Source organism: Bradysia coprophila, assembly GCF_014529535.1.
Source record: "Bradysia coprophila strain Holo2 chromosome X unlocalized genomic scaffold, BU_Bcop_v1 contig_26, whole genome shotgun sequence".
Lineage (NCBI taxonomy): Eukaryota > Metazoa > Arthropoda > Insecta > Diptera > Sciaridae > Bradysia > Bradysia coprophila.
In genome coordinates, this window is record NW_023503313.1 from 1,445,359 (window position 1) to 1,515,704 (window position 70,346).

General features: G+C 35.4%; 8 protein-coding genes and 2 long non-coding RNA genes across 11 annotated transcripts in view; 7 read left to right on the forward strand and 3 right to left on the reverse strand.

The window, feature by feature from the left end:
* The window catches only part of LOC119069142 (type-1 angiotensin II receptor-associated protein-like), a 6,953-nt gene extending 3,531 nt beyond the window's left edge, over positions 1-3,422 (forward strand). The window contains exon 4 of the mRNA XM_037173048.1: positions 2,826-3,422. Within this exon, the coding sequence (XP_037028943.1) occupies positions 2,826-3,052 (227 nt within the window). The 3' untranslated portion in view covers positions 3,053-3,422. The remainder of the gene's footprint in view (positions 1-2,825) is intronic.
* Positions 3,423-6,596: 3,174 nt separating this feature from the next.
* LOC119069141 (translocator protein-like) lies at positions 6,597-7,654 on the reverse strand. Its single transcript, XM_037173047.1, has 3 exons — positions 7,536-7,654; positions 7,034-7,449; positions 6,597-6,958 (listed from the first exon to the last, which is right to left on the reverse strand). Exons 2-3 carry the CDS (start codon positions 7,358-7,360, stop codon positions 6,764-6,766), a joined length of 522 nt encoding a protein of 173 aa, XP_037028942.1. The 5' UTR covers positions 7,361-7,449; positions 7,536-7,654; the 3' UTR covers positions 6,597-6,763.
* Positions 7,655-11,166: 3,512 nt separating this feature from the next.
* Positions 11,167-14,215, forward strand: LOC119069140 (4-coumarate--CoA ligase 1-like). Its single transcript, XM_037173046.1, has 7 exons — positions 11,167-11,398; positions 11,456-11,663; positions 12,104-12,296; positions 12,355-12,426; positions 12,486-12,539; positions 12,610-13,082; positions 13,143-14,215. The coding sequence occupies exons 1-7, from the start codon at positions 11,264-11,266 to the stop codon at positions 13,637-13,639; spliced, it is 1,632 nt and encodes a 543-aa protein (XP_037028941.1). The 5' UTR covers positions 11,167-11,263; the 3' UTR covers positions 13,640-14,215.
* Positions 14,216-16,574: 2,359 nt separating this feature from the next.
* LOC119069139 (tyrosine-protein phosphatase 99A) lies at positions 16,575-29,821 on the reverse strand. Its single transcript, XM_037173045.1, has 12 exons — positions 29,302-29,821; positions 28,514-28,784; positions 23,046-23,249; positions 22,694-22,974; positions 22,509-22,625; positions 22,237-22,376; positions 21,873-22,162; positions 21,563-21,804; positions 20,809-21,499; positions 20,616-20,743; positions 20,282-20,550; positions 16,575-19,559 (listed from the first exon to the last, which is right to left on the reverse strand). Exons 2-12 carry the CDS (start codon positions 28,665-28,667, stop codon positions 19,169-19,171), a joined length of 2,907 nt encoding a protein of 968 aa, XP_037028940.1. The 5' UTR covers positions 28,668-28,784; positions 29,302-29,821; the 3' UTR covers positions 16,575-19,168.
* LOC119069145 lies at positions 27,227-35,477 on the forward strand. Its single transcript, XR_005086279.1, has 3 exons — positions 27,227-27,478; positions 29,260-29,264; positions 35,466-35,477. It is a non-coding gene; the product is annotated as an uncharacterized LOC119069145 (long non-coding RNA).
* LOC119069144 (Golgi to ER traffic protein 1) lies at positions 31,437-32,115 on the forward strand. Its single transcript, XM_037173049.1, has 2 exons — positions 31,437-31,597; positions 31,666-32,115. Exons 1-2 carry the CDS (start codon positions 31,535-31,537, stop codon positions 32,086-32,088), a joined length of 486 nt encoding a protein of 161 aa, XP_037028944.1. The 5' UTR covers positions 31,437-31,534; the 3' UTR covers positions 32,089-32,115.
* LOC119069138 lies at positions 32,973-36,841 on the reverse strand. Its single transcript, XM_037173044.1, has 12 exons — positions 36,447-36,841; positions 36,158-36,375; positions 35,742-36,093; positions 35,505-35,685; positions 35,281-35,438; positions 34,938-35,201; positions 34,764-34,875; positions 34,513-34,692; positions 34,221-34,446; positions 34,032-34,137; positions 33,829-33,974; positions 32,973-33,763 (listed from the first exon to the last, which is right to left on the reverse strand). Exons 1-12 carry the CDS (start codon positions 36,696-36,698, stop codon positions 32,992-32,994), a joined length of 2,967 nt encoding a protein of 988 aa, XP_037028939.1. The 5' UTR covers positions 36,699-36,841; the 3' UTR covers positions 32,973-32,991.
* Positions 36,842-38,806: 1,965 nt separating this feature from the next.
* LOC119069168 (ras-related protein rab7) lies at positions 38,807-47,440 on the forward strand. Of its 2 annotated transcripts, none has more exons than XM_037173077.1 (5): positions 38,807-39,049; positions 43,054-43,261; positions 43,330-43,548; positions 43,615-43,752; positions 46,544-47,440. In XM_037173077.1, exons 2-5 carry the CDS (start codon positions 43,082-43,084, stop codon positions 46,625-46,627), a joined length of 621 nt encoding a protein of 206 aa, XP_037028972.1. In that variant the 5' UTR covers positions 38,807-39,049; positions 43,054-43,081; the 3' UTR covers positions 46,628-47,440. The 2 variants fall into 2 exon arrangements, with proteins under 2 accessions (XP_037028972.1, XP_037028973.1); XM_037173078.1 differs by lacking the exon at positions 38,807-39,049 and adding an exon at positions 39,141-39,199.
* Positions 43,759-46,534, forward strand: LOC119069167. Its single transcript, XM_037173076.1, has 2 exons — positions 43,759-44,246; positions 44,385-46,534. The coding sequence occupies exons 1-2, from the start codon at positions 43,875-43,877 to the stop codon at positions 45,213-45,215; spliced, it is 1,203 nt and encodes a 400-aa protein (XP_037028971.1). The 5' UTR covers positions 43,759-43,874; the 3' UTR covers positions 45,216-46,534.
* Positions 47,441-47,973: 533 nt separating the features above from the next.
* Positions 47,974-49,494, forward strand: LOC119069137. Its single transcript, XR_005086278.1, has 2 exons — positions 47,974-48,275; positions 49,283-49,494. It is a non-coding gene; the product is annotated as an uncharacterized LOC119069137 (long non-coding RNA).
* Positions 49,495-70,346: the final 20,852 nt, after the last annotated feature.

Genomic DNA, 70,346 nt, shown 5'->3' on the forward strand with positions numbered 1-70,346 from the left:
CTGGTTTTGTCTGAGCGAGTACATTACTTGGATTTCTATTTTAGCATAAGTAACGATGATATTGCGTTTACTGTTCAATGAATTGTAATCCTTTGCACCGTATTTATTATTACCATTGCAACAGACATCAATGTGATGTGATGAAAATTTATGAGAATTTCAACTGTTTACAATGCAAATCCATTGAATGTTTGTTTTCTTGCTGATATTTATGATTTCAAAACTCTTAAAAAGCTCCGAAAAATTGATAATAATTTTTTTCGGAAATTTCAGATACAAAATTCACAAAAGAGGCCCTGCTCCGAGAGCTGTCTGCACAATTTTTTTATCGAATGAATAAAATCAGGGCCTTTTTTCGTGAAATTGATTCTTCATGAAAATTCTCGAGATTCTTGAAATTTTTCGTATCAAAAATTCCAAGAGTTTTCAAGAATTCAAATTTTTCAAAAGTCTCGGAAAAAAATCTTGAAAATAGGCACTGGAATACAGCACGTTACCTAAACTATATTGAATTCGGTTGGAATTTGCTGTAATTGTAATTTAACTTTTTTTCTAACTAGTGTTTAAATATCGCGACTTCGTCGATTATTTCCCACGTCGTTTAGGAAAAACGTTTTTCCTAACTTATGCTAAAAGGTTTTTTTTAGCGAATGAGAGGTTTCCAGCTCGAGCTGGAGGCGAGTATCTTGGGACGCGTTGGGAAAATAACAATTGTAGCCAAAGTTTAGACAAGGCTGCGATATGTCATTACATTACTGCTACTGCCTTACTCTGATATGGGTTTGTGCATTTATTTTTGCACGTGCGGTAAAATTTCGAGAACATTTTTTGTTTTGAATGGTGTTTTAACCCTTGCCTTCAGGTCAGATTGAAAAAAAATGCAGAAGTAGCGTCATTTGATACGTAATTACGGAATTTTGAAGAAATAATTTGATCTCGACGGTAACCTAACCATAACGAATTTACAAAATTCGTTATAAGAGACTTCCGAACAAATTCGAGGAACCTTTCGACGACGAATTCGAATCGATTCGGTTGAATTCCTTCAAGAATAATTTATTTCATCGGCAATAATTCATGAACGATTGAAAATATCTGAAATTTATTTGCAAGACGAACAAATGCATTTAAAATAAGAAACTAAATAACTCTGTCAACAACCAGAAGCAATTCCTATGAACATTAGAAAACACGGAAGCATTATCAGTCAAAAACACTCAAAAGAGTAAAAGTGACGCAAGTCCCTGTGCATACTTCCAAAACAACTGATATCGCTGGAGGCGACGCATTCTGCGCTTATACGCAAAAACGGTAACAGCAAAAATTTGACCAAAGAAATTCTAGAAACAAAATTTTACCAAAAAAATTTTGCGTCACAAAGTGGCAGATGGTTCGGACGTATTAGGACATATCCTTGCCTATTTTAAAAAATTTCTTAAAAGTACTTTCCTCAACATCTGCCACTTGTGACGCAAAAATTTTGAAAAATTTCAAAAATTAAAAAAAAATTAAAAGTTTGGAAAAATTTAAAAAAATTTGAAAAATTTAAAAAAAAATGAAAAAATTTGAAAAATTTAAAAAATTTAAAAAAATTTAAAAAAAATTTAAAATTTTGAAAAATTTAAAAATTTTAAAATAACTAAATTTAGGAAAAAAAATTGAGGCGAGAAGAGCTTACCAAATACCAAAAGCGAACCATACCCATCCACACATACACACTTAAAGGTGTTCTTATATGGGGCCTATATGGGAACTTCGAGGAGCCCTAGCTCCGAAACGAGGCCGGTTCCCCCCATTTTTTTCTGGAATTTCTTAGAATGACGACTAGAATCTACTCCCAAAATTTCAACAAAATCTAAAGAAGACTTTAGAAGATAGGAAACAAGGACGGACGGACTAACAAAGTAACGTAGGATTTTTTCATTTCGTTTAAAGTACTGAAATTGACCAAAATGTATGGAAATGGGGCTTCTTGGAAGATTTTTTGCGTGGCCAAATTTTAAGCTGCAAGAACGTGTGATAGCTCGTTGAACTCGTACGGACGCCTAGTTTTTTTTAATGGTAATTTGGAGTCTGTGAATTGTAGAACTTCAATATTTGCTGTATATATGGTTCTGCAGTCTACGACAAAAACTATTTTTTGAGAAATTTTTTCTAGTAATAGGACTTGCGTCACGGGCTCTATGCTAACGCGCACCCATGATTAGGTCGAGAATTATATGATTAAAGCGTGAATGCATCATCAGATCAATATTCAATTGTTCTGCATCAGGCAATAGATTTTCAACAATAAATCTAACATGTATGGATATTTCCTGAAGGGAGTGCTTGAAGGAGTTGTTGATAACCATCTTTATGGAGTGAGGTTCGACTGTCTTACGATAGTTCTGCAAAGAGCAATTATTCGAAAGCATTAAATATTCAAAACCACAAAAAATGTCGTAGCGTAATTGCTAACAGTTTGTTTTCCGTACAAAGTAAGGTAGAGAAATAATGTGGAAGATATAAAAAGAACGATAACAAAATGCTAAAGAACACACAATTTGACTTACAAAAAAAACTCTAATTGTTTTTCACTTTTCCTTCTAACGAGCGACACTGAAAATAATATGTGCACGAACGATAAAAAGGAACGAAATAAATTATGATTTTGTGAACCGTCACTGTGTGTTGGGAAAATGAATTTAACATGTAGCTGAACCACACACCACCACGATACATAATGCAAACACCGTAAATTTGAACGCTAAAAATAACCGACTGTTCACAAACGGTCTCCGTATAATTAAATCAAAAATTAATTATTTTTTTAAACGTTTTTCCAGATGCTTGGTCAATTATATTTTCCATTGTCAATGTAATTGCACGACCGTTTTCATTGATTTTACTGCATCGTGAAATGGTGGATCGTGGCGGTTCGATAAACGTTAGCACAGTGTATCCGACAACAACACAACGAAGCTATGAAGACATCGATCATCCGAAGCAAAGCGTTCCAACAAATTCGGCAGCTGGTGCCGGTCAACCTCCAAATATTTCCAACATTTTCTAAATGGTGTTAGATGTGACCGTTGGTTTTGGTGATATTTGAAAAGCTTTCTTTTGTTTAATTATTTCTTCTTAGTTTCGTCTTATTTACAAAACTAATTTTATTTGATTTGTTTTGAATTTGACCGGCAGCTAGTCTCTGGTTGAATTTCATTTAATGCCTCACGCCATTTTCGTCTTTTTTTAGATATATTTAAACTTTGTTGTTAACCGATTTTCTGTTTGTTTTTTTGTTAATTAAAAAGATTTTTATTTTTGTTTTTGTCTTAGACTAATGAATTTCGTAGAAAAAAAAGCACCTCAAACAAAATGATGAAACAAAAACATTTCATATTTCAATCACCAGGGTTTCTTTTGGACTAACCGATTGACGAAAATTTGCATAAACATTTCCTGAGCCAATTTTTTTGTCCAATCGATTTTCCACAAATAGACCCTGTCAAACACGCAATTAAAGACTTAAAAATTGTGGCATTAGAAAAAAGGATAAATTTTTTATACTTCTTAAGGACATAAATTATTGTATTATACATCCCCGCATCCATATAAGTGTCCATCTGTTCAGTGTGTAGATAATTTTGAATTTTAAAACGAAAAACATTTTTACCATCAATTTGAATCGTAATATCTGAAATGAACCAATGGTATCGCAAAATCGATCGGACAATAAAGATTTGAAATGAATTTTAACAGACAGTCATTATCTTCTGTCCTCCAACCCCTAACAGATTTTTTTTTATTTTTCAAAAAATCTTTTTTATCAAGGTTGCGAAAACATAAAGTGGATGTGGACGTCATAAGGTTCAATGAATTTCACGCAATTAAGTGGCAACACCACAGGGAAACCAGCTACTACACCATTGAATATATACGCATTGTATATCGTGTTTTCATGAACGAATGGAAGACCAAATGTTCACTTTAAACAAGCCTGTAGCTGCATTCGTCGTTCCCAATGGTTTCTGACCGAATTCTTTTAAATTTTGAAATTTTCGCAACAATATCTTTGGAGTGCCTGATGTTTTACAACCTAGGTCAAAAGCGTTTATTTGTTCTGTCTGTTGGTAGAATACATTTCCATTGTTACTGATCTGTCGATGTGCGTCCATTGCTTCAGTAAATAAGATCTTAAGATTCAAATTGTTCGTTAAGCCATTTCAAATTATATTTGATAAAGAGATTAAGAAAACAGAACAGAAATATTTGTAGATGTCTTTATGCAAAATACATGTAAAATGGAACTGAGATAAATGATCCGCTGTACCATGTTAAATCGATAAATAAATAAATTTTACTTTCTACTATTCAATGTGATGTAACAAAATATTATTTAGTGTATTCGTAGACATTTTCATAAAATATATTTGAGTTACCCTAAAAAATTGGATTTTTGATTTCAAATATTTGCTGAACATATGGTAATAAACCTCATCCAGGCCATGTGTTGATGGCAATGTACCAATAACTGACGCTGCATTACCTCGTTGTACATATTGTACACTCATATTCAATGCTCACAGAACAACATTCAAAGGCAACGTCCTCTTTTTTGTTGCAAAAGTAGCTCTTATAATGTCCAATCACTTCTTAACTAATCCAATTAATAACTTGTCCTAGATGAAGCGTCAAACACATCGTAATCGTCACATGTTGCTGCTTCGAATATGGTTTTTCAACAGTTTTTACCTCGTTAAGATCTAACATTTATTTTGCTATGAAGGACAAGTATAGGAACCTCTGTTGCTAGAAAAAAGATGATGATCTTTGCTTTTTCTAGTTTATCTTAGCTGTGTCTTTTTGTTTCTTAAGACGGAAAAGAGTTCGTTTGATTTTGCAGCTGTTTTTAAATACTTTACATGCTACATGCGTCGAAAACCGTACTTTTCATGTTTCAAGCACTACTTTCAACGCCCTCAGCATGTAATATATATTATGCACCTGTTGTCAAGATTGGTATTTTGACGTGTAGGACATTATTGCCCTAGCCGAAGGCGTGGGCCATAATGCCTACACGTCAAAGTAACAGTCTGGCAATAGGTGCAAATCATATTTTATCTGTCGAGAACAGATATATCGAGATAAACAAAAACTCCCTAGAGGGATAAGTTCGAGATTATCGTTCTAGACAGATAAAATCCATTCCATAACTCGGGATAAAAACTCTACTTTTCACGAGGGGTGACTCACTTCTAGATTAAATGGATTAAATGGATTAAATGGAATAAAAATTGGAATAAATAGGAAAAAAGTTCATTTTACCAAATACTGTAAAAGTCTTAAAAATGGTTGATTTTGATCGAACCACGTACTGCAACTCATACTACAATGTTAAAAAGCGAAAAAATCCACTTTTAGGAGTTTTTGGTGTAAAGTGGATTAAATGGATTAAATAAATTTAATACCATTTTTAACAAAAAAATGTTTTCCTATAACTCACGAGTACTTAAACGACCTGGGGATCGTGCAAATCTAATTTTCGTAATTAGTTTACAAATTTTTCAGCTTGGTAGCCTAATTATTTCGGTAAAACTAATTTTTTTTTTTGGATTAAATGGATTAAATGGAAGTGCTTCACCCCTCGACTTTTCATCTTTTTATACATAGTCATTAATCACCATGCAAAGGCAGTATAATGTTTCTACGTAAAATATTGACTTGGGAAGTTACCAATGATCACAAGTAAGCGACTGTCTACTGAGAGAACATAAATGATAAGATTTTTGATTTTAAGTGATCTTTACTCTCACTTTTTAATTTATCACATTCAAACTCCAAAATGATAACAACATCAAAGCTTCTCATAAAAACTTCATAAAATTTAAAACTCACTAAATGTTAGCTGATGCATGTGATACACACTGTAGTTTGATTTTCAACCAAGGCATTCTAACTAGACCTACATTGTACTTGGTGCATTGTATGTTAGTTGGCCTGTGTGTGGCTATCTCAGTAGCTGCACACATATAAAGGCCACGCTTTTAGATGTGACTGGTCATCTGTTATCAACATGGACCGACCGTCACACAAAAATAAAATTTCATAATTGGATGTTACCTTGGGTGCCTCAAAAAATACTTATAGACTTATGTGAGAGAATGAGTAAGCTGTAAGGAAGCACTGATGAAATTTCGGTTGGTATATATGAGGAATATACGGTAACACATCTAACGAAATTATATCTCTCTCGCTCGCAACAAACACTCTTCATATGTCTCAGGTGTGCTTTACGTTACATGCCACAATTTGGATAGAAACTTCCGTTTCATATAAGCCAATATTATACCACCTTGATTGAAACATACTATGAAAGGAACGTTTCTCATACCCTTAGTTGATCATCTATTTTTTTCCAAAAATTGGTCCGTCCTCAAATTCCAACGTGTTTGATAAACGACTTTGCTCGACACCAAAAGGTTGCTAACATCGGTTTTCGAGTGATCTGTTAGTTTTTGAGAGTTTTTGTGGACTACACAAACGTTTCTGTTGATGATTCTAATTCATTATAAAGTAAGGGTGAAGGTTAATGACAAAGGAATTCACTACGTCAATTTGTTCCCAACTCAATCTTTGATTTTATTTTCGATACTATTCCATTACTACAATACCGCCCCTCTAAATAAGTTTTCATTCTTTCTATAACCAATAAGCTTCTGAAAATCAAATGACTTTCTGTTCCCTATAATAAGGCAATAAATTCTGGATTACAAGTACGGTTCTAATCGTTTTTCGCCGCATCAATAGCCTTGGATGAATCAGGATTCAATTTAAAATAGGAAAAGTTCAATGCAGCAGCATAACTTAGCCAAGCCAAATACGGAATGAAAAGTTGGCCTGCTAATGGATTGATCTTGTAAAATGATATTGCTGTAGCAGCCGCGGCCCCAGTCAATATGACAATTTCAATAGAACTCTATAAGGAAATGGAAAATGGATTTTTTTAATAAATTAACTGGAACATGATGTCTTCAAGTGGGCAAGTGTTTACCCATTTCATGCTGTGATATTTAAAAAATATTGGCGTCCATGCATGGTTCAGAATCAAATGAGCCCCGTACAGAGTCAAGGCAGTTTGTGCTCTGCCTGAAAATCCTCCACCGTCACGATACACAAGATATGATGCGTATCCCATACCTGCATACAGAGACGTCCAGACGGGTGCGAATACCCAATTAGGTGGATTAAACGATGGTTTGTTTAATGTGGCGTACCATGGTAAATTTTGTGACGTTATTCTACCGTTCACAATTCCTCCCAGATTAGGGATAATAATGGCAGCTGCTATTTGAATTTTCCGATCGTCTAATATCGTCATTTTGCCTTGTGAACTGGACGTAAAAAATGAGAAATTTTACCCACTGATAAATTAACCGTTATTGCAACAGCTGATAAGTTTTCTGCAATCTAATTAGAATCGAACAATTTTCTGATTAGATTAGATCAAGAAATCAATTCCATGGATGTCTATTTAACTCTTATGTCAGACGTACCTCAATTTATTAATTTATATTTACGTGTCGCACTTTGGTTATTATTTTTATTTACATTTTCAATTAGTAGATAAAATAAAGATAAAGCGCACACTAATACAAAAACAAACTCTGTTCTGTCAAACGATTGTAAAAATGTCATTTCCAAATAAATTATTGTTGTTACGCGAGTCACTTGTAATAACCGCGAATAATTCAAATTAAAATTTAAAAAATGGGTTAAATAAAATTGCGACTTTGAACAGGAAGTACATATCCGGAAATTTGCGATTTTAGTAAACATAATAATCAACTACGAATCAAGGAGAATATTAAGTGCAACAATGCATTCCACTCAACGCAGGGATGTAAATAGTACATTACTTCCTTTGGGCAAATTTTTATTTGTTGTTTTCAGTAATAAGACATTACTGCTTAGGATAAATAGGACATTATTTCATGCTGTAAAAATTGGTTCACTTTGTTAAGTAAAATTACGTTCCTGCAAAATACATCATTTACTCAGCTTAATACACGGAAAGAAAATTTGTTGAGGGTGTTAGCTGTGCAGAACTATTTTACAAAACAGCTGAATATTATGTTCCGCATATATGCACATTTGACATACTGACCACACTATGTCCAATTAAGATAAAATCTTGTACTTGTACTTGTCCCGAATTTGTACATTGTAGCAGTACATTTTTCGTGGTAGTTGAACAGTACTATTGTACTGTTGAACCGTTATTTTGTCTATTGAGCTATAATATGTACAAGATAGATGAGAATGATGCCCTGCTCAGCTGAATATAAATGCATTTTAGTTGTAAGACTATACTGCTACGTTACACATCTGTACTTGTCCCGCTTCAAAAGAAATGTTCAGCTGTGCTGAAAATAATTTTTTGGGTGTATGTCCCTCGTCCAACGGCTCGGTAACACAAAATACTTCGTAAGTCGAGTACAACCAAAAATTCACACTCACATAGTAGAGTCAAAGGCGAGGTATATAACTAAACTTGTAAAAAACAGTTAGTTTGCGAGTATCTCTAAGCTGTTTCCTAACTAATTAATTAGATGGCAACATCAGCATCCAATGTATTCTGGTTTATTACCTGTCCCATGCAAAAGTTGAATGACACAAAGAAATTCACATCAAATAAACCAAAAATATTCTTCATCTAGGCTCATTTTCGCAGGGGCAAACTGCTTTGTAATAGTCAACTTTCCCTTGAGTCAATAAAATTTCCCTTAATATGCTTATGCACGGTAAAGTGCACTTTATATCACTGCTTGTGACAGGCAAAATGTACTTACCGTCCACAAACATGTAAAATGTGTTAAGTCACTGTTTGTAAACGTGTGATTACTTCACTCGCCATCGGCTCGCTCCGCAAACCTCACACTTGCCTAAACAAAAATTTACAAACAGTGACGTAACATACTATTGGTTTGGAATGTATAAAATTCTCTCACGTAATTAGCCAAATTTTGCAACAGATGCGTAATGTTCCATTTAAAACGTTAGCTTACTCCGATAAAGCTTTGTAAATTTTTTCCAATGCGTTTCTATTTACATCTACAGATAAACATCATCAATAACTCGCTGAAGGTTAATTATTCCAGGGCGTAAAATGTATTCAGGATGCTTTGAATAGCTCATGACTATTCAAACCAGTCATATCAGTGGAATCTTTAAAATGCCTCATGCCTAGGCTCACACCATGCCGCCGACCGTATAACATAACGCCTTTGAATGTTCTTTGATTACAATATTTTGATTGTCAATCCTTAATGAATTCGCCAAGTTCGTGATCATAACATATGACTAAAAATGTATCTCAATTATACCTGATTACATGTTCACACCATTCAAATATTTTAGTTGATTATTATAGTGGATATATCGTTCGTTGTTATCTGTTTTTACCTGAATATTAAAGTAATGAAACTATTCCCTAACATGCAATGAATCATGTAACAAATAGGACTATTGACACCTCAAATGTGGTATTTTTTGATTAACTAAATTATGGTTGTGATGAGTATTTATATGGAGAGCTAAAATAAACAGAATTTTAATTTGTGGTACTAAATTTGGAGCATTCGTGTTCATAATAATTATTTTATTGTTTTTCACGAAGTTTTTTTTTATTATTTTAATGACTATGATACATTTGTAGGATAGTGTAACAGTCAGGTTATTTTTCGGAACGTTTAATTCGTAGCATTATTTAATTTGAAAATAAATCACTGCTTAAAAATCCTTTCACGCTCCCTTCTAATGAAATGGTTTCAACAGTACTTTTCAACTGATTTTAAGAGTTTATCAGGCGCAGAGACAGTGCGTATGAGAAGGTATACCAAAATATAACCAACATCCAACCCTTTTCATACAAAGTAATTGCTAATTAAAAAAAAATAGATTCGAAATTTTACAAATCTTACCGTAAGCATATCACAGTTATAGCCTTTCTTTCGATCGGTGTTTTCTCAATGGCCTGGTATTCGTTTGTTTCAGTCATCAGTAGAAACATTTTGCTACGACATGTATCATCATCATAAAATTTATAATTCGTTAAACGTTACCGGGTGAAGGTAATGTAAAAGGCCGTTATAATTTCGAATCACCAATACTTTCTAAAGCGCCGTACATTGTACATAGTGCATTGTACGGCGGTTGGCCTGTGTGCGGCTACTTCGGTAGCTGCACACATGCAAAGGCCACTCTTTTAGATGTGACTGGTCATCTGTTGTCGTAAGCTTCGATCCGTCACACGAAATCGATTTTAGATGTGACTGGTCATTTGTTATTGACAGCAACATGACCTCTCACACAAAAATAAAGCTCTCAAACTTGAAATGTATCTAGTTTTGCGGTTGATCTTTCATGTGTCCTTAAAGTTAGTATTTTGATACACCGATCAGCCACAAATGGTTTTTGAAAATTGAAGGTAATGTTTCATCTCTAAAGGAAAGATCCGTGCAAAGATTTAGTGCATCTAATAAACATGGAACTGTTTTGCTGGACTAACTTAATGTGACGTCAAAATATGAATGAAAAAGAGAGGTAGAATCATGAAAAACGATAGATAACGTTATAATGCACTTTTGAGCGCATCAGAAATGTTCAAGTCATTCTGCGATTGTTGCAGTTGCATTTTTTATTGTTTTGTATTAAATGGCGTTATCTAATTAAGTAGAACATGATATGAACAATTGTTTTGCTAAAAAAAACATTTAATTGTATGACTCGGCCAACTCCGACATACCGTCACAATCGTACTGTTTTGTTATGGACAGAAATTGGAGAAACAGGGAGCTATGGAAATAGATGATGTTCGTCTGAGCTAACCGTTTTCTTAATTGTTTTGACAAATCGCCTTCCTTTTGTTTAAAAAATTGTAAATGTTGTGGATCGTGTTTGGTATGACCACAGAAAACAAGAAATGGGTAGACTTAAGGTTTATATCGTAAGATACATACAATATACAATCATCAACCACATCTGAATAAATTAAAGAAAGTTTATCCAACACAAACTCTAAGACGAGTCTACAAAATCTCATGATATTTTGTTCGAAAAGCTTCATTAAATAGGAAAATGAGTCTGCACTTTACAAGAATACACCGACTCTGTTAAGTGGAGCGGTAGATTTTTTTTGCATTTGGAGGAAAATCAGTTGCATTGAGCATAGCATTTAGTGCAGACGCGAAAAATCACATTCTGCAGTAGTTACTGAAGGAAGATGTTTTCAACAATTTTTGATGAAAAGGAAAAACTGTGGACTGGTCTAAGTAGGGCTCCACATTACAATATTAATCTTTCCGTTGGCCAGGCTATTTTACAATCACTCGAGTCAAATCCGAATAAAATTGGCCAGGTGATTCGTTGTAGTTCTGACTTCTCGCTATTGGCATAACAAAAATGTTGAATTTAGATCAGCGACAACAATGGCATGATGCTGACGAATAATGAAATAAGAATGAAAACTATTTTCGTTTCGCAAAATTTACTCAAAATCGGAGTGAAGGAGGGAGATGTGGTTGCAGTCATCGCTCGAAATCAACATTACGTCGCTCCTGTGGTCTTCGCTTGCCTTACTATTCTGGCACCTGTTAACACTCTTGACGCAAGCTTCACCCCAAGTAATTAAACTCAACTTTCTTTTATGATTATATACAGTTAGTTGACAGACTGTTGAACCCCGAAAATCTTTGTGGAGGGGAGCGATAATTTTCTCAAAAAATATGTCGTTCTTGTACCTCCTCCCGCCCTCATTTTTTTTTTACTTCTTCGTTGAATTTCCATTTGTCCATGTAAGTACAATAAGTATTGACGTGACGAAGGCGGGTAACAAAACGATTATAAAAGTACTTTTTAATAAGATGCAACTCAATCAAAGTTATCGTACGCAAAGCTTTCGCTCTTTTCGTTAAAATATAATTTTAATATAGAACGACTTTGCACTCGTAGTTTTTGAAGCCTCCTTACCACTGTTGAATATTTATTGCAAAATATTATCAAAACCTTTAAGATTAGAAGCATCATTACCTACCAACCACTTTAATATTTTGTAATTTTGCAGCCGAAATAGCTCACATCATGAAAATGACGCAGCCGAAGATAATTTTTTGTGATTCAAATAACGTACTTAGCATTCGGGATTCGTTAAAACTACTGAAGACAACAGTTCCAATATTCGCTTTCGGTGGTAAGGTTGATGGGGCCCGTATGGTGGAGGAATTGTTTGTTCCGTGCGAAAACGATGAACTCTTCTGGTGAGTAAGAATTCAAAATAGCTAAACTAAATTTCAACTGTTCCTATTTTCGTTGCAGTCCGCCAAATTTAACTGATGGAAAAAATACAGTCGCTGCTATTGTTTGTTCTTCTGGAACAACCGGTTTAAGGTAAAAAGATGAAGCATATTGTTTGGGGGTATTCCTTAAAATTTTAATGTTATTTGTAGCAAAGGAGTTGGCTTAACGCATGCAGCAATATTGGAAAATATGCTGAAACTGACGTAAGGCACTTCGAACCTGTCCCAAATATTCAACGAGCTACAGTAAAATCAACTTTGTCCTATATTGTAGGCCGTTAATACAAGACGACGTAATGCTGTGCTTCAGTTCTCTGTACTGGCTATCTGGGTTCCTTACGTTAATGCTTGCAACAATTATTGGTGCAAGAAGAATCATAACAACCGAAACATTCAATCCTGAACTGTTTCTACACATTGTGGAAAAGTACAAAGTTACGGTGACTATGACATCGCCCTCGTATATTGCGCTATTACTGCAGAGCGACAGACTATGCCAATCCAGTTTGTCAAGCATGAAGCTATTTTGGTGCGGTGGAAGTTATGTCGCCGAAGAGCTTACAAGGGAAATGAACAAATATTTGATCAACGGAAGGGTTCAAGTTGCATATGGTTTGACGGAGATAGCTGGACTGTTTTCGGCGAACAATACAAACAGAAATCTAAATTCGGTTGGGAAGTTAGTTTTCAATATCAAAGTGAAACTTATCGACGACAATGGACAATGGTGTGGTGTAAACGAAACCGGTAAAATATGCTGAAAGTTCGGTCGGTTCGGTTCTTAATTCAATTATTTCAATATCTTAGGAGAAATATGCTGCATGACACTCTATCCATTTCTTGGTTATTTCGGCGATGAAGAAAACACTAAACAAATATTGGATGACAATGGCTGGATACACACCGGAGACGCTGGCTATTTCGACGCTGATGGATATTTGTATATTGTGGACCGCAAAAAAGACATCTTGAAGTACATGAACTATCAGATATCTCCGTCAGAGTTAGAGAGTATCATTTTGACCTGCGATGGGGTCGCCAATGTGTGCGTTGTCGGTATTCCCGATCTTGTTAAAACAGACTTACCAGCTGCGGTGGTCGTAAGGACACATTTTGGACATAGGATCACGTCCGACGAAATCAAAAATGCCGTTCAGGAGAAATGTTCCGATTTCAAACAGTTGCGGGGAGGCGTCTATTTCGTTGAAACCTTACCTATGACACCGTCGGGGAAGATTTTAAGGCGCATTGTCAGAGGCATGGCCATAGAATTGTACAACAATACGAATGGAATTGAACAATGAATTATTTACGGAGATGAGTTATTCCATATCACTGCACTTGAAGCAGTGGTATGGTTATCCTGAATCATATTTAGATTGAAAGTTCGTTAAACGATTGAAGATTGAATAAAGTATATGTATCTTCTAGAACTAGTATAGCAACGAAGCCACTTGTTAGGACGATCTACCTGCTACGTTGTTGTCTCCACTGCCTGCACAATGAAGTCTTACAGACTTTGCATATACTTATGGAGTTTCTGTTGGGTTCTGTAGTAAATTGAGCTTGCCCCGATTCTAGATTCACTTTATCGATCACTTACTAGTCGAAATATTATTCAACATAAAGCTTCACTGTTTATGCGAGTCTGAAAATTCAAAACACCAAAGTTCATCCGAAAAGTTTCATAAAACTTAAAATTCGCCAAACGTTACCGGATGAAATTAATGTAAAATGATGTTCTCATGTTCAATAAAGACATTCTAACCTGACTTGCCTTGTACGACAGTCGGCCTGTGTGTGGCTATCACGGTAGCTGCACACATAAAAAGGCCATCCTTTTAGACGTGACTGGTCATCTGTTATTGACATAGATCGACCGTCACGCAAAAATAAACTTTCAAAATAAACAAAATCGAAATTGTGTCGTGTAACGTGATGTTCTCGCTAGACAGAAATATCTGATGCTGGTAGTGTGTGAGCGAGAGAGATAAAATTGCATGCCAAAATATCATTGAATTGGGAAAAAAACTAATAAAGTGCTGACTTGACGTTACCTGGAATGAATTTTGTAAAGGTACCGGTACATAGGAATCTAAGCGTAAGAAATGAGTTTATCATCAGATTAAAGTGTTCCGGATGGGAGCGTCAGCGGCTCAAATAAATTTTCACATTATACTATTCGTAGATCTATTCTAACGGTCAATTCAGTTGGAAAGAATTTTTTTATGTATAGTTACGTTCGTGTTGAGCCTGATACCATCATCTACATGATTATCTACAAACCAAAAGCATTAACGCCGTTTTGCTCGTTCTAACAATTTTTTTTCTCGATAAATATTTTCGAACGATATTTTGCTAAGCACAATATTTAGGGAATCATTTTAATGATTTAATTGTACGAGTTCGAGAAAATTTCATGTATTGATTAAATCTTGCCCCTCTTGACTTTCAGCGTCCTATACACCTTTTGGTAGTAAGACCGGTCTTGAGTCTGCTGTCAACTATTCCTTATCGATTTCCGTACTTATGATACGTCTCAATTATAGTTCTTATAGATTATCGAAGAATGACAGCTGCAGGTGTATGGCCGGTGCCATGAATGAAAATTTTTATTTTGGAATGAATTATCTCTATGTAGATATATTTATGCAAATTTTTTGTATATTTTTTTTGTTTTGTTTTCACTCATTACAATAAATTAAAATTTATTTTAGTCTTTGAAAAATGTAAATCTTTCTCGTAAAATAGCTCAAATGACCAGAAAATATATATTGCAATTACATAATGAAACTTATAAATTAGTATTTATTGATTGTGTAAATAATTATTAATAAATCGTTTTGTCGGTTTGTGTTGTGGACACTTAACAGATTGTGAAATCAAGATGAATTTTTCGTTCAAAAACTAGTACATTTAACGTGGACTGTAGCAATAATACTCCGAACAAAAAACGATTGGAGAGTTTCAGTGGATTCCGTAGGACACTGTATGTTTTTATATTTTCGGTATTCTGTATTGAAGTTAGATTCGCTTCAAAATAGTTGATAAAGCCCAAAAATAAGTAAATCTAACTTAACGTTTCTCGTTTCGTGGCAGCTTAGCTATGTGATTGAAGTTCCCTTTCTTATATTTCCCTAAAATTCGTACAGATTGGTAATTTTGGTAACTGAAATTTACCGAAAATCTTTTTCGTTAATAGGGAACGTCAGATTGTTCGAACAGAAACGAAATGTCCAACACAAACGGAAAAACAAACAATTTTTCTTTCGGATAATGTAGCTGTGCCAACGAAAAATCGTTTGTGTTTCCGATTCTGTTGGACATTCCGTTTCTGTTCGAAGAATCTAACGTTCACTAATATTTTCCATAAGTTTCGAAAAATTGTAGTAATTTCATTACATAAAATTTCTTCATCGGACTTACTCTGCGTCAATCATTTTAAGAATGTTTGATTTACTTATTTCTGAGCTTTCTAACCGAATCCGTTTTCGAATTTACTTTCATATCGTTTTTCACGGATGGGTAAAACATCTGTCGTGAAATAAAATGTCTGGAGACGTCGATAAAGCTAAATGTATCGGAAGACTTTGTAGAGTGTTCGAGAAAAATTAATATTTAAAACAACCCACAACACTGCATCTTTCAGTTCGACTGATAAAAACAATTTGCTCGGACAGAACCCAGACAAAGAAATGGTTAGACTTTGTTATATCTTACAGGCGTATCACAACAGACCGATACCAGACCCCGATAAATAATTGGGAAATTATAGTCGAGGGATTTTTCTTTCCCGGTCTACTTTTCCTTTCACCAATATTCCCGTCAAAATAATTGGTCGTTAATTACTATCCATACTATTCAGAAAGAATGGGTGTGATTGAAATGGTTACAAATTTTTCAATGGCTGATGGATCGAAACACGAAACGTTGCTATTTACCAGAAAACAATGGCATTCCAGTATCAATTGAAAAATTTAGTGTTTCCCTTCCCACACACTCGAAGCACTCAGTTTTTTGTTTGTTTGTTTGTTTTGATTAATTGTAGTCTAATTTCGGTCGGACAGTGGCATTGAATTGCAAGCTTCTGATTTTTTTGAAAAAGATTATAAAACATCCACATCGAATCGAGCTATATCACAGGAGAAAAAAACAAACATAATTCACGTACTTATAGTTTATAAAGTTTTACATTCTATTTTCTATTATATATGACAATTTTCTTCTTTTTTGTTTTGTTTTTTTAAATTAGTCAAATAAATTTGATTTTTATTTTATTTTTTCCTATTTTTTAGACAATCTGAAAAGTCTGATACTACGGAGCTTTCTATGTAATAAATTGGATTTTCACCGGATAAATAAAATGTTTTCCATTTCCTTTCAACGAAGGTTTTATGAGTGTGGTTTTATAAATATTGCAATTGGATTTTTTTTTATCTTTTTGTTTCTTGTTTAAATTTACTTAACACTAGCAATGTAATTCTTAACACTAGGAAAAGCACATCAACTGTTTTTCTTTTTTGTTTCAATCATTTTCAACGGTATATTTACTTCACTCATTTCGTTTTTTTTTTGCATTTTTAAATTTTATTGACAATTTAAATCTGGAAAGTTTTTATAGTTTAAAAGAGACCCGTACGAAATATTCACTGCATGCGAGTGTTTCTACGTTAAAATAAATAGAATTTGTTTTGCGCACATTTGTTGATAACCAAATTTGGCAAATATAAATCTGTTGTACTGTCGATGGGTAAGATGAATTTATGGTAAAAATTTCACGAAAACATGCGCTTCGCAAATTAAATTATTAAAAAAAAATATATTCGAAAGACAAACCGAAAAATTGGCTACCCGGTTGGACTTTGGACAGGGCTAAAATCATTTGAAAGTTTTTCGGAAAGTTGATTTTTTTCGAAATTGAAATTTGCTTTCGAAATTCGGTAAACACATCGTCGAGCATGTAATTTTCGAATAATAAGCGCAGCTCAGAAATGGTGTTTTTTTTCAAATTCTTTAAATTAGTTAAAGTTTTACATCAAGTCTCGGAACAGTTCATGCAAAATTAACTCAATCACGTAGGCAATAGTCGTGATCTGTAGTCAACCGTATTAGCTTACCGTTGGACCGTTTCGGCAATAGTGAACCTACTCGAACCTAAAACTCTGAACAGTTGAACTTCAGGTTCAAATTACCGTTTTAAAGATTACTTTTATACATTGACGCAGCATAGATATGTCCAACGGAAAACTAATGCGGTTTATTTCAAATCGCAACAAATTTTAACTATTCCCGTCTATGTACGTCGATTGAGTTAATTTTGCATAGCTTGAATTTGACCCGCTCCGCGCCTTACGTTTAATGGAAAGTCAGTGTATGGAATTTCAGCTCTGATGGGATTTAATTGGCTGCAAAGGCTATCATTTCTGAAGAAGAAACTAACATTTCATTTGAATCTTGAAGCGATGTTAAATTATTGACGGCCGTTATCGCTTTACACGCTATATTCAGAATCAACAAAGCCACTGGAGTACCAACAAAGTTGTCGATATACAAACAGTTCATTGTGCTAATGATGATCATTTTACTTTCGCTAATGTAAGGACGATCGTACGGGTCTGCCTAATTGCAATTTCAAGCAATTGTCTGCAGGTTTTGTGTTCTGTTGCATTTTGTTTTTATTGAACTTTGGGCCGTATATTTTCAACTCAACAACCTCTTCTATACACAGCAGCAATGACAGGCACGAGATATTCACAAAATGAATCCACATTGAAGCGTCTAAAATTGGTGAAACTTGGTGGTAAACGTGGTCTTTGTGAAAACAAAAGTTCTGTTGAAAAGAGTTGATCAGATTTGAACAAAAGCATTATTATCTCAGTTATCTCGTTGCATACCAATAACCAGTAGTCTCAAGAACAAGGTGGAACTATTTTTTAGTGATTACTCTCTACCATATATGGATATCTAGATGAGGAAAGGGGACATGTCCAATTAGCGAATTATAGGAAAAATGAAATTACAATTTTTCTAAACTTGATTGCTAATATAGAAGTTGAATCTATGAAATATTAATTTTTCTTATAATTCGCTGAATGGACCTGTCCTGTTTCAGCATTTGTATAGTTATATGGTTTCAGTGTTTTGAAGTTGTTCTTTTTTTTTCGCACACAATCAATTAATCTGTAAAATGACGACATTACGTTTATGAGTGATGTCATTTTGCGAAGAAATTGGTTTGTCGTGTGTTGGAAATGGTGGCCCGTGGTGTAAACAATAAACCTGTTGTGTTCTTTACATTTGAAAACAAAAAATCTCGGTTCACTCTTCAGCATTAGATGAAATGCTGATGGCAAATGATTTTTCTTTTGTTTATCTTTGTTGCTTGCGTCTTGTTTTCGTTTTATATTTTAAAATATTCCATTAATGTTTTGAGTTCACGATAATTTTTACTATTTTTAGTGTTAATTTTTAATTCGGTTTGTAAAAAATTGTAAAAAACCAGTCTTTAAAAAAAAGTTTTTTTTTCTTTCTTCTTCTTTTTTGTTAAATATTTTTTTTCGTTTTTATTTATAATTTTTTTTTTTTGTTAGTTTATTTCTCACTTTGGTTGTTCTTTTTCGGCTAGGAAAAGAAAAAAATAATCAGAAAAATCTTCCGTAAAATTTAAAGAACACAAACATTTTTCGATAATTTCTTTTTAACGTTTTAGTTATTTGTTTTGCATTCAACACTTTATCGGACTTAATTAGCTCTGCGCGCATTCTCTCTTTTTGTCTTGCGTTGTGCTTTTTCTACAATTTATTTTTTCTCTTTTGCCGTTCCATTCAAACAATTTATACCTCAATATTATCGGACTCGGTGCAAACAACAGAAAATTCATCATTCTCACTGTTTCCATTAGTTATGGCTGTGCCATTTGTTGTATTAATTAAACTAGAGCTAATATTACCATTACTGGTTACTTTACTATATAGATCTGGTGCGGCTGTTGTCACATCATCGAATTCGGTTCGAATTTCGGTAAACTTTAACAGACTTAAATCGGATGGTAAATACGATAGTAAATTGTAGATTTGCTTCAGATCATCGACGGAATTCCAAACGCCCGGACGCTTATTGTGATACAATTTAGCGTATGTGTACACATTGGTGGTATTGTCGTATTCCATTTGCATGGCTTGTGAAGCGATGACACAGAATGTACAGGCCTGAGTACCGCCCAGTCTTTACGGGAATAAAATGTAAAATAAACAATTAAATCAAGAGGAATCTGCCAAAAAATTATTTAAAATGTGGGAAATTGTGTGACGATGGGAGTCTTGAGTGGATGGTGAGCCCCAAATTCTAAGGCTCTGAACAGGTCATTATCATAAAAATAAGGTTTAATTTGTAGTCGCACGGTAGAGGACGTGTTTCATGCTAAATCACTAAACAGGTTAGTTTCAACTTGCAGGCCAGCCCTACATATAATCTTTACCATTATTGACGCATGAACAGAAAGCCACTCCGACTACAAAGTATGTCACCAGGGTCGAACTGGCTACAAAAAGGTGAAAAGGTGCATATGACGCCAAAAAGAAAAACTCAGTCCAAAGAGGCGCCAAAGTGAGAGGCGCAATAGGGTTTCCTGATTACAACATATGGTCAGTGTGCATATCACTTTAGATGTATGGCCCAGTCTTCTACAGGGTTAATTTTCCAATACTTGAATTTGACCTGTTCCAAGAACTACAACTTCATAGGAATCGCTAGTCTCATCGTTCAGCATTTTGTTTTGTTGACTGAATATGCAGACAACCAACTGAAATATCATAGTCACAAGGGGGATTCACATGCAGTGAAATAATTAACTTGTAAGAGTGAATGACATCAACAGATTTTCCAGATTTTCCAGTTTCTCGTGGGACAATTCCAAACAAAAATGGTAAGAAACAATCAGCACTTACGGATCAATAACCACGATCGGTCCATTTTTATACTCGGTTCCGCGCTGATGAACGTCAACGATAAAATCGAATATACTCGCTGGATGACCGAGTTCCGGCCATCTGGGACAGTGAAACATTCGTACGCTTAGTTCATAATCGTCCTGGATCGATTGCATCGTAAAGTCTCGGCTAATGTAATCGCATTTGTTAATTTTTGAAACAAAATTGATGCGATAGTGATCGCTGTCGATTTTCTTCGAATCATCGGGCCAAAATTGAGGTAGATTCTGTAGCAAGAGAATGGGACAAACGTTTAGATGTTCGAAACCAACAACCTCGCCAACAAACTTACTGGATCATCAATTGGCGATAACAGTACGATGGTCTGTGCATTGTGATCCCATATCATTTGCCAGAAATCTTTGATTGTTGATTCCATTGGATGCTGCGTCACGATGAAATCTCTTAGGCGCCGGAAACCTGAAACAAGAACCCACATGTCGAATGAACGTCCGTATGCGCGTTAATGACAATTCGGGCCATACCTTGAAACCAACTCGCGTTTATGTAATCGCTACCCTCTTCTCCTGGCTTGGGAGTTAGATGAACTCGACTACCCTCTAGCGGTACCAAAAGGCTCCTGTTTTTGACTAAATTTACTGTTTTTATAGCGGACGCCATTTGAACATCCTTTGCCTTAAATTGGGTTATTAACTTAAATTGCTGGGCTAATGTTTCCTTGTCATCCTTCATATCCATAATGACATCGGCCTTCACACTCGTTTCCCCACTCACAATGGCTTCCAGCAACGCATCGTGAATGAAAATGTACTGTTCTTCGGTCTGCACAAGGAAATTTCGTTGGGCTCGAATGTGACGTAGAAATCCGAACACATTCACCACGTTCTTGTGTTCGATTTGCTTGAGCATAGCATCTAGTACGATGTAAGTGCCCGTTCGGCCCACACCAGCCGAACAGTGGACAATGATTGGGCCAGCGTCGCGTGGATTTGCGTCGGCTGATTTTTTAACGAAATTCAACACCGGCAACGGATGATCGGGCGTACCATGGTCCGGCCAATTTGTGTAGTGGTATTGATACACTAGCTTCTCGGCAACGTGCTTCTTTTTCTTAATTTTTAAATGTTTTATTTGAAACGTTCGCACTGTATACGTGGCCATAACTTCTTCCTGAATAAATCGCACTTGGATTACACCGTACGTTTCCGTTCCAACCTGAAACAAAGTTGCGAATTAATGGAATTCAAATGCAGGAACGAATGGCGAACATTTCATTACCTTTGGCCAATACATATCACATTTACGTCTACCACGTTCGACTAAATTTGTTATCATGACAATGATAGCAACACGTTGCTCCCAAATCATCGACCAAAAACTGTCAAATGTTCCCGGCAACGGTCCCTGTGTTGCGATAAAAGCTCGTGACTTTTTGTAACCATCGATAAAATTGGCGTTGATGTAATCAACTGTTTTCTTCTGACCCGGTATCGTTCGCAGCAAAACACGAGTATGGTCATCTGAAATGTGACGCACCCGATTCGATCAAATGTCATTGCCACGGACAGCATTTCGGTTACACACTCACATGCAATAATATTTAAATAACGATTTTTGGTCTTATTGTCGGGATGCTGTGACTGTTCGGATGGATGTTCTTCGACAATCGATTCGTTCTGCAGAGCTTCATATTCTTTGCTGTAGCCAATGTCACCATCCGCATGCAATTGGGCAACGTGCTTGGCAAATTCCGATACGGGAACGGCAGCCCGTACTTCTCCGCCCAGATCAACGGGCGCTTCCCAATCGATTAACAATGATGTTTGGGCTTGACCGGGTGCATCGTCCAGATAGTAATAGGCCGCTTGGAAGCATTTTCTGTGAATAGGGGGAAAACGGGATGGATTTAATGGGTCGCTCAACCAGTGCACGCAGTGAAGCAAATACTTTACCTCCATAGTACGATAGCTAATATGCACAGAATGACGCCCAAACAACTTAAAATGATAACCACTAACATTGTTGGACTGTAATCGTCTTTCGATTGCCGCAAAAGTGGTTGAATATTCTCGCAATTTTGTTCTAGGTAAATCTGCAAAATAAGAATTGTGTCCCGTTGAAGCAAGTTGTCACAGATAATTCCGAAAGCGAAAGAGTATGAACTCATCATTGAGTGAGATATTCAATTCAAAGTAAACGACGGGCACCATCAAAAATTACTCACCCTCTTCGGTTCAGAAAATGATCCATTTATAATATGATTCGGATGAATTGCACTGATCGACGAGGCGCACACTTTTACCTCATAGATAAAATTGGTTGTTAAATTCGGAATATGCAACTGAAAATCGGAAACAAAACGAAAAATTACTTCACGCCACCCGAATCGTTGATTCAACACTTTCTTACCGCTAATTCCAAATGATCGGCAGATGCATTGATTATAATGTCTCTGAATGCATGTTGTTCGTCCCGTTTGTAAGCAATCGTATAGAAATCGATACTACGATAGTAGTCCGAAGGTCGTTTCCAGCGCAAGGACAACGTGTCGTGAGAGTGACACTTTAAAGCTACGACTATCGGCGGACTCGGACCACTAATATCAGTTATCTGAACAATTGAATCGGATGCTTCTCCTTCATAGAATTGTGTAAACGCTTTCACATAAATTTTATACTCCGTATATGGTTCTAGGATGGGAAGGACAATGTTAGTGTTAAAAAAATGCGAACAAAAAATCGACATACGGCAGACGACTTACTTAAATTCGGCAAAAGAAATTGAACTGTGGGTCCAGTCTTTACATCACTGGTGCGACTCGTCTGGTTAAGTGTTTGATTTTGGTTCTGGTAGTGAACCACGTATCCAGCTAGACCATCATTAGCATTATCCGGCTCGTGCCATTGTATTTTGATTGTGGTTGATGTTACTTCAAGCACAGTTAGATTTGTAGGTTTACTCGGAACTGAAATGCAAATCAGTTACGTTGAAGTTACATTATGTACAATAGAAAGATGGCATCGAAACACACAGAAAATGAATCAACGGACACAAAAACATTGTCTTTTTGACGGAAGTGACGAAATGAATTTGCTGGTGAACTCAGGGGCTAACATTGACAATAACAAAATCGATAAGTTCACTGTCTAAAATTAACGATTTGTTTTGTTAATTTTAGGAAATCTATTGTCAAATGATAGGCCCTGTTGGTGTTAGCAAAAAGAACTGAAAAATCAAAGCCAGTAAATTTTTGTGACATAAAGGAACTGTTGAAGAGTTCATAGTATTAATCAAGACTAAAGACTCACACCCTTTTACTCATGAAACCAAGTACGATCGTTTCCGCTTGTAAAGGTTCTGAAGGGATTGTGAGGTAAATTAGAAAACAAACCACTCGTCTTTAGAATGCATACGTATACGGAAGTAAAACATGATGTAAGAGAAAAAGAAATACTGAAAGACTCAAGAAGTGCGTCGAGGCATGAAGAAAGTATGAAAACTCATTTTATTTGAAGGAATTTCTTTTCTGTTTTAGTGGTAGCCTGGATTCAGCGAATAGGAAAATAATTGTGTCACTTCTGCAATGAACTCCACACTCCACACATTTACGATTTTATAATTTTGCAAAATATTAAATTTGAGAAAACTGCCACAGAACGAATCAATGGACGAATGCCTCAAAACTTGCTCCATTCTAAAGCTATTAAATTTAAACAAAAGTTAAATAAGCAGTAAACAGTGGTCCAATCGTGTTAAAATAAGGATCGATGTTTAAATGAAATGTTTAAAAACAATGAATCAGGGAGGCAACACTATATACTAATGAAACACAATTTTGGACTAACAGTTTCACGAACAAAAAAAAAACGGGATAAAGGTCAGTGCGAATTCTAAACTAAATGTATTAGTTAAGCGAAGGGTCGCATTGATTACAATTTCAACAAAGAAAAGTTTGACTTAGCTCAGTATCCAAAGTCTATCGAACATACTTGAAATTGTTTTATTTTCTTCTTGAATTTTTCCAGTAACGAAAAACTCTACGCTTGTTACAATAACGTCTTTTAATAAATCTTTCTTTGGAAAATATCCAGTCAGTATGAACAGAAAAACTACCAAGCTTTTGTGAATATGAGTAAAGTAAGATGTTCCTTAAGTGATTTTTTTAGTGCGTTTTTTATTGACTGTAGGTACTAAGATATATAAAAGTGCGATTTATAATGTCATTTGCAGTGTCTCTTAAGTGCTCTATAGTCTTGTTGTATATTCTACACGAAGCATAAAACGTAAAAGTGCCCCACATGAAGAAATGTTTGACTTTAAGCGGTAGATGTTGGAATAGTTGTAGTGAGTCTAGGAATATATTATATTCAAAGGCATAAAACGTTTACCGTAATTACCTTTTGAAATTCATTTCAAAGGAAAAAGTCATCGGAGGAATTGTCTTCGATGTCAATTTAATAAATTTAAAATATTAGGAGGCTTCAAAGCTACAAATAAAGTTAAAACCCAGACTTTTTATTCCATGCCGAGACGATCGATCAAAGTTTTCGAAACTTAAAGTGACACCAAAAGAACGGTGGGATTGAATGTTTTGAGGTGGCTGATGATTAGTTACTGGAATACAGTAAAGTGTATAATAAGGACCTTACATGCCAGATGCAGGTTTCAATTTTGTGTTACAAAATCTGAAGTATTGTAATGCAACCAACGTAACGGTGGAGTTGCCCAGTTATTGAAAAAAAATCGGTTTGAGTAATGGGGAATAGTCATTTTCTCACCTCCACTGAAACTTCGTAATCCCTTGCTGTGAAAAACGTTGTGTTGACCTCGGGAAGAAAAGTAGGGAATTTCAATTTCTCCGGTGACTGGAGGCCACAAACAACAATCTCGAAAAGAAATTTCCAACGTTTCTTCCCTAGGTTAACAAAATACTATTGTTAAACCAATTTACTATTATTCACATAGATCAAACAAGGAAATCTTTCTGTTCTACCTCCCACTGAGATTGGATAATTGCGAAGTCTTTTCTGGAGAATGAATCATACCCACAGAGATCCCTCTAATCAACAATTCTCGTTTAATTCTTGAATTGTTCTTGGAATTCTTCACATTTCGTTTATGAATTTTGGTTAAATTGCAGCAAAACCTATAAAAGCTGAGACCACTACAAGAAAATAAAGAAAGTCATGGTAGAATAGACATAACTTATACATCATGTAATACGATTAATGACATTCGCATTAACACCGGTATGACTGTGTAATTCCTTTAACTTCTGCTACCGGTTCCCTATCGGATAAGCCAATCACTAACGACACAAGGTTAACTACACATCGAATATCCTCAGCTAAATTTTTGTTTCATTGCTGAAGTTTGTGCCCAACAACCAGACATCAAATTAAGAATGAGGGTTATTGCTTCCTAAGAAGTAGCGAGACGTGTATTTTACCCCATACATTTCGCATTAATAACCTTACAAGTTGAAGCTATTGCATTCGCCCCATTTATTCTGCTAGTCAAGTTGTTATTTGATATGTGAAAATGATCCTAACGTTAAAATAACAGAACGAAATGGACAAAAAAAAACAAATTTTTAGATTGTCCGATGCTCGGTGTCTCTTCCCGGTAGCAAATAAATAACGTTGCTGAGTCAATTTTCATTTTGCTTGTTTGTTTTAATTTCATTATCGCTTCGCTGAAATTTTTACTATACCATTTCCAAATGGAGAAAGACAAAATTATTAACATATCCGGTATTGGAATAGTTGTTATCAGGAGGAATGAAATGGAAAAATTATCTCTTTCGTCTGTTCTGTATAAATAGTTTTTGTGCAGGGAATTTATGAATCCAATGTATCATACTAGAACATCATTATAACACATTATACATAGTGGAGGAGATATGAACACAGTCTATATACTAAATGGTATACATTAGCCAAAATTGGACAGCGATCTTAATTATTCCACGTAACATGAAATATTTAAATAATCAGACTTTGACTTAAAATAATGTGAATCGACATTGCATGCATTGTTATGCTACTGCGAACAGAGTTTTTATTTTTATTTTATTATCGAAACCAAATCTGATATCGGACCAAAAAAAATATTGCGCTGCAAATAACCGCAAATTTAAATGTAATTTTTAGGTGCATTCAACAATTTGCAAATTGCAACTTGTGCAACTGAAAAACAACAGAAAATTGTTCAGGTTGCAGACACGAGGATTTTTTGTAAATTGTACATACCAAAAGCACAGAAGAAACCGGTGATTTTGTTTGGCAGTGTTGGCGAGTGTTGGTGAGCTATTTGTTTACCGAGGGAGGACAATAGGAAATTCTAACAAGACCGAAGTTTTGCTAAGCGGAGTGAGGGCAGTGAATGGTATAATTTGGATTTTTTTCTGTATGGGTCCAGAGGTGAACACACCATTTTTTAAAACAAAACAGAGGTGACAATTCGTGAGAGAAAATGGAGATTTTCTTCTGCGAACTGTCATCAGACAAAGCGTCTTACGACCTTTTGAGTGGAGAAAATAAAGTTAATCAGATCATGGCACACATAGAAATAGTAATTTCCTTAACGAGTCATTTTCTCCCCTCAACTGAAACGTTGGAAGCCTTTGTTGGTAAAAACATTGTATTTACCTTGGGAAAAAACACTAGGCAACACAGGTCATGTACACGGATGGTGGCATAGTGCGTTGGATTGGTCTTGGTGCCCTGAATATGGAACACACCTCCGTTCGTCCCAGTGACGTCTGTGTGTAGACGTAACCCACTCGAATATTTGACAACGAAAGTGCACCGATCCGGTCGGTGTTTGGTGTGGTAAGGTATTGGGACCTCCTGAGTTCAAATAACAACTCCATTGGTCTCGATCACCTATATGTGGTTCAGACTGGAAAATGTTTTACCCACACAGCCAAAAAAATTTCCGGTCTGAACCACATATAGGTGATCGAGACCAATGGAGTTGTTATTTGAACTCAGGAGGTCCGAATACCTCACCACACTAACGGCCGACCGGATCGGTGCACTTTCGTTGTCAAATATTCGAGTGGGTTACGTCTACACACAGACGTCACTGGGACGAACGGAGGTGTGTTCCATATTCAGGGCACCAAGACCAATCCAACGCACTATGCCACCATCCGTGTACATGACCTGTGTTGCCTAGTGTAATTAATCTGTTTTGAGTTACAACCCCTGTGTGACTAATTTACATGTCGAATCACTAGTCACAATTTCGTTAGCTACATTTTCTTTCGACCGCTCTTTTAATTTGCTGTCGTCTAATTCGAATTAAAACTTAAAATTGTGCATTACATATTGTCGTGAATGCTATGTGGATTTCATACCAATTCGTATCGCAAATTCAACGGCAACTCTCTTGAGTTTTGGAAATTAATTCAACGCAACTGTCACAGCGCTTATTTTGCTGAAACATAACCAATGCGAAAAGTTACAAAAAAATGAGACACTCGATTGACTACAACGTAAAAAGTATACTGGTGCGGTCGGCTTCATCATTACATTCGCAATCTTTTGCCATGGGATGATCAAAGTTCTCTTGGGAGAATGTAACAGAATTCCGGAAATTAATTCTGAGTTACACAATGGCAACAATCACTTGCTGTGACAAATTAACGGACAAAAAAGTACAGAGTTTTCCGTAACAGCATGTGAGAGAAAATATGAATATATAGGGTACGGCAACGGCACACAGAAGGATAATTTATACCTTGGTAAATATAAATGAAGACCCATTCACTGTGAGTATTAAACACGGAAACGCAGATTTTGTTATTTAAATATTTGTCGAGGAAACGTTTCTTTCTTTGTATGTGTTATGAGCAACGAGGAACGGTGAAACGTTCAGATGAATTCAGAAAGCAACTTCTAACAACAAACGTTTCGTTTTCTCTGTGTTGACTCACACGAAAAATTGGGCCGGTTGCCAAGCATTGTGTATTTACCGTACATAATGTTTTCCTTTCCCTTATCAGCTTGGGATCGACCAATTTATTTACCGTTCTAAGCGCTTTGGATTTATTATGATGAACACGTTACATCAGCCAGACAAGGAACGAGACAATCTTATATCCCCGAAAAGAAATGGGAAATTTGTAATAAGAAAGTAGAGTAAGAAAAACACCAAAAAAAATTACGACTCACTTTTCCCGAATAACGAAATACGAGAACGAGATTGCTTAAGAAAACTTACCAAATTGATCATTGATAGTTGAATAACTTCCAGTTGTTGTTTCAAAATGCCCTTCCAAGTACGTGGTGTATGTAGTAGATATACTATAAACACTCTCATAGAGACATTGCAATATTAATTGAATAATGAGAGCTCTAAACCAGTTCTTCATCATAGTAGTGTTTTGTGTGTTACTTAATCTTACACCGCCACTTGTTTATCAATAACATTTGGATTCAACAATATTGTATTCGACAACGGATTCGGTTTTTTTTGTGTTTAAATGAAACATCTGTTTTAAATATTGAATGACAAAATTGGTTAGAAAAATGATTTATCGATAACGACAGAAACCAAAAAAAAATATTTTAAATTAAATCATAAATCTAAATTAATTAGAACAGAGCGTACACATATCACACCACAGCACATGCATGAATTGATGATTTCATTTGTGTAATTGAAACAAAACAAAATTGGAATTAGAAAAACAATTTTCTTTAATTGGAACACATTACGTTAGTGTGAAAATTGATAAAAGAAATTACTTTTTCCACCGAGAAACTTTGCATCGAGAGAAGGTCTAATCTCCCGTGTATTTAAAACCGGACCCATCAAACAAAAAAATGAAAATAAAAAATCAAAATGAAAAAAAAAAGAACAAAAATGAAAAGCTTTGAAATCTAAAAGCGTAATATTCCAAAAATAAATTAATCACCAAGTTATTCAACCAACATCAATGTTAAAATAAAAATATTGTACACCAGAGCATGTAAAAAAAGTAAAACGAAATGAAGAACGATGTATACCTAAAGAACATCACTGAAAAAATACACTACGGGATCGTTCATGTTCTTTGTTAAAATTGAATGTTAAACATTACAATTTCAGGATGCAAATTTCGATCATTATCACATTTGATAAATGTATTGATTTCAGTAACATGTACAGATATGACCGTAGTCAACCACAATTTCACTATTTTTGTAAATAAAACAATTTTTTTTTCTTCTTATTATTTAAAAACGGGAAGCACTCGTACGAGTAGTAGTACTTTTCATGTCTCTACAATATTAAATGATTTTTTCCGTATGCAATTGCGTGGACCATTTTATGGAAATTTTTTCTTATCGGTGTCGGCACTTTTTTTTACAATATAACGAAAAAAACTTCATTTTAACACTTTAACTAATTAAACAGTTTGTTAAGAATAAAACAAAGGTGGGGCAGAAATTTCATTCGTTTTTTAATACTATTCGCAATTTTTTTTTGTGTTTGATAGAAATGGAATGTAAAATATCTCTCTCTTTTGTATGGTTTGGATTTTGTAGAACGGATTGTGGTTCACTTTTTGTAATGTTTTATGCCGGCCATTAAAAAATGCCGGCTCAGAGCAGAGTATATGCGCAGTTTACGTGAACTGTGGACTCTGTGCCTGTATGAATTGCATCACCGTGTTGCACAAAGTCGATTTTCGGAAGGTTCTGAAAGAACTGGTTAAGACACTTACGAAGGCACATAAATTTTGACAAATCGACAAATTTTTTTAAACACACTAAAAACAGATTGTACGAAAAGAAGACTTGAAAAATAGATTATTTTTATTCAAGTTGACGTTTGACACAATCTGTAATGAGTGTGTTTAATAACACCACATTCGTGATCACCTTGGATTTTTGTAGTACTTTAGGTCTAAGTTAAAGTTTATGTGTGTGTTACAATAATAAACTTTGTGTAACAAGTTGAAGACAACTAGAATAAAACTCGATTTAAAAAAAATTAAACGTATTCAAGTGTTCTTCATTTCGATACGCGCGTCTGGCGTATATTATACAGACTGTTCCGTGATTTACAAAAAAGAGTCCGGTGATTTATAGGTAGTCTCCGAATCTTTTAATGTCAAGTATCTAAACTAGTATAAACCTTGAATCAGGTAAAATTTTCTGCACCTAAACTCCAATATTTATAAAATCAATTTTGATCTTAACACTTAGGAATTTAGTTGGAGGCATTCCTCGACTATTTAAGTAAAGTCCAGGGTGCTGAAAGTTGACAAGCCGCAATTAATTTCAATGTGTACTCAATTATAGTAAAGAAGTGGAATATTTGTATAAAAATTTCAGCTCGCTTTCAGGTTCAAATGAAACCAGATTCAAGTCGGTTACTTTTTTAAATTTATCTGACCTGAACTCCTAGATCGACCTGTTTTTCACCTGCTTCGAGCTTTGGCACTATAACTCATTCTTAGGTATTTTTTATGGCTCCGCTCTAGCCGCAAAACTTCGCACCTGTTATTCTATTTTCTATTTTCCTCCAGAGGTTAGCACATTTTCACTACGAAATCTTTGTATTGCTTCAGTAATTTAGATGTTACAGACCAAAACAACAATTAAAAATAATTCATTACGAGGTGCGAATAACCTTTTTACAAAAACATTAATTTGTTACATACACACAGTTCGGGTGAGAAAATGTCTCCCTTCAAAACACAGACGTTTTCTCCCCCGAACTGTCATCAGAAAAAGCGCCAATAAAACGTCATTTTCTCATGGGCTTTCGAGTGAAGAAAATAACTTTAATCACACCGCACAAAAGAAAAGTAAATTTTCTATTAGGGAATCGTTAGCGTGTGCGAAATAGATGCAAGACATGGTTGAAAATTTGATAATTTGACATAATTCCAGAATAGTTTATGTATACTAAAGAACCGTACAAACTTTGCTGCCTTCAGCCTTCGTGAGTGTGATTCGTCCTCACAGAACATAGGACTGAATTAGTTTCTGTTGAAAGTGGTGGCACAATTTTTAAATTATTTTATTTCCGCGAAAAGCGTGTGTGGAACATGTGGAATGCTTCTGCACACACTTTTGGGAAAATTTTTAATGTAAAAGTGAACACAACATGACAGCTGAGGAAACCGGTTTTTTTGTTTTGTTAGTTTGGCAACGTTTGTAAGATTTTACCCCTGTCAAATGTTTACAATTATTAATTAAATTCGATTTTGACTTGCAATAAAAATTGAATTAATTCAAAGAAAATAAGATGCTGCTGCTAATCAGTTCAATTTGCTTTTTAATGACATTCATTCAACGAATAGTTGATTTGGTAAGTACCATCCTGAACAAATTGCCATATTCCACTGATATCCAACATACTCTTCATAAACATTCAAGATCCTTCCACGAATATCATTTGCTAGCGCAGCTGAAAGACGACTAGAAAAAGACTTAATGGACATGAAGCAACAGCAAATCAAATTATCACCACGAGACGATTATACAGCGTTCGTGCGTCTAGATCGGAAGATAAACGAAACGCAAGCCTATCTTTTAGACCGTAAAACGAAATTAGCAAATAAAAAATTAGTCTTAAAATATGGCCTGTCCTATGCAACGTATGGTGTGTTAACATTTGTTCTAATTGTCATATCGTTCCTGTATCGAACGACACCAGTCATTGTGTTTGATAGCAGATTCGACTTTACACCATTCGGATTCATTATGAGATTTCCCACGGGAATCTCTGGAGCTGTGTCGATACCGTTTTGGATTTTTGTAAATAGTTTTGTATCGAAGAACATTGCATCCTATTTTTGAAGAATAACAAATTTTATTGTACAAACGAAGTGAGGTGTTTGTTTCGTGTTCTCTTCGCTCACAGCAACGGGACCAACAGAAGAAGGAGGAGGCGATTAACGGATCCATCCATGAACATTTTCAGCTGAAGATTTATCGAATGAGCAAAACGCGGCAAAATGTGTAATCCGACTGCAACAATAACTTGTTGCATGGTTGCATCGAATCTATGTCAACGGCTAACTAAAATATTGAAAAGCAACTACTGTGACCAACTTTTATCAACTACTTTTAAAATGTCAGACGGATTGCAGTGTTAATGAACGACATGATTTCAATTTGCACAAATCCTGAAAGTTTTCTAACGTTCCTAATTGCATGTCCAATAAAACTGTTCAAACAGTTAATCGGTCCCAACGAATTGGGGTCCCAAAGTGGAACACTTTTGTTTTCATCGACACAAAATCTGCAAACAAAAAACTTTGTCTTCAGCCTGGGCAAATCTACTGAAATTTCAATCGAAGCTTAAGTGCGAGGTAAGTGAGTTAAATCGGTTTAGGAGTCGGATAAAATTGTATAACACTTCCGTGGGATTTCCATGTGAGATCGAAACTAGTTGGTGGATCCATCTTGACTTTCTGGAGAGGTCCCGAAAAATATAGAACTTCGACTTTAAAGGTCAAGTTATTCACAAGTCTTAGGGCTATATGTCAGACCAGGTTAAAAGCAGGTCGTTATTTTGGGAATATTTTTTAATTTTTTTTTTAAGAATTCCTAAAAATAGACTCCGGTTACAAGAACGTTTGGTGGAATTATTCCTTGATTTTTACGGGTAATTCCTAGGAGGCTGAATATTTACGACTCGAATACTGAATGATAGCAAAACAATTCCAATGAGATTCAGTGTAGCACTTTTTGTATATTTTACGTAATCATGTTTTGTATAGTACACACCACCGCATCTAATATCATCTGATTCCATTCCGTATCATATTCGGAATTGTCTGCTTCCCTAAACATATTCACTTTCAATTCAGCAAAAATGCTGGCACTTAAATAGTAATTAATGGCTAGTTCCGTCAGTTCGGGCTTGTGATTCAACATGGAAAACCGGAATATTTTCAGCACTGTACTCTCATTCAGCATGCACACGATTACATTGAACACATCCTCTTCCAATTCGGTTAGCATGTAAATCTTTGTCATGTCGTATGTCTCCAGCACAGCGGTTATCAAATCGGAGCCGGGCACATGCAGCGACTGGTTGTTCGATGATTGCAAGATCACATGGAGAAAGTATTTGACTCCTTCAATCGTTTGATTCGTTAAATTGATTCGTTTCTCGTGAGACTCTTTGAAGTCGGTGTTCAGCATGCGACTGAATACTTCACAACTTTTCATCAGAATTTCTTCGTTGAATTCGATGCGATTGGTCGCTTCGGGACTTTTACCGGCAATTACTGTGATGAACGATTGATCGCTGCTCTGCTCGAATTCCATATTGGCATCGTACGGTACATCGCGGTTGATGTTCTTTTTATTGCATTTGGGTACGGTTATATTCAGTACGTCCGACAGCGATGACAGTCCGGTTACTGCATCGTTTGCTAGATTATCGTTTTTCGTCAGAATGATGTCCATGATGATGTAAATGCCACTACATTCCACTAGCAATTTATGCAGAATTTTTGGATCGCTAAAGACGTACATCAAATTTGACATTAGAAAATGTTTGAAGTTCGAACTGCAAGTCCAATTTACCTTATTATGTACGTTGTTACAACGGCCACTTGCCGTTTAATTGACTGATCACCCTTAAATAGCAAATGGGCCATCTCACCACGACCGTATCCGTTTTCACCCAAATTTCGCAGCAAATTCAACAATCCCTTACCGACGTCATACATCTAATGGATGGCCTAAATTAATTGGCTGCTCTATACGGAAACGCATAATATACTCACATCACGACACGTACTGCATTCATCACGATCATCAACAGTCATTGTCATCTCGTACAATTTGAAGATGAAATTCTGTTTGATTATTGGCACAAAGTTCGTAACGTCGCTGGAAGTGACAAATTGCGATGTGAAAATCTTTTCTCCGGACAGATCTACTCCGATCGCGAGATGTCTAAGTGTTTCGCTTACCTGACAATGTGTGACAACACTAACGGAACACCTTGATGATTCCACACAGCTGTTGGAATCTTTCGCCGAAATGCCAGACGACACGTTTGAATTAAGGTGTTCAAAATGTCTGGTGTGCACAAATCAGAGCCATGTTTCATGCGATTTGAAATGCTACATAAAGTACTTACAATTAACTGTACAATTTTGTTCTTTTCGACTATCTCATAAGCCGTGCTCTCCTTGTCTGTAACATCAACAGTTCGATACGTTTAATTCGTTCTCCGTTGGAAGCCATCCGATTTCCACTTACCCTCCACATCTTCCTGTTCCGATTGCATTGTATCCTCAATCATTTCCATCAACTTCATCACACTCATACCATTTTTATCACAATCTTTTATAGTATTTTGTTCGATTGTCTCGTCCTCATTGACATCCTCAATGTCACTACACACGGGTGAATATTCGGAATCATAATCCTCTGGGAACTCTACAAGAAATTCGAGAGAATTTTCGGTCGTTTGAATTTAACTTTTCTTTAAAATTTTCAACATTTCCTACCATTGACACGCGTTGGGGTACTTTGTGGAGATAGACTTGTTGAACTGCATGGACTGCTCGGAAATAAATAATTAAAATTTCCACTGCTGGTCGGAGATATGGATGCTTCTTTCTAAAATGATTTCGATTGAATGCTGAGCTAACCATCGGTCGTTGCAATGGACAATCACTTACATTGACAGTGAATGGAAAGTAGTCCAATTTCATCTTCTTCACCGTTGGTGTATCCGAATCTTCGTCGTCGCGTCCTTTATCTATTGCGACTTCAGTGTCAACGGGGTCGGCGGTCGATGTTCGTTTCAGTTTTTTGTCGTGAGTTTCCGTCAGATCCTTTAAATTCAAATCCAAACGTTCGATTAACACATTCACCAATCGCATTTTGATCATCAGATCGATGCTGTTGTTGTCGTATCGGAAGTTTTGCAGACCAAAGAGGATCTAAAAGTTGCATTTGAAAAAATTAATCTTTCCGATGATTGTCTCAACGTAAATCGGCTACGATAATATGGGACATTACCATTGATAAAGTGTCATCGCATTTAGTATTCTTGGCTACTTCTATGATCCTTTTAATAGCTCCACTCATACGAATCTTTGCTCGGTTACATGAGTCATTGGCCAGCAAGCATATGATGCTGATGCAGTGTCTCTCCTCAGATTCGCTTAATGGTGGAACTGTGTACGAAATTAACGTAAGCAAAGAATGGTCGTCATTGTGGGTCAAGGGGTCAACGTTATTACCTAAATTTTGATTTGTAATTAAGCTGCACGCCGTTGTGATAGCATCGGCAGAACGTAGAAAGTCTGTTGAATTCTGACTCTTTGACAAATTTGAGAGAATCTTCAAACATAGCGTTCGGAATGGACTATCGGCCTTGGCAAAGTAGACGATACAACTGCATCCGGAAGCTTCAATATAGAACTGGAAAATATGGGAAAGTTAGTGTTTCTGTTGTTAGAGCTGTTGCCGTTGAATACATCGTAGATTACGCGTAGCAATGGTCCCTGAGTCACCGTTTGTAAGCATCTGAATATTTCGTGCAAAAGTTCCTTTTCGGCACTGTTTTCGGGTAGAACAAAGGCATCCTCCGCGGGTTTTGCCTTTTTTAATATTTCTCTGTCGAATGCGTTACTATTTATCGTTTCCATGACCTGAATGTGCTCCACCATAAAGTCAACTCGTGCTTTCTGCTCCGGATCTTCTTCAACAATTGACTTAACAACAACCGTCGGTTCCATTTTCGTCAGCTTGACCATGATTCGGATGATCTTCTTCACACCCTCGTAACGGCTAAACTCTTCATAGAATGTCATCTCACTCCAGAGTAGCCTTGCCGTTGGAGTAGAGATTTAATTATGCATCATCATCAAAGTAACTGAGAAATAATACATACCTTGCTGCACGAACACCCATATTGAGTGTGTGAACATCTTTATTATCCTCGAGAACCGCGGCTATTGCGATACCAATGCCTTTAGCCAGATTACAAATCTTTTCGTTCGATTCACGAGCCAAGTTACCCAGCAGTCTGTAAGCTTTCGACTGTACGCTCGAACTGGGAATACTTTTTAGGATTGTCAACAGAGTAGGAACAACACCGTGTTGTATTGCCTGCGAAAGCGTAACAAATGTCTGCAATTATTTCACTACACTTGCACTACGATAAGATCGTTTGTCTTTACCTGTTTACTGCACTCCTTCAATGTACACGCATTGCCCAATATGCTGAGAGCAACTTCTAAGATTTTTTCGTACGGTTTGCTTATTAACCGTACCAAAGAACCAATGGAACCCTCAACTTCAAGCAGAAGTGTAACACCATGTTTGTCTTTTACGAGATCTGTTCGTAATTTCACCAACGCTTTGTAAATTGAATTTTTGTCAGTGGACTTGCTGATGACTTTTATCAAATTCGTCACAATCTGCTTGTTCATAGTTGTATGCCCTTTTATTAATCAATTTGTGATTAAAGGAAACTACACAAAAATGAATTAAAGTGAGAGAGTGTTCCACTTGTCAACATTGAGTTTACATCTTTTTTGATGTTTTGCTGGTGTTTACTCTTTATTTTAAGCTTAGTGATCGATCGGTTGGTGTGAGCGGCAGCCGACAATTTTTTTTGTCGTTATTGTGTTTTGGCTCCGTTTTTGACCGAGTTACAGATCAGAAGTTTGATTTCCTATAGGTTTGTTCGAAGTAACTGTAAACACGAAATTTGACTGGCCGAACGCACACGATTACATCCACAGAGCTCGGTTTTCATACAAATATTGATGAGGTTATGTCTCTATGGATGAAATTTGACAGTAATTTGACAATTCGTATGGCCTTGGAACAGACCTGTTTTGTATGTGGAACCGACCCACAACTTAATCTGTTTCTATGTATCGATCTGAAGACCCTAACCTTGTCAATATTGTCATAAAATCTACCAGATCTTTTGTTGGGTTAGGTATCTACCCACACCTACATAGAATTATACACGGGACGTACCATGGTGGCGCTGATGCTAATAATTAGATGGGAGCCCAGACATGTTTCAAAATGACAGCGCCACCATACCATCTGTTGAGTGTAACTCTATGGGTATCTCAATCATTTTCCAATATAGAAGAACACTTGCCTCGGATCGTCGTATATAGTTAAGTTGTCATAATTGTCGATAAAACAATTGGCAAGTAATATTTACATGTTGAATCAGTTCATAACACCAACAAAGGCAGCTGGCAATCTTTCAAGAGTTTAGGGAATTTTTAGCCCCGTACGAAGTACAAAGGGGCTTATAGGATTACGATGCCGTGTGTAATTGATGGAATTCGAAGCAGACGGTAAGGGCAAAGTGTTTGCCTATGTTCATAGATGACGAATCCTCAATAAAAATTTTGTCTGTCCGTCTGTCCGTCTGTCCTTCTGTCCGTCTGTCCGTCACGTCGATATCTTGAGTAAATCAAATCCGATTTCAAAATTTTTTTTCCCCTGAAAGATAGTCGAAATAGTGAGGCTTAGTTCGAAGATGGGCATATTCGGGTCGGCCCTTCGTGAGTTAGGGCCACCTAAGTGATTTAAGGTCTTTTGGTGATATTTATGGCAAAACAAACGATGGAAATGTAAATGGCATGGCAAATGATAGGTATTGTCAATACCAATGTAGGAAAAAAAGTTTTTTTTAAATCGGGTGAGTGGACCGTGAGTTAGGGCCTTAGAATTGAAATGATACTAGGGCCCTATGTGTATTTTACATAGAACTCGAGTAAATTTCATTCGTTTTTCGTAATTTTTGTTTGATTTGGAAGGTAATCGAAGGCCGAATAGAATGTAGTTGAAAAAAATTTTAAATTTGGGTCCTCGGACTGAGGCCGATACTAGGCCCTTCAAAAAAATAAAATTTTTAGGACGATTTTAAATTTTTGTTTCATTTGAAAGGACCGTCGTACGGGGCTTCGTAATTGCGCTATGCGCAATTTGTAAGATGCACACGTTACATAATAATTTTACTTTAACTACATTAACCGGCGCAATAGGCTTACGGTCGAAGTAGGGTGACAGACGCACTAGGGTCACGTACGCAATAGATATACGGGTTTGTACGGGGCTCAGTCGCAGCAAACGCTCCGACTGTTCTGATGGCTCGTTTCAATAGAAATTTTTAGTACGCAGAAAATTCTCTTCTAAGTTGTTAGAGGTGCCACTAGAAAATTTGGGTGCCACTACCTTCGTGATCAACTCAGAGGTATCTTAGACTTGATGGCACTTGTTTTGACTTTTCACATCAACAGTTTCAAAAAAATTATTTGATTGCGATGTGTTTTCACATTAGATTATATGCCTATTAAATTAATCAATTGATATTCAGTCACGCCCAGTCTCGTATCCAGGTATAAAATAGAAAACTCGTCTTTATTTCTTATTTTTACCGCTCTCAAATCTCTTGCCAGGATATGAGCCGAGTGTAAAATTATAATAGTTTTTACAGCCGCTACAGCCAGCTGTTCCACTACGACAGCCGGCTCTCGACACTCTATTTTATTTTCTTGTATGGCTTCTTTTGACATTCAAACACATAATAAAGTGGTTCGCCATTTTGCTTTGTCGTCATATGAGTGTATGAGGTGTATGAATACTACACAAAAAAAAGAGTTTATTGTGAAAACCTTGAAGAAATGTTAAACTTTCTATCGTAATCCAATTAACCAAGTGTATCGTTAAAAATAAAGTGTTCGCATCAAACAATTCAACAGTATCCCCGATTTTCTACCATCAACAATAATAATTTTGTTTTGATTTGGTAAGTCCTCTATCCGTAAAATGCTGATAAAATCCTTTGTTTTAGTCTCAAGAAACTAGTTCATTCAACACAAAAAAAAAGTTTTTATTGCGTTTCTCTCGTATATCCAATATAAACATTGAACGTGAAACGTTAATCTATTTGTAAGACGTAAGTGGTTCGACTAAATTTTTTAAATTAATTTCGTCGCAATAATCGGAAATTATTGCATCGAACGAAATATGATTCAGTGTGGAAAAATTATTGTATTTCCAGTCGATGTTGCATTTTATAAGGGCGTATTGAAATGTTGTTGAATTCAATTTATTTGTCTCGACAATCTCGAGTAAATAATAACGGGGGTCAATGATAATACGATTTTGTGTGTGCCTTACATTAATCTGTGTATATTTTGGACACATGGAAAGAGCTACAATGTTATACATCACAGCTAAAACATTCAACGAGTCACAATGACAATTTGTTTGAATTAAAATATTTACAAAAAAAAGTTGAAAAAAAATAAAATCCAAATTTTTATCTCCAATCGCATGGCTCTGCCATTTGTTCTGATTATGATGTAAAATTAGTCAACCAAAATCCGTTCGGCCAACTCATGCATTTTATGGGTGTCCAATAACAATTCGATATTATTTTGTATTGCAAATATTTCCAACTAATATACGTCGCCCGTGTCTCTTGTAACATCAAGTGACGTCATTTATCATATTTTTCAATGAGACGTTGTGTATCAATAATTTCATTTTAGTTAGTTAGTTGCCTCGGTTCGATTGTTTATTTGAAATATTTTAGAGTCATCATCAGCACCGTTTCAGACATTTATAGTATCGCGTATATTATATCGCGTATCGCCGTTGATACAGTGGTGTGTTGTTTACCCATAACTTTTATTTAGCTAGTGTATGCATGGTTAACGTTTTTATTATCGTTGTTGTTGTTATCATTCAACAAATCCATTTATCATTTAAAAACTAGAATGCTTTGATGATTGTGTTCACGACGTTTGATTGTGCCACTGACTGGCATTTACTTTATATGAAAGCTGATTCATTTGAATTCTACTGAAAAGCAATTCTAAAAATTAGTGTGACGATAATCACATTTTGCTTTGTGCAAAAAATCTTTCACTTTCTACTCGGATATCGTAATTGTGCAGGAATTTTCGGCTCAACAATATATTCTAGATTGCCAGTTGGACAATAAATTTTATCGAAAGACTCTGAATACAATCAAGTTTCGTTGGGTATGCATGATTCATGGTCAAAAATCGGACTTCCGGAACCTTGAGCATGTAATAGTTGTTTACGTAACTCTAAGAATTTTTTTTTGCGTTCGTACGAATTTCAGTCAATATTCTCTCCTATCGGCTCGGTTTAAAAACTTCAAATACTTCCAATATGTGAAATATGTCAATCGAAACAGAGGGATGGAAATTTCCGATTCTACCTCTTTATGCATACAATTTTCAGTGTAAACACGTAAATCGGAATTCCAACACATTCGAATGCATGCGTAAAATTGTATAGCCCATCAATACATAGAAAACAGCATCAAACCCAGGGCCGGACTGGCTCCCAAAAGGCGCACTTGTGCGATGAGTCGAAAGGCGCAAAAAACGAAAACTTATTATTTAGAAAGAATATAAGCATATGCTCTCTTTCAGCTGTTACTTGCACAAATCCTATACATTATTTCGGATACAGTTTGTTATGCTACAGTTGGAATTGATAAAAGTACTAAATTGTTAAGTATACTACGCGAGCAGAGCGAGCGAATTTTTTTTTATGAACCGTTCGAAGCTGAAATTCTATTGAAAACTTGCTTAGGATTAAAGTAAGAATTATTAGAAAATTACCAAATACATTAAAAGTGAAAAACGCTAATAAACCGATTTCCCTGATTTTTTAGTATTCTTGTGATGAATCGTCAAAAAAAGAAATTGCCAAGAAAAATCCACAAAGTGTAAAGAAACGTCAGAAAAAGGAAGAAAAGCTAAGAAATGGGAAAAAACGCCACGAATAGAAAATTTGTCGTTCTGGCGTTTCTTCACAATTTGGCGATTTTTTCTGGCGATGTAACAAATAAAAAATGGTCAATCGACAAGAGGAATCACCAAACGCAAAAAAAATCGTCGAGGTGTGAAAAAACACAAAAATGATTTGTTTATATCTTCACGTTTCATCACACTTTAGCGAATTTTATCCATTTACGAAACGTAAGCGTTTAGTGTGATCCTAGCAATTTTATCCTTCTACGAAATGTAATATAAAGGCACATCGCGAGATCATAGTAATTTTAACCTTTTACAAAATGTAACATAAACGCGCTTCGTAAGATCCTAGCCATTTTATCCTTCTACGAAATAACGTTTCTTATGTGAAGACGCTTCTTTAAACTTTAGAGATTTTTGGAGTTTTATCATCTTTTGTTGATTTGCTGAATCACCTGAAAAAACCCCAAAGTGCGAAGAGACACCAAGAAGAATCGACGAAGAAACGCCAAGAATGGAAAATTGGTCGTTCCTCACATTTTTTGGCGTTTCTTCTCGCATTGCCGATTTTTCTTGTGATTTAACAAAATAACAAAAAACGAGGAAACACCAAGAAAAATCGCCAAAGTGTGAAGAAACGCCGAAGTCTGAAGAATCGCCAAGAAAATTTTTTTGCCGATTTTACTTTGGCGATTCTTCTTGACTGTTTTTTTTTTATTTTAGTCGTATTTAGGCTAAATCATAATCATGTGAAAATCGACCAACCGAACTTTCTGTTTAAAAATCCCTAAGTTTCACCAACAACAGCAAAAACATTTCTTGGTGTTTCTTTGTATGGAATAAAAATGGATTGTTCAATGAGTTTCATTTCCAATTAAGGTAACCAAAATCGAAATTCAGACAGTCAGTCAAAGAATCTGACCCGTCAAGCAACTAAATAAAACTCATTTCTTTCGACAGAAATCGAAGGTGAAACTGTATTCCGTTGAAGGTTTAACGATTTCCTTCATTAGCGCCGCAGGCGAAAATTTTCGCGTTTTTCAACGACAAAATATAGAAATTACAATTAGCGCCTTTTACGTTTCATAATATCATCTAGACCCGCGATACAATAGTACATACATTTTATTTCTGAAAAGGCGCAAAATCCAAAAGGCGCACTTGTGCTTTGCCTAGTTGCCATATATGGCCAGTCCGGGCCTGATCAAACCAAGTATCAAAACAGCATAAAACCACTATCAAACCAGCATCAAAGCGTGTTGATTATGGATTAATTGTAGGGTATTACATTGTATACAACCGTCACTTGTCATTTGTGTGTCCGTAAACAGACGTCGATTAGGATTGCCGTTCTTAACAAAATATATTTTTTCTCTCATTTATACATAATGTAACCTCCCCTTATTTACAGGACTCCCACTTGACTTCTAGGAAATTAATTTTTTTCGTACAATTCGTAGGGAATAAGATACAGAATCTGGACATTAGAGACATAGGGTGTCGCGTTCGTTAATAAACCAATTTCAGTTCAAATTACCATGTAATGCATCCAAGGTCAATAGATAAAGCTTAGTGCAGCTGTAAAAGTGTAAATAATTAAGATAACGACGGCTTCGGCCCTATTCAGCTAACAATGTGGTTGCAATTCGGTAGAAGCTGTCATACGCAATTTCTCGTGATATTAGACATAGAGGAAATATACAGCGTTTCAACTCAACAGTACCTCGCTTTATACAGATACATAACGTAGTAGTAACCGTATTGTAAACTAGGTTGTAAATCGCTCAACACATTGAAAATATAGGGAGTTAAATTCAGACATTTCTTCTTCTTTCAAATGATGTTTGAGAAACCTGTATAACAATGGAATCTCACATAAAACCACCCTACTCAAACTTCAAATGTCTTCGTTGATGATGAACAAAGAAGTTGATGAAAAACGAGCAAGCATTTTTACCAGCACCACTTTTCTATCACTTGGACGTACAAAAAATTGATTTTTTTTTACTTTCAGTTAACTTAATCGCGTTCCGATAACAATAATGGCCACTCGAAAAAAGACTCTTCTGAAGGTGATCATCCTCGGTGACAGTAGCGTTGGTAAAACTTCATTAATGAACCAGTATGTCAAAAAACATTTCTCCAATCAATATAAGGCAACTATCGGTGCTGATTTCTTAACTAAAGAGGTTGTTGTTGACGATCGAGTTGTCACCATGCAGGTAACGCTTAACGAATTTTTGTTGTTCGTCGATTGTAGTGTTGATTTTTCTGCCAATTTTCTATTCAGATTTGGGATACCGCCGGCCAGGAACGGTTCCAATCGTTGGGTGTTGCATTTTACCGTGGTGCCGATTGTTGTGTATTAGTGTTCGATGTGACCGCTGGCAATTCGTTTAAGAATTTGGATTCATGGCGTGATGAGTTCTTAATTCAGGCGAGTCCTCGCGATCCGGAACACTTTCCGTTCGTTGTGTTGGGAAATAAAATCGATCAGGAGAATCGTCAAGTAAGTTATTTTTGCGCCAAAATTACGATTTTTTCGATTAACATGCTCTGACGTTGACATTTAAAGGTATCAACGAAACGTGCCCAGCAATGGTGTCAGTCGAAGAATGATATTCCGTATTTCGAGACGTCGGCCAAAGAAGGAGTTAATGTTGAATTAGCTTTTCAAACGATAGCCAGAAATGCGTTAGCCCAAGAGAGTGAGGTAAGTTTAACAGCCGAAAACCATTCTCATTTTGTTAATCGAAAAATGGTCAAAGTTCACCTGCGTTTTAACTGTTTGGCTGGTAAAATTATCTGTCATGAGTAAAGTGAGCTAGTTAAACGATGAAGAAAGGAATCTTTGCCCATCGAAAAATAAATTCAAATCCAGGAATTGAAAATTCGGCGGACAAACTGAAAGATCCAGTGAAGAAACCGTGGCAGCAAGAAAAAATTAGCTTCAATCAAGCGAAAATTAGCGCAAAGGATGATGATTTGCCACTTGTGAAACAGCCAAGCCATGAGGATGGCAGTAGCATTTCATATTTCCTTCAAGTGAATGAAGATTACGACCGGCTAATGAAGCGAATGGATTGTGTTCCCGATGAACTGGCCACTTTCATTGATAATGAGCTGAAACGTGCCGAAGATAAAAATGCTTTGATGCAGAGAGAATTGTTGGAAAAAATAGAAAATTTAAGAGACAGTGTCACTAAGGTAATAGAGCGTTGCATGGTGGGACACGTTTTGCGTACGTACACTTTGTACTGTTCCTTCAGACATAACGTTTGTCAGCCGTTTAAAGTCCATGTGACATAGATCCAATTGTAAATTTACTGATCGCTGTTTGTGTAGGTTGAAAAGTCCATGACCGATGAAACACAAACTCGAATCAATGGCTGCCTTAAGGACACCATTAGCACGATGATGAAGCAGCATGAGTCGCAAATACAATCAATTATCAAAAGCACTTTACCAAATCCATCGATACATTCTAACGAGTCATTCTTGAAAGTTCTGGACGAAGATCATGCACGTGAATCACACGTGAAAATCGATACGAACAGTGAATGCTTTAAACGGCAGGTTAGTAACCGTAACGTGCAGTTGGAACCACTAACTACTGCGGTGAGTGGTGATGATGCACAAGCTGTGACTCAGCTGTACGCGAACGAACAAAGTGAATTGAAATATGTGCTGATGAAAGATGAATTGGCTAAACGGCAGATCGTACTCGATGAAGTGTTGCTGATCAACGAAGCGCTACGAATTAAGATTAGAGAATATGAGCTGGACGGTTTGAAGCTTTCACTGGTGAAGTTACCTGTATCAGATTCGTCGGTTCAAACGGATAATTGGAAAGATTTAAGACATAATGAGTTGTGCAATGAATCTCGTAGTGAATCCGTCGATGAAATTCGAGAAAGCGTCAGTAGCATTAAATCAAGTCCGTCGAATTTTCAGTACGATTCTGTGAGTACGATGAAGGAAATGATTTCAAAATTGAAAATCGACGACCGAAAACGAAGAAGGAAAGTGGAGAAATTGGTTCTGAAGAATTTTTCTTTAAAATTGGAAGTTTGCGAATTGAAAAAGGAAATTAAGAAATACTCTAGCGTATGGGCTAATGACAGATACTTTAATAGCTTGTTTCTGGATACTACGAAGGTGACCGTATCGAAATAATGGTATAATCATTGTCGGGCTTTTGATTAAACTCTTCAGATTGGATATATTGTTGCCTTTTCGTTTGTATTTTTTTTGTTCAGAAATGAGACAAAAAGAGTTTATCGTTAATTTTCTAAAAAATTTAAACTTCTCTATGGGTCTTGACCTAATAAATGTGGCAAGGGTAGTAAAGTGAAAATTATGCGACACTACAACCGTTCGTCGATTTTATAAGAAAAAAAATTCAGGTTTTTACGTTATTTATACCTACTTGACTCGCCTAAGCAATGTCTCTAATTCTAACTATCTAGGAATCGTGTTTGGTTGGAAGTCTTTTCCAAACATTTTATTCGAACATTTGTCAGGTTATATTTTGACCTACGAGATCATTCTCACCATTCTTCATTATTTATACCAATGTCTTCAAAACAAGGCAGGATTATATTATCTGTTAAATACTGTCTTCGAGTCAATGCTATCATAGACTCTACAAGCCACGCATTCGTAACATTTGCAGATGAAATTTGAATGGACTACCTTTTTTGAGCATTGATTGCTGGTGAATGATGATGATGTTTCCATTGATTAATTTCTCGGTTTGCTATGCAAGAACACCTGAGAGATCTTTAATAATAATATTAACCTCTAAGTCTTCGATGGTGATTTTCATTCGTTTATAGATGTTATATTCCTTCATAACGGTACACGAATTCTTCACAACATTGTACCGTTCACACTTTTCATTTGAACTCAAGTTCAATTTTTAACCTTCATCCACACTGACCAACTTTCAAAAATGTTTTCTATTGTTAATCAAATCTGTTACTTCGTTTATTTAACGTGTCGCTTACCAACGTTTTTCTATATTCAAATTCTTTTAAATGCTACATGCGTCGAAAACCGTACTTTTCATGTTTTAAGCACTACTTTCGACGTCCTCAACATGTAATATATATTACTTCGTTTGTTGGAACCCACATTTCTCGATATAAGAGAAATGGTCCTTGTTGATAATAGATGGATAGGTTAATTAGTGTGACTTTTAGTGTGAGTTGTTTCCTTCCTCAATAATTATGGATCCGACTTATTGGAATTAATCAGAGCCCAACATTGAATGGGAACCAGAGGAGTTCTTGAGATCATTTTCAACTAAGAAGAAAAAACGTTTTTAACTAATTGAACACAGAACATGATACTACGGCAAGAAGCTTGATTTTTTTTTGCGTTGAACGGTAAAACTGCGATTTGCCTTTGTTGACAGAAATCCCAAACCTTTGCTATGACTTGCTATGTCTTGGAATATTTATGTTCATATTTAACGAAAACACTTTCTTTTTCCTTTCCAGGTTGAACTTTATAACGAATTTCCCGATCAAATCAAACTTCAACCTAACAATAAACCTAGAAACTCTGATAATTGCCCATGTTAATGAAATATTAATCTAAACTAATTAAATAAAGTGAATTCTTTCTACTAAACAAGATTATGCCGAGCAAATGTTTCAATAATTTTAATTTATTGGCGCGTTACTCGTTTGTTCTTAGAACAGATGAAATTTTCTTTGTTCTTTTTTCGAAATGAAATCAGAAGAAGAAAAAAAGAATTTGATAAAAACTGAGAATAAACCGGAAATTAAACAAGCAGAGCCACCTTCGAATTCTATGTTGCAAATACACATTCAAAGAGAAAATATACAATCACCCTTAAAAATTGATGATTTTTGTTTAAATTTAATTCGTCACATTACACAGCAAAAGGTTCGATTTAAAAATGGAAAAGTGGATGGAAATTAAATTACAATTAAAGAAACTATCATAATACCTATGTTTAGTAAAAGAAAAAAAAATGGATTTAAAACACAAAAAAAAACATTGAGAAGAATTATACAAATTAAGAACACACACTAATCAAATATGAAATTATTAAGAATTATTTACCTAATATTTAAGACTTGAAAAATTATTATGATTTTAAATTGAGATACAAAAAAAATCTTTTGTGAAAAAAGGAAAAATAAAAAAATCTATTTTTCATCGAATGCTGAGACCCTTTGGAATTCGATTTATTGAGCTATATATATTATAACGTAATTTTTCGGTCAAAATTGGTATGTGTAAAAGCTGCCTTACAATGACTTTATTTTATACAACATAAAAATAAAAACAAAAAAAATATGGAAAAGAGAATTGTCTTTGCAAACACACATTCTATTAAGTTGAAAATATTGTTAAAACAAAAAAAATGAATTTCTTGTGTTGTTATATTGTATCGTGTAAAATAAATTAATAAAAATTCTTATTGATAGATAAAATGAGCGAATCATCTTTTCTTTTATTGATACAGTCCCATTGTGACAAGGTTCACGGGTTAATTGGAGTGTCAATTTTAGTTCAGTTAAATTAGCGGTGTAAAACTTTTACGGTTAGAGTCAAAACTCTATACACATTCAAAGTCGACCCTCGAGTCAAGCCTGGATCAACGAAATTAAATTTTAAAGTATTCCAACCACTATCATTTTCGGACATTTTTCTGAAAGACATCCCATATTAATGAGAATTTTCCAAGACAAATCCGGTCCGCGATTTACACATCATTTTCGTTAAGGTCGAGGACTCTTTTTTGGACTTTGAAAAACCAATCCAAGTTAAAATGCAGGGTCAATGATGTCAAAATCGACTACGTCATTTTTTACAAATAATAATTGCAATTTAAATGTACAGGACATATCGGCATCGGAAAGACATCTAGATTTTAAAGAAGGTGGACGAATTTCTTTTTAAATTGTTACCATATGTTTACGGTGCGCTTGAACGAAGGCTAATTAGAAATGTAATGTAACTCAAATTTTATTGTAGATAAATGTTAGTCGATGTCCACTGATCATAAATCAGGACAAGTGGTCTGAAAGTGGACGGTAACTTTTTGAAACATTTTTGAAAACCATACTTTAACGGGTAAAGGGTCTCTCCTGCACAACAGTGTCAGCATGCAGGTCGTACCATGCGGTTTAAATTAAAGGCTGTTCAATTACCTTTCGAACGATACCACACTTTCTATATTTGTGTTTATAAGCTAGGGTTGCCATTTTTGAAAATTCGAAAAGAGGACATTTTGTACGAAAAAAGAGGACAAAAAGAGGACGCCTTTTAATTCGAAAAAGAGGACGAAAAGAGGACAAATAAAGAGTCTTAGCTCTTTTATTATTCTATGTGGACCAATAGATATTCAAATAATTAGTGAGAAAAGTTAAAATTAAAATTTCATTTGGTTTGAGGCGAATCCGAGGTTTCAGTACCATTTGTAAACATGACCTTTTTTTTCTTTTTTTATAAAAACCTTCATATTCTTCCTTATTTTCCAGAAAAGTGATTCTTTTACTTTTTTTGCTAACTTTACTTGGAGTTCTTGAACTGTAAGCTACAAACATGCACTTATCTCAGAAGAAATTCATAAGTTTTTTTCGATACTCCATTTTTGTTTAGAAGTAAAAATCTAAAAAATAAGAAACGTGTTTCTTAATAATTTACAAATCTAGGCCTGTTCTAGGCACATTTTCTGAAATCTGACTGTTTCTGACCAATGTAGGAAAATTTTCTAAAACCTTTCCGTTTCTCACGAATTTCCTATATTCTGCCTATTTCACACCAATTTAGTTGCATTTTTAAATTGCTGCTAGAATATGATTCGATTTCAACTTAATTTCGTTTTTTTAATACTCCTGGTTTACTCCTTATTTTATGCATATAAAAACATTAAAATTCCCAATCATAATGCTAAAGCTTCCTTAATTCCTAAATATGGAGTCGAATTTTTGACTGCGAGGACTAGTCAACTATATCATTCGAATGCTGTAGAAACTATGTAGTTTTAGAAATAGCTGCGCAGCGAAATTTTTTCCGTAAAATTTGACCACCAAACTTAACAGATTTTCGCTAAAATTTAACAATATTTTATAAAAAAGAGGACAAAAGAGGACGTTGTGTGAAAAAAGTGATGTTCTTAGAATTTTTACAAAAAAGAAGAATTAGACGAAAAAAGAGGACATGTCCTCTAAAAAGAGGACGAATGGCAACCCTATTATAAGCGTAATGTTAGAAGAATATTTTCATATGAGTATAGGTACTTTTAGCGCATTTATTCAATGTTGAGAGCTAAGATGGATATAAGTCGTCACTCTCTGATGTTAATTTCGTATTCTAGGAACTGTTCTTGACTAAAAATAGCCAAATATCTCGAACATTTTTTAGTTTGTTTGATTAATTCAATGTTTTTCAATAAATTGCTTACCACCGCGAACACTTTTGAGCATCTAGGCAACCACATGGTGCTTAGAAGGGTATTACTTTATATCAGGTGAATTGTCATGGATCTCAGCTTTACGACGATACCAGATTTGCTATGAGTAGTGTGCCACAGCTTTCAGACCACTTGCCCTGATTTATGATCAGTGGACATCGACTAACATTTATCTACAATAAAATTTGAGTTACATTACATTTTTAATTAGCCATTGTTCAAGCACGCCGTGTGTTTGACTAAGAGATCAACACCTCGAAAGATTTTTGACAATGGGCGAGCTCTATCGGCAAACCCACGAAGTCGTAACAAACAAAATGTTATATATTCACTAAAACTTCACTCCACACGCCCTTTTGGGCAATACTGTTCTTCCCTCAACGGCACAAAAACACAAATTTGAGCTCGCTCCAGTCTACAGACTCACTCAAACGAACACTCTTGCCTTCCTCACGGGAACTCAAAGCATTTACAAGGGTGTAATGTCCTTCCCGGTTAAAGGCTAACCTTATGGCAAGTTGTAAATGATTTTTTTTTAATTTGAAATCGATTTTTGACACTATAGGTGATAATAATTTTTTGTGGACTGCACCAGTCTCGATCCTTTATTACATGGAACACTCCGATACCTATACCTTGTTTAGAACTTTTTGTTTTGCCAAATGTAACCACATAAAGCAAAATGAAAAGTTTTTAACAATTACGTAAGGTATTTTATATGTCTATGTGTGGCAAGACTAACATTATGCATCAGCTCGGAGAGGAAGTTTGGAGAGTTCAATTTCAATTTCAATTTTCATTTATTTCCAAAAAAAACTTCTTAAATTAAACACACAGCGTAGCTCCAGTATGCGTTACAATTCTAAGGAGCTACAACAGTTTGGAGAGTTTGGATTTATCTTTGCATCGACACATAAAAAATTATGTTTATTTTAAGAGGAATCTGCACATAGCTATATTGTTGCCTAGATTTGGGGGCAAAATTATTATAATTTTGATGATAATTTTGGACTCGCATCCTTATTGGAAAAAGTACGACCATCTTTTGGTGTTATAATGTGTTAGCTTTCAGTAAAAATTTAAATGTTTGTGGTGATGTAACATCAGTCCGAGAAAACTCAAAATATGTGTCAATTTTCGTAAAATATTGATTTTCCTCGGACTGAGGGTCCATCACCACCAACATTTAAATTTTTACTGAAAGCTAACACATTTTCACACCAAACGATGGTCGTACTTTTTCAAAAAAAAAAAAAATGCGAATCCAAAATTACCATCAAAATAATCATAATTTTACGCCGAAATGTAGGCAGCAATTTAGCCATGTGTAGAATCTCTGAACAACGGACCTTCGGCTGAATGTACGATTTAATACTATAGAAAAGTGCATTTAACGTCGGTTTTTATACGTTGTCCATCATCTCTTCCTACCGGACTCATAGTTTCAAGTCATTAGCACGAATGGACCTGTACCCAAAACTGTGTATATGTTTGTAAAGGAGTTGATGATGCTATTGAAATTAAACTAACGAGCAAAAATTGTTTTATGATTGCTGCTTTTGAGACAACTGAGTTCAAACACACCATCAAGCTCCTAAACGTAATCAAATCAACACAAAAGTAGCAGAAACAAATGAAAATTGGAATCTTCTTTCCGCGGACATCTACTGTTAAGGATTTGCTGAAATTGTTTGAATGGTGCAGAGATAACCAGATTATAGTTACTTTTGCTGCTACAAATCAGAACATAACAATGTACATCTCATGTCTGTCTACTCAACATTTTTACTTATAATCCGTCCGCTTCTGAACTTATGAATCTGACTATCAGTAGTGGCAGATTTGATGATTATTTTCAAAGTAAAAATGTTATACGGAGGTTCAATTTGACCTGACAACGTGATTGGATGTCAAATAACAATAAGCTAATTTCCTCGGCACCGACCATAGGTATATAAATATCGTTAAATTCCCAATTTGATTCGTCCCGTACGTACAATGATTCGAAATATTCAGCAAAAAGATCGGCAATTTCTTCTCCTGATTTACCAGTTCTGTCATTGTAATGCATTTCGTCTGGATACCTTTCGACTCCTCCATTCAACTTGGCGAATTTCCAAAATTTATCTGGATTAGATGCGATGTTTTCTTGCGTATTACGGATATATTCATTGAATCGACGGTCGTTTTCATCATTAAATGCTTTCAGCGCTTCTTCATATTCAATCGTTGTGTGGAGTTCATTCTTTCTTTTAAAGTAGTATCAGACGGTCTTGAGCTGTTAGGTGCAGCAATTACGGAAGAGGCTGAGGAGAGAATCTTCACCAAGATGCACGACAAAATGAAAGCTTTGTTCGAAAGGCTTCAACAATTGAATCATCACATGGCATTTTATCTTCTTATCTGAAAAATTGCTTCGGAATGCCTAAACTAACTTACTTATTACGAACGACAGCGTATTTCAAACACGAGCGTCTTCTTAGAAGTTTGGATGAAGATATGAAATCTGCCGTGGAATCGATTTGTAATTCAAAGTTTAACGATCAAAAATGGTCAATCGTTTCATTACCAATCAAAAGTGTGGAGGCCTCGGAATCAGAAAAGTATCAGAAATTTGTTTACCATCATTCATAAGTTCGGTTCATTCGGTTATCGATCTCGTCACCTCGATGTACCCACAATTATCAGATGAGACCGATGAAATTCCTGTCCATGTGTCGAACCAAAGATCTTGGGATAACTTGTTAATTTCTCAAAAGATAGAATCTTTAACTTTCGATTCTTAATTAGATAAAGCAAGATTCTTAGCATCAATGGTAAAGGAATCGAATTCTTGGCTGGCAGCCCTCCCGTCGAAATCAATTGGAACATTACTTGATAATAACACGTTTCGAATTTCAATCGCTTTAAGAATCGGTACAGACATTTGTAGTCGTCATAAGTGTGTATGCGGTAAATTTGTGAGCGAAGATGGAACCCATGGATTAAGTTGTCTTTATAGTGCAGGCAGAATTCCTCGTCATTCTGAATTTGATAATATAATGCATCGTTCACTTAAAACAGCGAATTTTCCATCGATGTGAGAACCACCTGGAATGTTCAGAGATGATAAGAAAAGAGTGAATGGAGTCACATTGATACCATGGTGTAATGGTCAGATGTTGGTCTGGGATGCAACATGTTACGACACCTTAGCTCCGTCATACTTACGTTTTAGTTCAAAAAAGGCTGGTTCAGTCGCGAGACAAGCAGCAGACGTCAAATTCAACCTTTACAAAGAGCTTTCCGACCAAGGTTATTTCATTTTATCATTCGCAGTAGCGACGCTAGGCCTTGGTGCGAGGAAGCTGTTCGGTTCGTGGATATTCTTTGCAATTTGATCTCTGAAAGAACTGGTGAAACAAGATGTAAGGCTTATTTGAAGCAAAGAATAGGTATTGCTTTACAGCGTTCAAATGCAGCTTGTGTTATGGGTACGTTTAGAGAAGATGAATTCGGACGGTTGGACGAGATTTTTTTTATATTCTGATTTCATGATTTGTTGAATTGTTCCTTAGTTAAGTTTTTAGCTTTTCCCCTGTTTCTCTTGAATCTGGCCAGAGAAATTAAAGTTTTGGCTCCGTGTAGTAAAGGTCACAGGTTCACCACAAGTTTTTTGAATAATAGTAATCGGCTTCGCATCGATTGGTAAATTCACACAAGAAGTACCATTTCCATCCGTTGATTCATTGGTAAGTAATGTTATATTACTATTTTTTTAAGAAAACAGAAAGGCACTATAAAAGAAATGGATGATAGGACAATAAATAAATAAGTCGTTCTCTTGGAAATTCACGGAAAGTCGCAAAAATATGTTCATTGATTTTCACCCACTTCAAGCCATTTTTTCTTATTATTTCATTATTATTTCCATTTTCCCCTGTATCATTCGGCCAGTGAAACCTGGGGCACCCAACCCACAGTCTATGAGGAGATGCGATTGTAATTGGTAGGAAATAGAATTGAAGTTGTAATGACACAAAAACTGATTAACAAATAAATGTTAATATTACTATACAAGGGAAGGAATTTGATATTTCGTATCCAGATGAGTAAAAGTGTCCGAGGGCTTTAGCCGAGACGTTTTCTTTTACGAAGCAAGGAAAGACTTTTCCCTAGGGATGGAAAGTCCATTTTCCCTCCCTAGTAAATTAAAATATAAATACTGTAAATGTAGACAGGGTAACAATGATACGAGATATTTTTTAAACCAAATCCCAAAAATCAGCGTCACCTTTATAAAATTTCAAATTTATTTCAGTCTACTTAGGGATTTTGAAGCAACTACATTTTGTATTCGAATTTTGCAGCAAATAACATTTTCTATCCGGATTTTGAGCACTCGCATTTTCGTGTCATAAATGAAAACGGTTATTTTATTTGACGTGGACTTCACGTTTGTAATGTCAAAACTTCGTGTACAAAATCAGAAATATTTTGTTGGGCTTCGATTTGTACACACAGTTCTTAGCCAAGGAATTTTTGTTATTTTTAACTCGGTCATTGCACATGTCTTTTGCAAATCAATAAAAATGCGGTTAAACGTTTATGGATTAAATCTCTTTGAAGGAAAACAAAAAGCAATTTTTTTCTGTAAATTTATTCAAAGTTTAAAAAGTCATGATATTTCAACGTCACGAGAAACTCGGTGAGCTTAATGATAGTCATTAGTCTGCTGTTGAATTGGCTGTTAATTTAGAGTTTAGTTACGAATTCAACCCTGAGGCGTACAATTATGGCAAATTATAGCGTAAAATAAACAAAACATGGCGATAATTTAATACCTTTTTGCATCATTCACTTCAATCTAAACATTTTTTCGGTTTTGATTATGCTATGAGTTTCATTTATAGCAACAAGATTATCGTATAGTTATATTACCCAGGCAACAACAGAGATGGAGGCTACACATCGAATGCAATTTTATCATGAAATACATTATTTACAATTTACAACTTAAGTATAGACACAACATGTTGCACAAAGATTCACAAAAATTACCTGCGCATATCAAGTCGGTTGTGGTATCGATTTTATTGAGATATATCAGGAAGAATATTGCTCTATGTTGTTAACATAATTTTTTTGTTTCTTATTTCTTATAATTGCTTGAATGATGAGGATTACCGGCTGTTCTCTGAAACAAAAACGCAAGCAGAATACAGAAATCATAAATAAGGAAATATAGAAATGAAGAAAGGTTCCATTCTTTCTGAAAGCATAAGGATAAAGACAGCGAATTTAGAATGACGAGTGATCGATGAGTTAGTTGAATCAACATCCGAGGTAAATGAACTTTTCATTTTCAGCTAAACATTAGGGAATGATCTTACGGAGTATAATATGACCTCATCTCTCATTTGGTTTTGGTTACGAAGATTTATTCTCATCAGTTCTCAATGTAGGATCGGAAGATATGCCTCACATAACTATTGATGAAGTACAGGCTGCAGTAGCCGAAATGAAAAACAAAAAATCTCCCGGTGAAGATGGTGTTCCAGTTTCCAGTGGAAGCCATTAAACTAGGTGGCGACTCCAAGAAACACCAAGAAGCTCGACTTCTACCAACCGGTTGAACAAGCTGCATTTAGATCAGGATTCAGCACAAACGACCACTTACATGTGATGAGAACGCTAATTGAAAAATGCAATGAATACAAGATTGCTGTGGTCTTGATATTCATAGACTTTGAAAAAGCTTTTGATTCAGTGGAAACATGGTCGATATTGGACTCATTAGACGAGTGCAGAGTAGACTCAAGGTACTCCAACACAATTCGATACGTCCATAAAAACTCTACGTTGTGTATAAAACTCCATAAAAGCACGGAAAAATTCAGAATTGGCAGAGGTGTACGACAGGGTGACACCATATCACTTAAGTTATTCACATCGATTCTGTAGAGTATTTTTAAGAAATTAGACTGCAGTGAAATGGGGATCAACATAAATGGAGAGTACCTGTCCGTTTCGCAGATGACATCTCCCTGATGGCAGCTGATCTAGATCAGGGGCAAATTATGTTGTAACAGTTGAATGAGGAGTCAAACAAAGTCGGCCTCAAGATGAATTTGTCGAAAACGAAAATCATGACAAACATTGACGACGACAGAGACATTAAAATCGGTGATACTGTCATTGAACGAGTCGACAGTTATGTGTACCTAGGTCATAAATTGAAGTTGGGTCTAGACAACCAAACTGCAGAAATAAAACCTAGAATTGGTCTTGCATGGGCACCCTTCGGAAAACTCAAGCTAATTTTCAAAATCAAAATGAATGTGTCCTTCCTGTGCTCACATGTGGAGCGGAAACGTTAACGTTAACAAAAGTTTCCGAAAATAAATTAAGAGTGGCACAAAGAGCCATGGAACGAAGTATGCTTGAAATTACGCTCAGAGAAGGACGGACGAACGTTGGACCAAAAAGATCATGAACTGGAGAACACCTAAAACACGACCTAGAGGTAGACCACCAGAGAGATGGAATAATGGTATAAAGAGAATTGCAGGCGCAAATTGGCAACAAGTGGCAACTAATCATTCGGAATGGAAGAGAATTGGGGAGGCCTACGTCCAGCAGTGGACAGAAACAGGCTGAAGAAGAAGAAAGTCAAAATGTTTCATTTGAGACGAGTCGAAAATGAAAATTATCTTTCACATCTCCTCATAGTAATGGCATTCTTCTTTGTAGTAAATGTTTAAAGTTGTGTCGGGATTAAAAATTCTATTTTACATACGACTTCTCTTTTTACGGGCTGCATCCATATATCCATTATAAACATCGAGTCTATTACTTCTTTTGAACTGAACACTTTCAACAGATGGGCCCAAAATCTTTTACTCGTTTTATGCAAAGTATATAAACACTGAAGGTAATGCAAATCCACAAATACTCATGGAACCCAAGTTTTTGTGGTGAATTTATTGTATATCGATACACATCCGTACAACATGTTGTAAATATATGTATTGGCGACATACGAAACTCACCACAACTTGGGTTCCGTAATTTTTGTGATCCGCTGAGTGTTTGCGTTACCTTCAGTGTTTATATACTTTGGTTTTATGTTGTAGTGCATTTCGAGGGGAAAACTACTCCGGAAATTCATGGTCACTATACACGTAAAGTCAAAGGAGTCAAAGTCATAGCAATTCATGTAGTAATAAAACACATTTGCATTGACATAGAGGAACTAATTTACATATGAATAGAAGAACTTTACCTGTAAAAAAAATCAGAAAAATCACAGGTACACTCGCGGAATTTTGAAAACTAACACATTTTCTGTTTCGTGGTATACTGGTTTTTTGTGAATTTTGCATGTATTTGTATGAATAAATCAGAAATTCAAGTAAAACACAGAAACAGAAAATGTGTCAAAATGTGTAAAAAAAGCTTTTCATTATAAATTTTCTGGTTAAAAAAGATCGAAAAACATTTCATCCATTTCACTTGTCAAAAAATTTCTTTGAAAGAAACTTTTCTTTTTAAATTTATGCGTCAATATTTTCATACATTAATACTGCATAATCTGTTCATTTCAAAACGCATATTATTAACCGTTTCAAAATGATCAGAAATGCAACAATCAAATGTAGTCTACAAAGTTTCTTGCTCTTGTGGTCTTATTTACATTGTCCAAACGATGCAGAAACTAAGACTTGATTTAAACCTATATGGACCTGTACTCCGTGTAAAAGACCGAATTGACTTTTATCAATTTTTCCACCGTTTACTTGAGATCTTGCTCTCTCACGGAGTACATTTTGTTGAGTTAAAACCGTACTTAAAGAAGAGCTTGTATCAGCATAAATACAACGCTAGGATTGAAAACATTGATCACAGTGCCATCACCGAACATGCTGTTATACTGAAACATGAACCATTAAAGTAAAAATACTGGACTTTGAGTACAAAAAGAAGAATCCTACGTGTATTAATAAACTAAAAGCATCATCGCATTTGTCTACAGCTTAGAATAACGTAATCCACGTCATTAGTCGTATAAATCTATACGTCAGTGAGAGCTTTTTTCTCCATTGTTACGATCTGTCAGTTTTTCTGGTTTAGAGTATAGAAAACAAAATTGAGATATCTTTGCGGTTTTAAGTGGTTTTTCATATTTTTTCGCAATTCCGGTCCATGATCATCACCTTTCCATGCATCCATTTAATGTCGTTTTGAAGGTATTTATTTCACTGTATTTCTGGACACAGTGCGATATTAACTTTTTTTCGCACGCTAAAGAAAGAACCTATTACCTTCAACGAAGGCTAAATTTTTATAAATAAAAATCTTGCATTGACCAGAAATCGAACCCCTGACACCAAAAGGTTTTTGAACACAAAGCAGCGACTATAGCCATTCGGCTATAGAGTCACACAAGTCAAATCCTGACATTTTTCTAAATGCTAAATGACATTTCTTCCAAGTGAGGGTCTTATACCGAACGTATTGTTGAAGCGTATATACTAAGCATTGACTACTCGATTTCATTCAACGCGTCTCTTTATATTACATTGCAATGTGTATTATAATGCAGCCTTTTTGATCGTTCAAATGAATTTCTGTATACACAAGAATTTTGGAACAAAATGTAGGACATGTTTTGCATTGGAAAGGTGATTGTGGCCCGAAATTGCGAAAAACGTTGTATCTACCACGGTAGGTATGCCGGTATTTTTTCGCACACGACGTCTAGTGCGAAAAAATACCTTCATTCCTACCTTGGTAGATAAATAACTATTTGGACCAAAATGTTTTAAAATGTGTTTGGAATCGATTGGCATAAAAATATTTTTTTCTATTTTATTATTTTGTTAATGTCAATCGATTCCAAACACACACCCCGCACACATAACCAATCACTTCCCACTAATCAGTGACTTCAATTATCATTTTCACCGATTTATATCGTTTTTACAAAAATCTAAAATGGCGGCCGACTGCCATTTAGTTAGGAGATGGAAAATAGAACGGCTGATTTACATTCGTTAGTACATTTCAAACAAACAAAAAATTCATGAAATATTTTAAACATTTTATTAAAATCATTCATGTAACCTACGGGTTGTAACAAAAATTAGGTCAAAGTTTACTAGAGATATTGACAAAAAAACACCCCCTTCACTGTACGGCCGAGTAGCCACATATAAGCTCACTCCAAGAGACAACACTCACGCTCCGGTGAACTGAATTTCATAAACTTTTTTCCGTTGGTAAAATATATCTAAATCCGTTCAAATTTGACCAGCCTACAAGCAAAAACGGCTTGCCGCCCTGTACCTAGTTCACACCACGGGTTCTAACTCACGAGTTGGTCATCCAATTTTCATAAACTTTTTTTTTGTCGATCGGAATTGTAAATACCTTTCATTTGACGTATCACTTACAAGTCATTAATCATTAATAAGGTCTTTTATTCAATAAAAATTATAGTTAAGGTACAAAAATATCACAAATCGGGAAGACGAATACTAAATTAAAATTAAGAAAAGATCAAGAAAACGGAGTACACTAAAAATATTAAAATCACAGTGAAAATATCACAAAAAATGATCAAAGAATCATCGTCAAAAATTCCGTTTCACGTCACATTTATTATAAATAATAAATCTCCTCCAGGCTACATTTTGCCGGGACGGTTCCTAAAATAGCTGCTGCATTTCCTTTTTGTATTGCGACACTGATTCGTTGGATTAAGAAACTCGTTGAACGTTTTTCACCCGTAACATTTTGCATAAGCTCACCGATTCGTTTGATTAGTTTCAAGCCATCATCACCGACTGTTTCGATGCAAATCGGGACGAAGTGAAAATTGGCCACCAAATTTCTATACAGCCACCTCTTATCACCTTCACGCTTTTGTGCCGCGTAACCCGATTTCCTTGCATTTTTCCTCACGTATGAACTTGCCAACGTATCGGCACAGTTAAAGTCCCAGACCATCGGTTTTTCATTCTTCCACAGAACCAGAGTCAGACCGTCCGGTTTTTTCCCTTTCTGAGCGATTGCATCCAGTGGGTTCGAGAATTGAAGGAATTTTGCATGTAATAAGTGCTCGTTTGATTAAATCGTTGACCATTGCGTGTCTTGCATAGCGACCGGCGCTCTTTTTGCAACGTAAACCATGATGACCGAACTCGTCGACTTCTATTCCGCAAACACAATTGTGAGAATAGCACACTGGAATTCCCAGTCGAATATTGCGATACGGAATGATTGATTGTCTAACAGGGTGCCCAGTGATGCAAATAGGAAGGTGTTCAGCCATGCTCCAGACTCTTTGGTGTTATTTGCGAGGATTCTCGCCTTCGCTGTGTCGTTCGTATGTTCATCTGCCAGGCGCTGTTGTAGTTTTGAACATAGTTCGAAGTCCCATTTATGCTGATGTTTTCGATCTGATTCTGGCAAAATGTCTGATTGTGAAATCGTTGACCAAGATTCTATCGCTTCTGTTGTTGCTTCGTCCGTCGATAAAGAAAATGAAGGAACGATTGTGCTGACCAAATCCGATACCGAGTGTATTGATCCTAACGAACTTGAGTAATAGAGGTTTGTGGCGTTTCTTAGTCCCAGTCCTCCCAGTTTGACGGGTAAAGTGGGTTCGTCGCATGCTTTTCCGGAAAAACGGCAATTCGCTATGTTTTCCATGGCCGATTTCAGAGTGTTGTCGTATTGTTCCAACATATCCAGAGCCTGCCAGGACGGTGTTTATCGTAACAAATAGTTTAATTGAGGTATGGATAACGAACTGCGTAACAAACAGTAAGAGTGATGATCATTGAGTTTTTCCATTCGACCGATCATTGTTTTCAATTTGTTCCATTTTCGCTCGATTGATGCTTTTATGCCCGAAAGTGTCAACGGTGCTCCGAGTAATTCAATGTCCTGTTGCCGATCGATGATTCCTGGTGCGATTTGGTTGATTCGATCAACAATCCGTGCGCGATCATCTTGACTGTGGTTGCCCAGTATTTTAAATTCGCATTTCGAAAAATTTAGCTGCAGGCCGAAATCAGATGACCGATTGACCGTCTGCAGATCGTTGAGAACAGTTTCTGGGTCGCCTCCGATTGATCCGTCGTCCATATACCAGATGTTGAATTCGGATATTAAAGACTCTACCATGTCGTGAATGCGTAAACAAAATATTGCCGGACCGCACCACCTTGCTGGCAACCTCTCTGGGAAAGCATTGAAAAATCCCCGAAGGACAGCCAAGTTGGTTGTGCGTAGCATTGACGTATAAACGGGAAAAGGTCTGGACATTTTTCCTTCGTGGCTAGTAACATTGGGTGGCGTTCGATTTCGTTGTAGGCATTCTTATAATCTAGCTTTGCAAATATCTTCACTGATGTATGCCGAAAATTGACAAAATGACGAGTTGCGTGCACACCAGCTTCACATCCGCCACGGGTACCGTATCCGTGTTGCTTGCTTCTATTTATCTACTACATATTCCACATGTCATGAGGAGTTTTTGTGCAAGGACCAGAACGCCGGCTTCGATTTTTGGAAGTTTTTTATGTTTATTTTGAAATCATTAAAAATGTCAAAATTCCGAGACCAATGTTTTGCACCTTATATCACACATTCCTCATGTCATAATTAGGAAACAAGGATAACTCCAATAATACGACATAGGCAGAAAATACAAGCTTGCCACAGTACTTTTTTAAATAAATTTTGGACTTTCGGAGCGACTTTTAAAAACCGAAAACCTCGGTTTTTATGCCTAAAAACCGCGGTTTCGATTTAGCTAAAATTGCCCGGTTAACCGGTTCGGTTTAAACCGGTTTGCAATCCCTACCCATAGCGAACCAATTGAAAGCCAGCAACTTTTTCTGTCTATGAAAACGTGGAAGATATGGAAAAGAGAAACTGTTTTGTGTGAAAGCTTTTCGAATAATGTCCAAAATTAGCGTCATTGTGATCATCTATTTATTTTTTTTATTGTTACGGGTAAATATTAGCCTGAATGTACTTGTACATAAAGGACACTTAGTGTCACCGACCAGCCACTTCAAGACAGCATTGCCCACGATATAATTTTACTGTTAAAATATGCAAAGATTTTCTTTAGTAGCAAAATCATTCGGAATGCGTTTATTGCCTCTGCATTTATTTTCTGATGGAAACCAATTCTGAAAAGTAAATTACGATAAAATTGTGTAACATAGTTGGAAGGTATGCAAATAAAATCATGACTAAACAATAATGAAAGATAAGTATTTACCTCAATAGAAACTCCGAAGGTATATTTGAATTTACATTTCACACCAATCAACCGCACATGAAATCAAATATCGTTTTCTCGTGATATAACATTTTGAGCAATTCGCTTACATTAAACTATGGACTCGAATAATGTATTATAATGCATATATGTACTTTACGTGCTAGCTGTGCAGAGTAAGTACTTATTAATCAAATTAAAATTTTCCTATTGATTCGATCAATATTTTACTTAACCTACACAAAATTTATACCGAAGCCAATTACTTATAATGATTCTTGATTCATGAATCACTTGCAAACCCCTATTAAATCTTAATAAAAATACTTTACAATTACCATCCATATACATTTCAGACCCTTTCATTATTATTTTTACATTCACATACAAGTTGTACCACAAGATTCACTACCTAACAGACAGGAGAAAAGCAAATTAGCAATCATTATCCACAAGAGGTATTATTATATCGAGTTAGCAAGATATTTGATAGCGGATAATAACCAATCTTCAGACAATATACGTGCTGGAAAAATAGCTATTTAGTGCTTAACCACATATTAAAAAGTTGTTTATATAAAATATAAAATAAAAAAAAAATGAAAAGAAAAAAGAATCGAAATTATTAACATGTAAAAATTAGGTATAGAGTTGAATGCTCTTATTTTAGATAATAACCTGAGCCGATGGCTACGCGATTATCGATAAGAAAAATACATTTCTTAATGTATTTAAAGCGAGTGTACGCTTTTAAATCGTTTGCAATGAAGTGTAGCACTCCAGTTTATTTAACGCTAATAATTACCCTATGCCTTGGCTCTTCGTTGTTATTAAGTACCATACGAATTATGTTGAAAATGTATTCTTGGTGCATTTTATTATGTGTATACTGTACACGCGCATTTCACAGCATCTACAACGAAAAAAAAACTTTTTAAATTGCAAAGTTTGAACATTTATATCCAGAATTGAAAAGCACATAATTTGATCATCTCTGCGATTTGCCTGGTTTTTTGTTTTTCTTTTTTTTAAATAGATTATTTACTTGTACAAATACCGAATCGACTTTGTTGTTTGTGGTTGTTGTTGTTGTTGTTGTACGTTGGATAATAATGAAATCGAGCTGTGAACATTTTCCTCACTTCTATATAATTAAATGTGCTGTACCTTATTAAATCCATCATCAGTTCGGATTATGAAAGGCGAATCGGACAGTTAAAATTAATTAAATTCAGGAAGGTAACGGACCGGTATAAACGATTTAAAAAAAGACATTTTGAAAATTTTTATTGCATTTTTTTTGGTATCAATCGGATACAACGGAAGGTATGTCGAAGAAAATAATTTTTGCCTTTAGGAAAGGTCAGAGATCTTAAATATTATACTATGTCATTAAGGCTAAAAATGGGATGTTATAGCATGGTGAGTAAAAGTATCTCGAGATGAACTTCTCAGATACTGTTACAGATCTAGTTCGCGATCTCAATCTATGATCCTACTTGTAGATCTTCTTTAAAAACTGTACCTAAGGAAAAATAAAATCTTTCGCCACTAGGAACGGTGTCAAGAATTTTTAGTGTGCTGAAACAGCAAATTATGCAACAAGTCGATAAATAACACCAAATTTAGCAACCACGATTCATTCAATTTGAAAAAATGAAAACATTAAAAACATTACTGTTGTGAGTAAGAAATGGTTATTTATGACATCGAGTACAAAGTACTTTATTAGGCACTAGATGTGCAATTATGACACTAGTACTGAAATCGGGTATTCATTGTCATTTCATCCATTTGTGAAAAAACAAAGTATCAGAAGTGGACCATGTTATTTCTGCACATAACTATCGCAATATTATATTATTTATACTTTCCCACATTTAAAATTAGCCTTACAAAAAAGCCAGAACAATCGTCACTAATACCATGTTGCATATTAAGCAATGACTCAAGGCATCACCGAAAAAGTAAAAGAACGTATCAGGGTATACATACCCTTTTTTCGACTTGAGCCCATACAAAATACGTATGTGACAGTATACAATGTATTTCATATTGCTCGGGTATTGAAGGCAACATTACTAAGGCACGTAACTAACATATCTCTGGAAATACTCAAAACTTTACTCTTCCATTCCTACTAATTGGATGTTTGCTGTAAAGTTTTACCGAAGTTTATGAAAATCAGAAAAGTCGTCTTTGATGTGACTATGCTTGACAAGATGTAAGAGCGACATACTGAAGTACAAATGTCTAGTTTAGTCAAATGTCTCCGTTTTACGAGAACTTTATATGAAAAATTCTTTTTATGAAAATCTATATATGAGAAAGCACCTAATCGAATTCAATTAATAAGCTCTTTGAAGGTACCTCAATTAATTTTTGTAATAAACTTTTCATCAAACTTTATTATTTTGATTGAGGGGCACCGCGTCAAACCTTCGTCCTAGTTTATAATGAGAATAGTGATAAAAATACAATTTCAGGAATTATAAAAACAAGTATTTTGGAACATGTATTCGCGAGACAGTTTGCCTCAAACACGTACTATACAATTCTTTCGTTCGCAATTTATAATGTAACGTATATATCAAAGAACGGAAGCAACATAATTTCAGACGTCACATTACCATTGTTAATTTAAATACCGTAGCAGTTCATTAAAAATTTATTTTATTTCGCGTGCGCGATAAATTAATTAACCTATATCTATCTATTCTTGGATAAGCGTAGCGCAATCAGTACCGGACTGACTCGAAAAAGCCCATCGGGGGTTCCATGCAACTCAATTTAAAAAGGCCCACAAATTAAAAAATTTCATACAAAAATCCAAAAGGCTCATCGGGAATCCCCCGAATACACCGTATGGCCAGTCCGAGCCTGGGCGCAATGGTTTATATGATTTTTGTAAAATGCTGAGGATTTGTTGCAGACTTTATCAGTCCATTTTATCCTAAAGTAAACTTAAATTACCAACATTGAAACATGAAAGCCAGAGAGTGACGAAACGTCACCACATCGAATTCTTTCAGTTTCGACTTTTCTGTCATAAACAAATACTATTCACTGAAAATAATCGGTCTCGAAACGTATTTGAAAACCGCCCCGTCTAGTCACTTCACTAGTCAAAATGACCAAAATTCATTGAAAATCTCGTAAGTCTGTAGGATTTCTATCTATACAAGATTAGTCTTGAGTGTTGATAGCTCCCAAGAAGCTGTCCCTCTCGAAAGGTCATAACTCTTGAGGAAATTTTTTAGAAGGCACAAAGGATATTAAATATTAACATGAAAAGTTGATTTGACGGTTTTGGTAGATGACATTTTCAATTATTTAACTGTAGTTTAATAAGATTTATTTAGGTAAAACGATTTAGCCTTTAGTATCGGTATTTTCGTAAAACTCTTGCTTTAGGAAATAAATCGGAACTGCCATTTCATTCCATTCGAACGATAACTTCCAAATACAATTTAGTTAGAAAATGAAATCAGTATAGTGATTAACTTGTTACAGACTTGCTGATTTCATTTTTTTCCGGGCGCCCAATTTTCCCATATGGAAAAAGAGGTTACTGGACTAGGTTCTAAAGAATATATTAAGACATCTATGAGTTAATCACGAAGGCAGTGGCAGCAAAATTCTCTAGTAGCTCTAGTGTCTACTTTTCCATATAGGCGAAAAGGGCGCTTACATCTTTCATATTGTCCTTCCTGAAAAACAAAAGTTTTTCTAATCCTATTTCGTTTTGTTTACGTTTAAAGATTAAACTTAACACCAGGAAAATAACATTTTTCTAACAGCGAACCTCTAAACTATTTAATCTTTGTTTAAAAACAAAAGTCTCTCGAATGTGAGAGAACTATGTTAGAACCAAATACCTCACATGTACCAATATGAACATTTGAAGGTCAATTATTCAGATACTTCTTTCTTGTTGGTTAAATTCCTGCTTTGTTGTAGCTTTACCACAGACAGCATGTCTGATGAAGAAATAATATGAAAGTTTAATTTCTTTTCATTTATGATTCGCTAGACTTTTTCATGTAATTATAATGAGGCTGGTCATTTCTGTGCAACTGTTGAGATTTGGTATTTTTGAACATCATTATTAAATACAACGTATCGAAAAGTGCTATTATCGTCTCACAGATCGGAAGAGTTAGCTATTTCATGTCTAAGTTTTATAATTAAGAAAATGCTTTAATTTGATTCTAGCTACATCATTACTTTAGCAGCTAAAGTTTAGCTACATCAGCATCAGACATTTTCTTTTTTATGAAGGGAAATAATTAGAAATATCGATTTTTTTCTGCAATTTAATTCGGTTAAATCTACTCTAAACTTCCTTCAATTAAATTAAATTGTTTCTTTTTACAAATGTCTAGAACTGATTCCAACGTGTCTGGGATTTTGAATTACTAGGGGACAGATGTTTCGTGTCAATTTGCGACGGTTTTATGTACTCTAAAACTCCTTCAATTGAATGGTTCGATTTTAAAGAGAACGTTTAGATTTGCATTGTCTTCGAAGTAAATTACAGATCAAGGATTTTAATAAGTATTGTAGGATCACATCGTTGAATACTGTATAAGTACATTAGGGTAGAGCTATCTTTACAACAGTTCGATTTCCATTTTGAAGACATAATTTTGGTAATTCACTTTCACATGAAGTTAAATCGATTTCTTTTAGTACTAGCAATCAATCGAATTCATCAACTTTTTTGTGGAAATTTTTTGAAGCTGATGCTCGCGATTTATAAATGAGTTCAATCATTTCAAAATAAAAACCTCAAAAAATCCGTTAGGTCTAGGACCCTTCGAACTAACATTCTTATAAATTGGTAGTACTTCTATAGCGGTTCACAACTACCACAAAAATAACCAGTGATGTCTGCGGCCGAGTCTGTGGCAGATAACGTGTTTTTTATATAAGAAAAAAGATTACCTGAATGTGGACAGTCTTCTGAAATATTGTTTGTCAGTGTAAGATAAAACAGATGGAGTAAAGATGTCGACTCAAAGCGAAACGAAAGAAGTAACAGATTTAATAATTAAATCTGAATACGTTTAACGTTCCTAAAATGTTTTAATTTGCAAAAGGTCATTTGATCTAATTTTATTCTGAAGACGTGAATCATAGAATCAGCGTGACCTTGCTTAGAAGACGAGAAAATTCAGGAGTAAGGTGCGGCAAGCCTATGCCACGAAAACTCTAGGGCAAAATCTATACAACGGTGGTATACGACCTACTATTACTTATGGCTCAAAATGCTGGACTATGTATGAAAAGTTTGAAGAGATCTGACAACAGCAAATCCGCATATCTTTTGGCGTCACAAAATTAGATCACATCAAAAATGAGAGAAACGACTGATACACTAATGTAAGCAACAATAAAGCGACGAAGAAGAAGTCTAATTTTATACATACCGTGTAAACTATCGGTTGATAAAATGATGTTAAAGTCACCCCAACATTTTATTCAAGAAATTTTCTAACATTAATATTGCTGTAGCTTACGCCAGCATACACTGTTATCGACCGTTTCATTACAACCAAAAACTTTTTCTACATCCCTCCGCAATACAATATTCCCAGAGCAACTACATCCATGTCAACTGCTCCAATTAAAATTGCATAATCACTGAAACGAGAGTTATAGAGCTTGTCATTAAATAAAAATGTACGAAATGATTCGCTTTAAATTCTTGGAAATAAAACTAGTTTCAATCAATCAATCAAAAGCCTATAAGAACGAAATGATGAGAACAACAAAATAATTTTAGTGACAAAAATTAACTATTTTGTCGGAAGCCACAAACAGAAAGCTTTTGCCCATAAAACTATAACATTACTAATGGGTCGGTTAAATCATATAATTTATGCAATTTAAACACAACTAGTCAATTATTATGCTTTCACGAATACAATCTTGTGCATTTATCTTAAATCAGGCGACAAATCCAATAAAAACCTTCATTTATTTTACAAATGTACGCAATTATCCTCTTAAATCACCTCCCCATCTTAGAAAATGCCATTGCTATTGTACACACACAATATATAGCATAGTTTATACAAGAAAATAACATCTGAAATAACATACGGCCAAAGCAATTACAGCATTATCATATAACAAGCTGTGTAATAGATTTGCCATAATAAATGCGAGAAAAAAAAAACAGAAAACATTCTGGTATCCACCCCACAACGGAATCGTCCAATCCGATCCAATCCAATCCATTATAGCGTACAGTGTACAGTGGGACTTTCAGTATTGCTTTTAGCAATTGTTTTGGAAAATAGTTTAGAGATTGGTTTAAATGGGCAGTGTATAGATCGACGTTTCTGCATGTGGTTTTTTTTTTGTTGTTTCGGGTTTTCCTGAATGTTTTTCTAGCTGGAAATAAGGGTAAGGGTGATGCATATTTCGAATTCTGAAAATTAAATAAAAAAAATTTGAACGGATGTACCGGTCGTTGTCTTCAAATAGTCAGGTTAAGGTGGCTTTTATTACCTCGTTCGAGGAGCTTCCCACCCCCTGGCTATTGTCACTAGACAGTCCAGTCTTGCCATATGCTCCTTCAGACGCGGTATGACAAGACCGGAGTCTGCCACACTCTTTTTGCACAGAGTGCGTCTACAGGTCAATATCTAGTTCTTCGAAATTAAATGTTCTTTTCGAAAGAACTTTCAACAGGAATGAACACTGTTTACCGCTGCCGTTCAGATTTGTGTGGAATGCATTGACATTATGTTGTCTAACACTTCCTTGACTTTTTCGTTGATGGCTGGTATCACTGGTCGTACCAAGTTGTTGTCAGCACGCATTTCTTGGCATGAGTCAAAACACAAACTCAAGGCACACATAATTTTTGATGTGTTCAGCTATTTCCATCAATACTTTATCAAATGCAATACATAATTCTCGCTACTAGGCAATTGATTGATTTACATTGCCGCCAAAAAAAGTACTCTTATTCATTTATTTAAAACTTTTTTACTTTGTGGGTATATTCTTGGTGGCATGGTAATTGCCACGCCTAACAAAAAAATCATCGCATATACCGAATTTCGATTCGCTGAAAGGCGTGAAATTGTTTCCGAACAAACTTGTATGGCACAAACATTGACAAACAACAAACAAGTTTAATCAGCTGGTGTTTTCAAATCGGTGAATCTGAGACACCAATACACGTTCAACGTTGTGTGGAATGGAACCGCCTTAACTTCAATTTTTCCATATGGGTTGGGAAACACAACCGACAATCGGTCTCTTTTATTGTATATTTAACGGTTGCTGCATTCGGAATGAATCGGTCTAGAAAAACCAGTTTTCCACGTTATTTACTGTTGGTTTGAACGATCAATTTTTTTATGATAATTGAGTACGGTAATTAGGAGATAATTTATGCGATTAATAAACACGTTTTGCAGAATAATGGTGTCATTATGTTATCGAGTGTCCGGTTTTGCTTATTATGCTAATATAATAAATTTTATATGAGTGTAATTAATACGTACGAGGAAAGAGGGGTGTCATTGAATTTACATAGCAAAAACGAAAATCGGGACAGGCGATTGTTTTCCTTTTGCTTCAGGATTTGCCCTACTTTAGGACATCCTTTTCGCTAAAGTAGATCACGTCAAATCGATGAATATTTTTTGGCATAAAAAATGCGACTGATTGTTTTGCCGAACTGAAATTTCGTCGAAATTTTAGTCTAAACATATGCTTACGTGAGACATTTGTGTGGCCAATTAAATATTTCTTTGTGTAATTTTAACTCCGATGTTTTGTTACGTTTTCGCATTATTCTGTTATCCTTTATGAAGGATAAACGACGCGTCGGTACAAATTGTTCGTGCAAGAGTTAAGAAAAAAAGCTTTTAGTTCGGCATAAGAATGTCTACCATTTAAATTCATGACCATTTGAATATACAAAAGATGGTAACCAGACTAAACAGAATAACCGAAATCGCGTCATGTATCCCTTCATGACTTTTTTTTTCTTACTTCGGTAAAAGGATAAAAGGCAACTATTTATGCGAAAATGACTTTCCTGGGAAAAATGAAAAATAAGTAGAGTTTCATTCAGCAAGACAATTATTTTTAATGTTACATTTGGGGCCTTCTAGTGGCTAACAAAAATGGAATGGCATGCAACTTTTTGGTTTTATATTTGATAGGTTATTGATTTTTAAAAATGTGTAATGCGGGGTTCAATGGACAATGTGTCAAAATTGAATATTTAAATCTACAAACTGGTGCGTTAGGCCTAAGGCTGTGAAAGAGAGTTTCATCCGGGATAATTATTATTAAATGCACGAAACTTAAATTGTACTAAATGAGCTTTCAATCAAGTTAACTACTTGGTTAATAGTCAAGTCCGCAATGTGAATGAAAGACGACGTTGGCAGTTAACTTTTAATTAAGAGTTAAGCTTGGAACAGGGCAGGTTTACCTGAATGTGAACTGAAAATACTAAGACCTGAATTGATCCCAAAATGATAAGTCATAACCTGAATGAATCAGAATATAGTAATCGGCTCAGACCTGACATGACAAA

What these genes read in the sequence shown, in the direction of transcription:
- LOC119069139 (XM_037173045.1), bottom strand. Translation starts at nt 28,667, where the DNA reads ATGATGAAGAACTGGTTTAGAGCTCTCATTATTCAATTAATATTGCAA. An exon ending in ATTTCTTTTGCCGAATTTAA is followed by an intron (nt 22,975 to 23,045) that starts GTAAGTCGTCTG and finishes TTCCCATCCTAG; the next exon opens with AACCATATACGGAGTATAAA. An exon ending in CCGATCATTTGGAATTAGCG is followed by an intron (nt 22,626 to 22,693) that starts GTAAGAAAGTGT and finishes TCCGATTTTCAG; the next exon opens with TTGCATATTCCGAATTTAAC.
- LOC119069167 (XM_037173076.1), top strand. Translation starts at nt 43,875, where the DNA reads ATGAAGAAAGGAATCTTTGCCCATCGAAAAATAAATTCAAATCCAGGA. An exon ending in TAAGAGACAGTGTCACTAAG is followed by an intron (nt 44,247 to 44,384) that starts GTAATAGAGCGT and finishes CTGTTTGTGTAG; the next exon opens with GTTGAAAAGTCCATGACCGA.
- LOC119069141 (XM_037173047.1), bottom strand. Translation starts at nt 7,360, where the DNA reads ATGACGATATTAGACGATCGGAAAATTCAAATAGCAGCTGCCATTATT. An exon ending in AATATCACAGCATGAAATGG is followed by an intron (nt 6,959 to 7,033) that starts GTAAACACTTGC and finishes ATTTCCTTATAG; the next exon opens with AGTTCTATTGAAATTGTCAT.
- LOC119069140 (XM_037173046.1), top strand. Translation starts at nt 11,264, where the DNA reads ATGTTTTCAACAATTTTTGATGAAAAGGAAAAACTGTGGACTGGTCTA. An exon ending in GAAAATATGCTGAAACTGAC is followed by an intron (nt 12,540 to 12,609) that starts GTAAGGCACTTC and finishes CCTATATTGTAG; the next exon opens with GCCGTTAATACAAGACGACG. An exon ending in GTGTGGTGTAAACGAAACCG is followed by an intron (nt 13,083 to 13,142) that starts GTAAAATATGCT and finishes TCAATATCTTAG; the next exon opens with GAGAAATATGCTGCATGACA.
- LOC119069168 (XM_037173077.1), top strand. Translation starts at nt 43,082, where the DNA reads ATGGCCACTCGAAAAAAGACTCTTCTGAAGGTGATCATCCTCGGTGAC. An exon ending in ATCGAGTTGTCACCATGCAG is followed by an intron (nt 43,262 to 43,329) that starts GTAACGCTTAAC and finishes TTTTCTATTCAG; the next exon opens with ATTTGGGATACCGCCGGCCA. An exon ending in TCGATCAGGAGAATCGTCAA is followed by an intron (nt 43,549 to 43,614) that starts GTAAGTTATTTT and finishes TGACATTTAAAG; the next exon opens with GTATCAACGAAACGTGCCCA.
- LOC119069144 (XM_037173049.1), top strand. Translation starts at nt 31,535, where the DNA reads ATGCTGCTGCTAATCAGTTCAATTTGCTTTTTAATGACATTCATTCAA. An exon ending in TTCAACGAATAGTTGATTTG is followed by an intron (nt 31,598 to 31,665) that starts GTAAGTACCATC and finishes TAAACATTCAAG; the next exon opens with ATCCTTCCACGAATATCATT.
- LOC119069138 (XM_037173044.1), bottom strand. Translation starts at nt 36,698, where the DNA reads ATGAACAAGCAGATTGTGACGAATTTGATAAAAGTCATCAGCAAGTCC. An exon ending in ATGGGTGTTCGTGCAGCAAG is followed by an intron (nt 36,094 to 36,157) that starts GTATGTATTATT and finishes TCCAACGGCAAG; the next exon opens with GCTACTCTGGAGTGAGATGA. An exon ending in TACCCCAACGCGTGTCAATG is followed by an intron (nt 34,693 to 34,763) that starts GTAGGAAATGTT and finishes AATTTCTTGTAG; the next exon opens with AGTTCCCAGAGGATTATGAT.